At 46.3% G+C, this 72,089-nt stretch overlaps 2 protein-coding genes across 2 annotated transcripts; both read right to left on the reverse strand.

Annotated features, from left to right (window-relative positions):
• Positions 1–20,056: 20,056 nt before the first annotated feature.
• Positions 20,057–21,797, reverse strand: LOC135382422 (zinc finger BED domain-containing protein 4-like). Its single transcript, XM_064612590.1, has 2 exons — positions 21,717–21,797; positions 20,057–21,598 (listed from the first exon to the last, which is right to left on the reverse strand). The coding sequence occupies exons 1-2, from the start codon at positions 21,795–21,797 to the stop codon at positions 20,057–20,059; spliced, it is 1,623 nt and encodes a 540-aa protein (XP_064468660.1).
• A 24,738-nt stretch (positions 21,798–46,535) lies between these two features.
• LOC135382439 (uncharacterized) lies at positions 46,536–53,968 on the reverse strand. Its single transcript, XM_064612591.1, has 7 exons — positions 53,853–53,968; positions 52,819–52,906; positions 50,827–51,000; positions 50,590–50,700; positions 50,019–50,129; positions 48,183–48,401; positions 46,536–46,730 (listed from the first exon to the last, which is right to left on the reverse strand). Exons 1-7 carry the CDS (start codon positions 53,966–53,968, stop codon positions 46,536–46,538), a joined length of 1,014 nt encoding a protein of 337 aa, XP_064468661.1.
• Positions 53,969–72,089: the final 18,121 nt, after the last annotated feature.

Below are 72,089 nucleotides of genomic sequence, written 5' to 3' on the forward strand. Positions count from 1 at the left end.
GAGAGCTGGAGTGCCCGATGCTGGGACAGTTCAACGCTCCGCAGGCTCTTATGAAAACGACGGCATTCTCCACAGTTCATGCGGCGGTTTAGCTAGGATTCTTCTTTTTTTTTTTTAGGAGAGCATTCACGTACAGTTTCAGCAAATTCAGTACCTATACAAATGCACACGACGGATATACGGAGCAGTCCCCCTCTGTCCTGGTGGTGAATCAGGCTGTCATTTGGAGCAGAAGAAGCTGGTCTGGTCTCAAGTAAAAGGTAGCTGCTGCAGGAAATGCTTTCCTAAACAACACGTGCCAGGTGTCCTTCAGTAGTAGGTATTCAGCCCAAGATTTGCACAGAAAATCCACGCAAGTATTGCACTTTTTACTTTAAAATTACTTTAAATTATTTTCAATTTTTTTTATATTTTAAAATAGTGCAGAGTCTGATTCAATGCAATAGTTATCGTGGATTTTCTATACAAAACTCGGGTTGTAGAAAAAAAATAACTAAACAGTAAAGGAGCAGACAGAGAGAAATAATTTATTTGAAAATCAACGACGCCATCTTGAAAAATCACTCTTGTGCCTGCGAATGGGCATCGTTGGGCACGATGGTTGCAGAGGCAGGTGGCAAGCTAGCTGCAAAGCATCACACCCGGTGGTGCCACTGCCCTTCTTTGGTCCTCCAGTTCTGGACATCCTGTGACATCATCATGACATGTCTGGGCAGGTTAGGGCAGCTCTGGACATGCAAGGAGAAAAACACTCATAATACAGAGGCTGTGAAAACAAGAGTAAATATGCTAACCATCAAGAGCTAACAACAAAAAGAATCAGGCACAGAAGCAAAGCAGCCCATCACAACAGCAGTCATGGGGAGCGCAGAACGATGCGACTGCTCCATCCGACAGCCAGGCACAGAAGTGACTCATAATGCTTTTTTTCTTCTATAAAGTCACGCATCTGCATTCCCCTAGCGGTTACTTTCTCAACTAATTTCATCTCGGCGTCGGGAACTTGGCGCCCCCATCGCCCGGCAGCAGCCGCAGTAGCCCCCTCCTGCACTCACGGTTGGGTCGCCGCAGGAGGGAGACCCCCACATATAGCTGTGCGTGGCTCTCCCGTGTCTGGGGAAAGGGGGATCCTGGCAGTTGAGTGGACTCGGAGGTTGGTTTGGACCCTTCGGGGCCCCTCCGGGAAAACAACACACTGCTTTGGCCCCTGCTTCCCACAGACGGGTGATCCTGGTGGGCCCGGCCAGGACTATTCAGCTGGTCGCCATCTCACTTTTCATTGCTTTCTCTTTATCTTCTCTCCTCCCTTCTCTCTTTCTCTTTTCACCTTCTTTGGCGGCAAGGGTCAACCTTGGGCAGTTCTTTCACCCTTCTGAAACTGCACTGGGGTATATTGCAGAGGAAAGTGTTAGCGTGCCGGGCACGCTCCCTTGGTTGGGCTCCATGGTGGGCGACAGACCTGTGCACCGAATCACTCTTTTCCTTGTATGGATTCAGTACACTCCAAAAAACATGATCAGCGTCAAAAGAGGCGCTGCACCGAAGCACCAACGAACTCGCTCAGCTTAGACCTGTCTCCAGAGCCATGGTTCCCGAAATTCCTTGTGGCCCATGCAGAGGACGAGACAAAGCCGTTATCGAAAGTGTCACCATTCCTCATTGCAAAAGAAATTGAAAAAAACATAGGGAAATCGTATAAAGCAAAGAAGCTCTCATCTGGAGACATTCAAATTGAAGTAGAAAACAGATCCCAAAGTTCAGCCCTTTTGTCTATAAAGAAACTCGGTGACATTCCAGTATCAATCACAAAACACCGTATCCTGAACATTGTCAAGGGGGTGATTTCCGAGAGTGAACTCCTTGACCCTTGACTGTTCCGACATCGAGATCGAAGAAGGTTTGCGCGAGCATGGCGTTGTGGCGGCGAGGCGGATAGTCATGCGTCGGGATGGCAAAGAAATGCGAACCAAGCACATCGTACTGTCATTCCAGCTGCACAGACTCCCTCAAACCATCAAAGCAGGTTACCTGAACTGCCACGTGCGACCCTACGTTCCGAACCCGCGGCGTTGCTTCAAGTGTCAACGTTTCGGGCATGGATCACAGGTCTGCCGTGGACAGGAAACATGTCCAAAATGTTCAGGCAATGGTCACACACCAGAATCATGTGAGAACACGGTGCGTTGCGCAAACTGCAAAGGTGACCACCCAGTATACTCAAGATCTTGTCCCCGGTGGAAAGCAGAAAAAGAAATACTTCGCATCAAAGCAGAACAGAACATACCATATAAAGCAGCAAAAGCACAAGCAGAGTTTGCTAGTAAAGGCACTTTCTCCGAGGTGGCGCGCAGGGGAGTCGCACCACTGAGGAAATCGGTAGAGACCCAGACTTCTGGGTGTCTACCTCAAACTCCCCAGCAGAAAGGTGGAGACACGAGTGTGTCTCTTCCTGCTCCTACATCTCCTGGGAGCACCCTGGCTTGCCAGGCACGCAGCAAGGAGATAGCCACAATTTCCAATGATGTTGATGGCACAATCTCAGTCTGGGACGGAACCATGCTGGAACCATCCCATACCATGTCACAAAACATGGAATTGGATGACGATGACTGCTTATCCCTGAAATCGTCATCTAGTTTGCCAGGTGTTCTCTCTCAGGGCAAAGAAAAGAGAGAGAAAACATCTGGTCGAGGTAGGGGCAGCAGAACAAAAGACATTCAGAAATTACCTCCACCAAGAATAACCCCTCCTTGAATAAGACATTCATGTACACACAGTCCATAGGGGTATGTACCTGCATCCAAGGCACGATGAAGATATTGCTCCTTCTCCTTCTCTCTTTCTTCCTTCTCATGGGTCTAGGTAATATAATACAATGGAATTGTCGAGGTCTCTTTTCCAACCTCGATGACATTAATGACCTCTTAGAAGAACAAAAGGCAGTTTGCTGTTGCTTACAGGAGACATATCTACGTGAGAACAGTGTAAATCCTTTTCGTCGACATAATGTATTTAGAAAAGACCGCACAGACAGCACCCGCGCATCTGGAGGTGTCGCTGTCATTGTCCCACAGTCCATACCTGCAACCCCTTTGCTCTTGTCACAGACTTGGAAGCCGTGGCTGTACAAATATGCCTCGACAGGGTGATTACATTATGCTCACTGTACCTTCCACCTTCAATTTCAATTGAACAAAATGACTTTGAGCATCTTTGTGACCAGCTTCCTCAGCCATTCATGATACTTGGGGATCTAAACGCTCACAATCATTTGTGGGGCAGTACAAGGCTGGATGGTCGAGGTAAAATGTTAGAGAGAGTTTTGATGTCAAGGCCTGTTTGTCTGCTTAACAGAGGACAGCCTACATACATCAACTCTGCAACACAAAGCTTCTCTTGTCTAGACATTTCACTGTGCAGTCCCTCCCTCTTCGATTGTTTTGACTGGACAGTCCAGCAGAACCCAAGGGAAGTGACCACTTTCCTGTCATCCTAAAATTTCGTGGTGTTGCGAACTCGCTTTCAACATGACCACCACGATGGAAATTATCTCAGGCTAATTGGGGTGAGTTTCGAATGAAAGCCAACCTCCATTTGTCATATTTTGAAGATATGTCCATTGAAGAAGCAAACAGTGTCCTTACCAGTATGATCATAGATGCTGCTCACAAATCCATTCCACAGACATCAGGTCAGCTCCCCAAGCGTCCAAAACCTTGGTGGACTGAAGAATGCGCGAAGACGAGAAAGGAACAAAATCGTGCATGGGGTATCTTTCGTAGATACCCAACACCACATAACCTCCTTGCATTCAAAAGAGCACGTGCCAAAGCGAGATGGACGCGAAAACAAGCAAAAAAGTCTTCTTGGTGCAATTTCGTTTCTTCTCTAACACATAGAACACCGTCAAAGAAAGTATGGGACAGACTCCGGAAAATTAAAGGAGACTACCAGCGTTTCTCTGTTCCTTTTCTTTGTTTATGACCTTCGTTGTCGCTGCGCCAAAAAAATCCCAATCATCATCATCATCATCATCACCTTTTCTTTGTGTTAATGGAGTCCCCTGCCAGAGTTTAGAAGAACAGGCCGATCTCCTAGGTCAACATTTCCAAAGTGTGTCCAGTTCTGCTCATTACAACAGAAATTTCCTCTCTGTAAAGAATCGTGCTGAAAAACAAGCGATTTCAACCGTGGGTGGCGAAAATGACACATACAACCAGCCATTCACTATGGTAGAGCTCCGGCGAGCATTGGCCTCAGTGAAGGTCAGCGCTCCTGGCCCAGACGACGTGACATACCCCATGATCACCCACCTATCAGAGGAATCCAAAGAATGTTTACTAAAACTTTTCAACAAAGTCTGGGATAAGGGGCAGATGCCAATGGCATGGAAGACAGCAACAGTCATTCCACTGCTGAAGCCTGGCAAGGATTCTTCAAATGCAACCAGCTACAGGCCCATCGCCCTCACTAGCTGCTTGGGAAAGACTTTCGAAAGGATGGTTAATAATCGGCTGGTATACTTCCTTGAGGTGAATAACTGTCTTTGTAAATACCAGTGTGGATTCCGTGCAGGATGCTCAACAACTGATCACCTTATCCGCCTCGAAACTACAATTCGAGAAGCCTTTGTCAGGGGAAATCACTGTATTTCAGTGTTCTTTGATCTGGAAAAGGCATACGATACTGCCTGGCGGTATGGTATTGTTCGAGATCTTCACAGTGTTGGCATACGTGGGAGACTCCTTCGGTGTGTCATTGATTTTCTTAAAGGGAGAACTTTCAGAGTTCGACTAGGAACAACTCTGTCGCAATTATTTGTTCAAGAGAATGGAGTTCCCCAGGGCTCCGTACTGAGTGTCACTCTCTTTATAATGAAAATGAATTCTATTGCTAGTGCTATCCCTCCATCTATATCGTACTGCTTGTATGTCGATGATGTCCAGATGTCGTACTCATCAGCAAACTTGAGCACATGTGAGAGGCAGCTGCAGCTCACAATAAACAAACTCGTTAAATGGGCTGACCAGAACGGATTTAATTTTTCCGCGGAAAAAACAGTCTGTGTCCCATTTTCCAGGAGAAGAGGACTTTTTCCAAACCCTGCACTTTCTATAAATGGTGACAGCCTGACTGTTAATGAGGAACACAGGTTTCTCGGTGTCATATTTGACAGAAAGCTCACTTTCTTGTCCCACATAAAGAATCTAAAAGCTAAGTGTCTTCAAGCTTCCAACATACTTAAAATCTTATCACATAAGTCATGGGGTGCAGACCGTCGCACGCTCCATCGTATATACACCTCCATGGTTCGTGCGAAGTTAGACTATGCATGTTTCGTTTACGGATCAGCACGCCCTTCAGTTTTGAAGGCATTAGACTCTGTACACCACCTAGAATTACGGTTGGTGCTTGGAGCCTTCAGGACCAGTCCGATAGAGAGCCTGTACGTTGAATCGAATGAATGGTCTTTACAAAGACGGCGTTCTCATCTAGGAACATCGTATGGTTTAAGGATTAGAGGTTACCCTCAACATCCTACATTGCCGTGTGTAAAGGGCACTCGTTTCAAGCAGTTTTTCATAAACAAGCCCAAAGCTATAACATCTTTTAGCATTCGGCTTGAACGCGATATTGAATACTTTGGTTTTACACATTACGGCCATTCTTCCGTAGAGTCTAGCAAGATGATTTCTCCTTGGCAGCCGGCACCACAATACAATATTTCACTAAGTAAGTTCAATAAACGGGAAAATGCTGTTGAAGAAATACGGCATGAATTTGAGCATCTTAGAGAAAGCCTTGGTGATCATGTTGAAATATACACTGATGCTTCGAAGACCAACATGGGAGTAACGTGTGCGATGATAAGTGGCACATGCACAAAATCACACCGCCTGAACAATGTATTGTCGATTTTCAGTGCAGAGATGTACGCTATTGTTGTCGCTCTTAATCACATTTTACAGGCACGTATATCATCATCAGTCATCTACACAGACTCCCTGAGCTCTGTACGTGCCATATGTAGTCCACAACCGTGCAAGAATCTATTAGTGAGACGTGCTAGGTACCTGGCAGCTGTTATACAAGAAAAAGGGTACAGTTTGACACTTTGCTGGGTTCCTAGTCACGTCGGTATAAGCGGCAACGAGAGGGCCGACCGCGAGGCGGCAGCCGCCCACGGCAATGACATCACACCCTTTGACACACCGTATGATGATTTGTTGCGAGAACTAAAAAAGATTATTAATGTAAAATGGCAAGATGTTTGGAAAGAACAAAGCAGTAACAAATTACACACTGTGAAGCCACACATAGGTAGAGTGGAACTGCAGTTTCAACACAGACTACAAGAAGTATTATCAAGCCGCTTAAGGCTGGGACACACTTACCTAACACATGGACATTTGCTACGGGGAGAAGATGCACCCCAGTGTGAACACTGTGGAAGAAACCTTACAGTTGTACATATACTCATTAGCTGCCCAGCTCTCGAACAACATCGCCAAAATTACTTCACTGAGTTTTATAAATACACTTTGCCTCTTCACCCAGCCCTATTGCTTGGGGATGAGGCCCTCATTCCTTTTGATAACATCGTTCAGTTTTTAAGAAATATAGGAATCATCAACGAATTGTAGTGTCTTATTTCCCCACTTTTATGTGTTTTACACCCTCTGAATTTTTTAACCCTGGTTTAAACTAATCAGTTTAATTTTAAGTTAAGTGTCGTTTAAACTTCAACAGAGTCTTGGCGCATTATGATCCTCGTTGTCGTTGCGCCATGAAACCCCTAATTATCATCATCAACTAATTTCATGACAAAATTATTAAGAATCATGCCAGCGCTACTCTCGTTCCCAAGGCAGAAGAAGATAGAAAATAGCGGGGATGTCTAGACAACGGCAACCAGCGCCCGACATGCACGGGCATGAAAATCGCAAACAAAGCGGGGTTAAAATTGGCGAAAAGAATTAGTTACACAACACATCAGTCACGAGGAGCGCAGAACGACACGTCCTTTCTATCCGAGAGCCAGGCACAGAACTGAATCGTAATGCTTTTTACTCCTCTATAAAGTCATGCATCTGTCCCTCTTGCGGCTACTTTCTCAACTAATTTAATAGCAAAATTATTAAGAATTGTTCTAGTACTATTCCCATTCAGGGCAGCACTAGCATCATCGTGAAGACAAGAATCTTTCTTGTCAAGAAAGAAAAGTATACAAAGCGTCAACAGAGGAAGGCATGTATGTCGGGGCATGTCAGGAACGCTATTACACGAGGACAAATCACGTGACTGCTGGGCAACAGAGGAAAGCAAACTCGTGAACAGAGTGAAAAGACACTCACCATCATCTGACACGTACACTACATTTCCTCATTGTAAATCCGCTCGTCACAAAATCCACCATTCACCAGTGACGAACCACATATCTGCACCCCATCAGAGGCAGACGGAACCCCACCGAAGCTACACTCTTCCGCTAACGGCCAACGCAATTGCTAGGAACAGAATTAACGCGTCCACACCCGTCAGTGTCCAAGAGAGAAGTGAATCCTTGCGCCCTCTGCAGGCTTTACTCATTGGTCGTGACGTCATCCTATTGTCTCGGGGCTACGCTGTTTTTTTTCACTAATGTCCAACTGGACAAGGTCCACCTGAAACAATAGAGTCGCAGTATGACGTCATCATGCAGCTGCGTGGCTCATGGACGCGTACGCTCTAGACAGGGGACCTGTTATATATTGAATCACTATCCCAAGATTATTTCCTTTATTCTACTATAATGATTGCATAGGGAACTATTGCAGAAAAACACCATACATGACAGGTGATTGTAGGAATTAAGCATTTCATTCACAAAGTTTTACTAAGTGAGACTTATGAGTACAGGAAAAAACAAAATAATGGTTCAGCAAGACATGTCCATCCCATCCGAGAGCCAGGCAGATAACTGAATAATGATGCTTTCTTCCTCCTGAATAAAGTCACACACCTGTCCCCCTTGCGGTTACTCTCTGAACTAAATGAATCGCAAAATTATTAAGAATAGCTCTACTCTCATTCAAGGCAGCACTATCGACATCGTCAAGAATGTTTCTTTTCAAAAAGAAAAAACACTGCATGTAGAAGGAAAGCAAGTCAGAACAGGTCTGGGCATGTAAGAGCATGTTTATCAGACAACAAGGAGGAAAAAAGCGAAGAGAAACACTTGAACAAAGCAGAAAACCAGCATCAGACTATTTCTAACCACGTGCGCTCCTCTTATTCGAAGAACAGTGCTCATCATAAATCCGTCCAGGACGATACACACCATTTTTCTATTACTGCACTTTTTTCCAGTAACGATCAATGCATTGCTACAGACACCTGAAACACTGCGTGACGTCATCACATCCTGTATGATGAAGACAGCGGCAAAGACAAACACTCCTATTACTTACTGAATCGCAAGGTTATTTCCTTTGTCCGACTCTTAATGACGTTCACTTTTACAATAAAATTCAACAAAAAAAGCACCGTGCATGAATCTTGATCTTAGGGATTTTCACCCCAAAGGCTCATCATGGTCATTAGAATCACAACACCAGTAAACTACCACTGCTCTTTTAAAATAATAATTGAGACCACTCAACGTCATCACCAGGCTTATGTAATACATGATCCTTTCTATGCTCGTATACGCGTTGTTTGAGGCTACACCTGCGAGCAAAAAGGCGCGAAAGCCTGGGGGCAAAGTTCCATTCGCATACGACAAAGCACAAGACAGTACGTCTTTACGGGAACAGATATATAATGTGATTGCATTCCCACTATATTAATGATTTTTGATCTTGCATTGCAGTTTAGAAAAACTATTACAAAACTATAATTTTAGGAGCCTATTAAAATTCTGCTTTCTATGGAAACTATAATTGCCCTGTTACTTGGAAATAATCAAGTGCTCCAATTTTTCTATCTTCCCATTTCAACCTTGTCATGCAGTGAAGCAGTCTCACAACCAAAATAATTAATTTACGCTGAGGGTGCCGTGCTTCAGGAATTCCTATCCTGCGCTCAGATGCAAGCGTTTCTGCACGAATACCTATAACAGCTTACTTCTTCAACATACCGAGCTCCTAACAACATCTAAGAAACAAGCAGAGAAACCCACTTCTCACGCATTCAGCTTTACCATGACTTTCTTCTGCGCAAAAGCAGTGAAAAAGGGAAAGGGCAACAAAAAATTGTGCGTACTTGTGCTGGAATTGCAATGACTTCAAAAACTGAAGCATATGCTAATAAACTAAGAAAAAGACACTCATGTCTGGTATCAGATAATTCTTGCATAATGCTACATACACAGCTGCAATGTCCCTTCGTAAAGAAAGCACAGGACAAGGGCACACAAATTCCTTTCAGCGAGAAGGGAAAAGGCTTAAGACAGAGCGCTCAGGAATAATAGCAGAGTCACCGGACATTGCTACGAAACTTGACGGCTAACACAAGATGATAACAACATGCGCGCGCGCACACAGCAGCTCAGGAATGCACAAGGAGAGGTGCTTTATTAGAATTTCTCCTCCACGCTCACATACCAGCATTTCTGCACAAATACTGCATACAGCTTACTTCTTAAGTATTGCACCTACTTTTTACTAGTCTAATTTTAATAACAGTGTTGGCACATTATGACCTGTGTTGTCAATGCGCATTAGAACTCCAATCATCATCATCATCAGCATACAGCTTACCCCATCAAAATATCAAGCAAAGTAAATACTGACACTCAACAACATATAACAAAAAACAAACAAATTCGATTCTCATGAACTCTCCTCTGCCGAGCGGCTTTCTTGTGCTCTACCTGGATGCTGACTTTTTCCCCTCACCTACATTCTGAGTAAAAGCAGTGAAAGAAGAAAAGAACCGCGAAAAATTACACGCATTTGTGCCCCAATAGCTGTAACTGCAAGAAACTGTAGCGCACGCTAATAAACTGAGAAAAAGACACCCATTTCTGCCACCAGATAATTCTTGCATAATGCCACATACACACTCGCATTGCCCTTGCGTAAAGAAAGCACATGACAGGAATACACAAACTTCCTTAAGTGAGCAGGGAAAAGGCTTAAGGGTGAATATTGCAGCAAGAAAGACCCATTCAAACATATAAAGTGCAAACCTGCTGTCCACTTGTAGCTCCACTTGAGTCTGACGTACTCCAACTGGTTATTTAATGAAAAACGTAAGAACATGCGAAGGTAACTTTTCAGGTGATGTGTCTGTAGCCCTGCTGATCCTGCCAAATTAAGCTACATATATTGGAGTAGTTGGTATGTAGGCATTGGAAAAGCCACTGCAGCACAAGAAATAACACTGCCGGGAACAATCCACCAAGGTGATACGTAGCGCACATCACAATTAGGGGGATTTCTTTTTCTTGTTTTTTTTTTTGTTCACCATAGAATACAGACGGAGTTCAAGTGGCCCGATGAAAACAACTTTCTTTCTAAACCTGGAGCCCACCCTCTTGTCATTGTAACTAAAGTGGTGTCTGTCTGAAGGGACTGCTCTAGATCAGAGTTTCAGTGGAGCATAAGATTCATATTTCCAGGCAGATATCACTTGACTGACAGGCAAGTGTTCCCTCCAATGCACTTTATCTTGTCACGATTTTATTTTCTACCAATAAGAGTGAGTTGTTTACCTGTTACTTTTGTATTTGTACTGTGTTTGATTTAGTAAGACACTACTGGATAGTCTGTTGGTGTTTGTGTCGTTCCATGTAATTTTTGTTCTGATTCTTGTGCTGCAGCGCATTTTCCTATGGCCACCCAAATTAACAGACAAAAGATGAAGTTTGAGAGGCTGTGGGAGGGGGGCACCGTTTAGCAGGTACCCAATAAATTCCGTACGTTGTGGCGCCCCTGGTGAAGTCAAGTTTGTCTTGAAAATGATGTGCTGATATCACTAAGGTGTGCACACAGTGAGACTGGCCTTGATCAACGCGATCTGCCAGCACCTGCCTTCGTACATGGCATTGATAGGGTAGGATAAATCGCACTTTATCGCGCATGTGACACTGATATGTCATCTTGTTTTCATTGGGCGCAACTTCGGTTTGGAGGCAATAAAAACCCCGGAATATTGCGCCATGTCAAATGTCAAGATATGGGTTCGTACTCCAACGAAGAACGGGTGGACATGATCCTGGCCTTCGGGGAATCTCAGAGGAACGCATCTTTGGCTGCAACAATTTACGCCCAGAGGTTTCCCCAGAGGCGCCACCCGGATCATAACACAATATTATCCGTCTACAGAAATCTTTCAACCTACGGCACCTTCGTCAAGCCCCATACGAGAGAGCCATCTGCGCGGAACGAGCAGGTCACGTCCAGTGTTCTCGAACATATCCGCGATCATCCACATGCAAGTGTCCGTTCCACGGCAGCTGCCCTTGAAGTGAGCCGAGCGACAACATGGCGCATATTGAAAAAGGCCGGTAGACATCCTTACCATCCCCACATACATCAAGGACTCATTCAGGCTGACTACGGCAGAAGAGCGGAATTCGCGAACTGGGCACTTGTCATGCTAGAGGACGACGAGGACTTTCTATCAAAAGTCATATGGACCGATGAAGCGCGATTTGGGCGCGACGGAAATGTCAAGACCCAGAATCGGCACTACTGGGCTTCTACTAACCCGTACTGGCTGCTGCATGGTAAGCACCAGTGGCAGTGGTCATTTAATGTCTGGTGTGGCATTCATGGTGACCGCGTCATTGGCCCATACTTTTTTGACGGGCACCTAACTTCACATAGGTACTGCTTGCGACATACTTGTTTGATATCTCCAGCCCCCGTAAAAGCGGGTTACCTAACCAAGTTGCTGTGCTACCGTCGCCTTCGCCTCACTTCCGTTCCCCTGGTGGCGGCGGTGCAGCGCAGCGCCACCAGACGGGAGAGATGGCGACCCGATAACCGCGCGTCGTCTGCTAGCTCCAAGTGCGTTGACGGGGCAGCGCTTTCCTGGGAATGCGGAGTGTGGATGCGTGGACCAATGAATGGTCAGAACAATCGAGAGTGTGTTGATAAGATTATCAACACTTTCTCGATTGTTCCTAAGGTGTTCTTCCGCCATCTACGCTTCCCTGCCCAGGCGAATGAACGCAGTGAATGAGAGTGGAGGGGCACCAACGCGTTACTGAGGTCCCGTGTTCCACAGCGTTTCTTTGCCTCATTTTGTATAAATTTATTATTTCTTTTTTAAATCCTGGCCAGCAAGCGAGGCTGTTGCTTCTCATAACACCAGTAAATAAAATGAGGTAATCCCTCGCTTGTGCCAGCTTCACGGAGCAGCCGTGGTCCCTTGCATTGCTGTGACACCTTTCACAAAAAGTCCTGACGACCGCAGGATCTGCTCAAATGTGGCCTAATCCTGGTGTACTTATATTTCAAAAACAGTAAACAGGAACAAAAGGAAACAGGTTACAATTCTCATTCTACTCCGTATTCCGAGGAAAGCGCTGCCCCGTCGACGCATTTGGAGCTAGCAGACGACGCGCGGTTATCGGATCGCCATCTCTCCCGTCTGGTAGCTCTGCGCTGCACCGCCGCCACCAGGGGAACGGAAGTGAGGCGAAGGCGACGGTAGCACAGCAACTTGGTTAGGTAACCCGCTTTTACGGGGGCTGGAGATATCAAACAAGTATGTCGCAAGCAGTACGTCGGTGAAGTGCTCGGGAACGTTGTCCAAGACTACCTCGACGAAATGCCTTTGTCCGACCGACGCGGCGTCTGGTATCAGAACGACGGCGCCCCAGCTCATGCATCGCGGACGTCCTGCCTATGGTTAGACTCCGTTTTCAGAGACAAGTGGATAGGCGCAAGAGGTCCTGTTCCCTGGCCAGCCCGATCCCCTGACCTGACTCCTTTGGACTTTTTTTTTGTGGGGACACATAAAGGACAGAGTGTACGACACCCCGGCGTCGGGAACTTGGCGCCCCCATCGCCCGGCAGCAGCCGCAGTAGCCCCCTCCTGCACCAACGGTTGGGTCGCCGCAGGAGGGAGACCCCCACGTATAGCCGTGCGTGGCTTTCCCGTGTCTGGGGAAAGGGGGATCCTGGCGGTTGAGTGGACCCGGAGGTTGTTTAGGACCCTTCTGGGCCCCTCCGGGAAAGCAACACACCGCTTTGGCCCCTGCTTCCCATAGTCGGGTGGTCCTGGAAGACCCGGCCAGGATTATTCAGCTAGTCGCCATCTCCCTTTTCATTACTTTCTCTTCGTTGGTCTCCTTCTTTCTCTCCTTTTCCTCTTTTCACCTTCTTTGGCGGCAAGGGTCAACTTTGGGCAGTCTTTCACTCTCCAGAAGCTGCACTTGGGTATAGTGCAGAGGCAAGTGTTAGCGTGTGGGACACGTTCCCTCGTTGGGCTCGATGGTGGGCGACACACCTCCTGCACTGAATCAGTCTTCTCTTTTATGGATTCTTCTCGTACAAAAAAACATGATCAGCGCCAAAAGAGGCGCTGCACCGATGCACCAGCTATGCAAATCCTCGACTTGACTCCTGAACCTTGGTTTGCGAAGTTCCTCATAGTCCACTCGGAAGATGAGACCAAACCTATGGCTAAGGTATCACCATTCACGATTGCAAGAGAGTTAGAAAAGACAATAGGGAAATCTTATAATGCTCGAAAGCTGACCACAGGAGATCTATAAATTGAAGTGACCACAAGGCAACAAAGTTCCGCTCTCCTTTCACTTAATAAAATTTCTGATATATCAGTCACTGTGACCAGACACCGAACACTTAACATCGTGAAGGGCGTCATCTCAGAGTCTCAACTCCTTGACTGCTCAGACACTGAGATCGAGGAAGGACTTAAAGACCAAGGCGTTGTGACAGCAAGGAGAATTGTGATGCGTCGGGATGGTAAAGACATCCCGACGAAGCACATTGTCCTTTCCTTTCAATTGCACAGGCTTCCTCAGACCATCAAAGCAGGGTATCTTAATTGCCATGTACGTCCGTATATCCCGAATCCGCGACGCTGTTTCAAGTGCCAGCGTTTTGGACATGGGTCGCAGGTCTGTCGAGGACAGGCGATCTGTCCAAAATGTGCTGGCATGGACCACTCTGCAGAATCCTGTGCAAACGAAGTCCGCTGTTCGAACTGCAAAGGGAGCCACCCTGTCTACTCCAGGTCCTGCCCCCGTTGGCAGGAAGAGAAGGAAGTACTCAAAGTAAAAGTGACGCAGAATATCTCGTATAAAGACGCAAAAACACAGGTAGAATTTGCCAAAAAAGGCACGTTCTCCGAAGTGGTGCGCCGGGGAGTGGCACCACTGCGGAAATCTGTGGAGACGCAGACTTCTGGGTCTCCACCCCACACTCCCCCCACACAAGAAAAGCCTGCGGAGAGCTTGCTTCCGCTGGCACCAGCTGCTCAGGTGGGCAGCCGGGAAGTAGCGGCCACAACCTCTACGGAGGTTGATGGCGAGCTGTCAGTTTGGGACGGGCTCACAGGGGGCTCATCCCAGGCTGCCACACACACGATGGATGTTGACGATGATGACTGCATGTCGCAGAAATCATCGTCAAGCCTTCCCCCCAATCCTTCCCCATGGAAGGAACAAAGAACGAAAAAAGGAGGCCGAGGCAGGGGCAGTACGTCCCTAGGGAAACACAAGCAGCCCCCCCCAAGGGTTACACCTCCTACATAATGTACAGTCTCTCTTTGTTCTTATTCATCCCTACTTTCATTATGGGACAGGTAATCCTTCAGTGGAACTGTCGAGGCCTCTACACTAACATAGATGATGTACACGATCTCTTTGAAAAATACACTGCAGCTTGCTTCTGTTTACAGGAAACCTACCTTCAGGAACAAAGTTTCAATCCCTTCCGCAGACATACTATTTTTAGGAAGGACCGTACAAATACCACACGTGCGTCTGGAGGTGTGGCTATAGTCCTTCCGCAATCTGTGTCTGTAAAACAAATCCCACTTGTTACAGGGTTGGAAGCAGTTGCTGTTCAAGTGTGCCTCGATAGGGTTTTCACTATATGTTCACTGTACCTTCCCCCATCAGAAATAATAGAACAAAGAGATTTTGAAAACTTGTGTAATCAACTCCCACAGCCATTCATGATTCTGGGCGACCTGAATGCCCACAATCCTTTATGGGGCAGCGCAAGACTGGATACGCGAGGAAAAATGTTGGAGAGAGTTCTTCTTTCAAGGTCACTTTGCATTTTGAACACTGGGCTGCCTACATACGTCAACTCCTCAACACAAAGTTTTTCTTGCTTGGACATTTCACTGTGCAGTCCTTCCCTCTTCCATTGTCTGGACTGGACCGTGGACCAGAATCCTCGTGGAAGTGACCACTTCCCGGTAGTTTTGAAATTTCGTGGTCCTACAAATTCCATCTCGACGCGACCGCGAAGGTGGAAACTTCAAGAGGCTGACTGGAGCTTTTTCCAGAACGAGGCAAAGCTTGTTTCTTCATATTTTGAACACATGTCTATTGAAGAGGCAAACGAGTTTGTCACAACGGCCATCATAAATGCTGCTGAACAGTCTGTCCCGCAGACATCTGGCCGGCTCCCCAAGCGTCCCAAACCTTGGTGGACGGATGAATGCACACAGACACGAAAGCAACAAAACAGAGCATGGGGTATCTTCCGCAGATACCCCACTCCTGAAAACCTCCTGACATTCAAGAGGGCACGAGCCAGGGCAAAATGGACCAGAAAACAAGCAAAACGGACGTCGTGGCGTAACTTTGTCTCTTCGTTAACGCGCACAACACCGTCAAAGGTTGTGTGGGATAGACTGCGGAAAATTAAGGGTGATTACACTAGTTTTTCCATTCCCCTGCTTCAGGTTAATGGCATACCGTGTCAGAGCCTAGAAGAGCAGGCTAACGTCCTTGGTCAACATTTCTCTGACGTATCGAGCTCCTCACATTATGATAGAAACTTCCTGCGTATTAAGGAGCAAGCCGAAAGGCAAACAATTCCAATTACGGGTGGTGACAACTACAAGTACAACCAGCCTTTTACCATGGTAGAACTCCAACGAGTGCTGGCTTCAGTAAAAGTCAGCGCTCCTGGACCAGACCGCATTGCATATCCAATGCTTAGTCATTTGTCCGATGATTCCAAAGAGCATCTATTGAAGTTCTTCAACACGGTCTGGGACAAGGGACAGATGCCATCAGCATGGAAAGTAGCCACAGTCATTCCTTTTTTAAAGCCTGGGAAAGATGCGTCCAGTCCAACAAGTTACCGACCTGTTGCATTAACTAGCTGCCTCGGTAAGACATTCGAAAGAATGGTCAATAACCGGCTGACGTACTATCTAGAGGACAATAACTACTTTAATAACTACCAGTGTGGTTTTAGACCTGCACGTTCAACGTTGGACCATCTAGTTAGACTAGAATCCACAATTCGTGAGGCGTTTGTGAGACGGCATCACTGTGTGTCAGTGTTTTTTGACCTCCAAAAAGCGTATGATACCACCTGGCGCTACGGTATTATCAGGGATCTCTATGCGCTTGGCATTCGAGGGCGACTCCTACGTTGCCTGATGAATTTCCTCCAGGGAAGGACGTTTAGGGTCCGACTGGGGACAACTCTTTCACGTCCTTTCATCCAGGAAAATGGAGTTCCCCAAGGCTGTGTGCTTAGTGTTACTCTCTTTATTATAAAAATGAATTCAATAGCTGCTGCAATTCCCCCGTCCATTTCCTATTGCTTATATGTTGATGACGTCCAGATTTCTTATTCGTCAACAAACCTGAGTACATGCGAAAGGCAGCTCCAACTTACAATTAACAAATTGGTTAAATGGGCAAGTCAAAACGGATTTAGTTTCTCACCCGAGAAAACTGTTTGTGTTCTATTTTCAAGGAGAAGGGGTCTGTACCCAGACCCGATACTATCCATCAATGGTCAAAACCTGCCCGTACGCACTGAACAGAAGTTCCTCGGTGTTGTGTTTGACAGAAAGCTTACTTTTGGGGCACACATCAGGAACTTGAAAAACAAATGCTTAAAGTCCACAAATATACTCAAGGTAATATCCCACAGGTCGTGGGGTGCTGATCGGGAAACACTCCTTCGCATTTACCGGTCTGTAGTCCGCTCTAAAATGGATTACGGATGCCCTGCTTATGGGTCAGCACGACCGTCCACGCTAAAGGCCCTCGACACAGTACACCACCTTGGTTTGCGACTGGCGCTGGGGGCTTTCCGAACCACCCCTGTTTATAGTCTGTACGCAGAGGCAAATGAGTGGTCGTTAGGGAGGCGAAGGTCTTATATTACCTTGTCCTATAGTTTGAGAATAAGAGGCCACCCTCAGCATCCTTCGTTTCCTTCAGTGACACGGAGCAACTTCAAACAGCTGTTTCTTAATAAACCCAGAGCTGTGCCACCTTTCAGCATTCGTGTACAACGAGACGTCGAATGTTATAGCTTTTTCAGTTACAACTCACCTTCCTTGGTTGCCAGTAAGTTGACTCCTCCCTGGCAACCACCAGTTGCATATGACGTTTCACTTGCAAAGTTTAATAAAAGGGAAACACCCACCACAGAAATCCAGCAGGAATTTCTGATTCTCAAGGAGAGCTTTGGAGACCACACCGAGATATATACTGACGCTTCAAAGTCTTCCACAGGAGCGTCATGTGCTATGGTATGTGGCTCGTGCACAAAGGCACATTGCCTAAACAATGTCTTTTCAATTTTTACTGCAGAACTCTATGGTATTATCATAGCACTGAACCATGTTTTACAAACACACATGACACACACAGTAATCTACACAGACTCTTTGAGTTCGTTACGTGCCATCTGCAGTATTCAATCACATAAAAACCTCCTGGCAAGACGCGCACAATTCCTGGCCAGCATTATACAAGAAAAAGGGTTCCAGCTGAGACTGTGCTGGGTACCCAGCCATGTCGGAATTTCCGGCAATGAGAAAGTAGACCGCGCTGCATCTGCTGCTTTAGGCAACGATATAACTCCTTTTGAGATTCCACTTAATGACTTGCTGCAGCAACTGAAGAAAGCCATCCACACGGATTGGCAAGCTTTTTGGGATAAGCAGATAACAAACAAACTGCACACAGTAAAACCTCGCCTATGCAAACCTACACAAGATTTTGAAAACCGCCACCATGAAGTTTTATCGAGCCGTTTGAGGATTGGGCACAGTTTTTTAACTCATGGGCATTTGCTACGAAGGGACGACACGCCTCAGTGCCCTCACTGTGGAACAGACCTATCTATCATACATCTACTCATAACATGCCCACTTTTAGAACATCATCGCCACCTACACTTTCCATTCTTTTACAAATACAAGGTCCCTCTTCACCCTGCTCTTCTACTCGGTGATGAACCTCTAGTCGATTTTAGCCATATATACAAGTTTTTAAGAGACACTGGGTATTTAAAGCACATCTAGGTTCATATATATTGTTTTATTTTATTTTATTATTATTTTTTAATTGAAATAATCCTTTTAAACTACTAACCATCCATACCATTGTCTTGGCGCACTATGGCCTTCGTCGCTAATGCGCCAAAAAAAACCTTAATCATCATCATCAGAGTGTACGACACCGATCCAGCGACGCCGGAAAACTTGAGGCGAAGGCTCGAGGAATGCTGCGCACAGATAACCGTTGAGCAGCTACGAGGAACCGTGGAATCAATTGAAAAGCGGTTACGTCGATACATCGCCCAACGGTCGCCTATGGAAATTCAGAGAATATGGCATTACGGAAGCGCAACCAAGTGGGGAAATGGCATGATACGCATAATTTCTCCTGCTTTGAGATTGACAGTAGAAGGTCAATTGGTCAGAAGGCTTGTTATTTCATGGTACGAAAGCTCAGGACAACAACAGAATCCCCGCTTCACTCCTTTGTTTTGCTTGTTTGTTTCGTGCGTACATTCTTTGTTTTGGCGATAAAAGCACGTTATCTCGACTGCACGACGGTCCCAGAGCGGTCTGTACGTCAATCAGATAAACAGGAAGGAAGGTTGGCGAAGCCGGTTCTGCGGCTGTTACCTTTTCTATCAGCACTCCCTGCTGCCAAACATGCGGAAGAACACGTAATTCCGAGGCGGAGAGCAATGTGAAAGAACTTGTGTTTGCGGTCCTACGCGAGGAAAATATGTAAACCGAAACTAATTAATTACTCGCGAAAATGACTAGGCCCGATGATTTTTTTTTTCTCTGAGGGGTATGTACTCAAGATCCCCAATGCTGTAGTAGATGTCGCGGTACCGTCGGACGCGTACTTTGAAAGCTGTCATTTCCGGGTAATTGATTTTTATTTTTATTATTAATTAATGAAAGTGCGCACATCATTTTCACACTGCATGGCTGGTGGACGATATCTCAGAGATGGTAACAAAAAAGAAAGTTTCCCGATAGATGGCGCCGTTCCCGAATTATTCAGCCCGGGGATTTATCTGAGACACCCTGTATATTAGAGGTGTGCGAATAGTCGAATGTGCGAATTTTCGAATACGAATAGCATTCGAATATTAAAAAAAACCTTCCTCCGAATATCGAATGGAATATCGAATATCACGGCGTAAAATATGGCCTAACTGTGCTACATGCCAAAAATTTTGTCTATGTATGTAACACAGTCGTAGCACTTAACCAACATGGTGGTTGTAATGGGACAAATGACAAAGCTGGCGCATAATAGGCCTAGTCGCTCATGCGCCAGTAAAACCTCAATCACTCACTCACTCACTCAAATGACAAAACACTTGAGCTGAAAATACTCTTGTATTGCCCATACAGTTATGACATGGTCATTCAAAGCACTTTAAGCTGAAAAGACTCTTGTACTGTTGCACAATTGTGACATTGTCATTCATAAGTTATCATGAGGAAAAAGCAACTGCTCAACATTTTGAGGGAGAATACGTTCTCTTCTGGCACTAACTATATTTCCTGCGTTTGAATGTTTTGGCGCATTATAGCCTCCGTCGCTGCTGCGCAATTAAAATACTAACCATCATCATCCTGCGTTTGAGAACACTCTCTCACTTGGCACAGACGTTGCTGGGATGGCCAAATACTTCAAAGCAGCCCGTGCCAGCATGGGGTACTTAAAACGTCCGACAGTCTGCCACCACCGGCAAGGGTCCTCGCTCCTTTTGAGGAGGGCACCCTTCGTGTAATCGCCGACTTCCCTTTCGGGCAATGACATTGCTTGCCCTTGGTCAGAACTTTCCATTAGTCTTTCAAATGCATTCCACAAGCTCAGTGATGAAGTTGGAGCTGTTGATGAGGAAGCATCCTTCTGGGGACTGAACTCTTCTTGAAATGGCTGCAGTTCTTTCATCACCTGGTCAGCAAGCCATAGTTGCATCTGGCTGTCACTACTGTACAGTGTGCACCGGAAACGAGGATCTAAGAACATTGTCATGTTGGCAACTTCGACAAGTTCGTATCCTACAAATCGTGCCCTCATGCATTTAAAGACACATTTGGCCAGTGTAGATTCATGCTGAAGCTGTGAGACGCATTCCATCAGGACAAACACAATTGGCGTCAAGATGGATAAGGTCGGGTATCTGTCTGCACTAACTTCCACTGTAGCGTCATAAAATGGTTGCAACACGTCAACAATGTCTGACACCAACCTCCACTCCGTGCTGGTAAAGCAGTCGATTGATGAATTAGAAGTTGCAAGCTCTACGGAGACTGCTTCCCTCAGCTGTAGAAGACGAGAAAACATCACAAATTGACTGTTCCAGCGTGTCTGCACGTCCTGGAGTACTTTCAAAGTCGGCTTGTTCATATTGAGGAGTAGATCATCTAGTCGCTTCTGTGCTGGGCTATGCTTGTAATGCCCTACAATTGCTCGCGCCTTTTTGCAAAGCTCAGTCAGACCAGGTACCTGTGGGAGTGCGTCATTAATTGCGAGCTGCAGGGTGTGCGCGAAACACGCACGCTCTTTCCACGGTAGCTGCATGACGGCTGCCCGCATGTTGCGCCCGTTATCTGTTACAATGAAGGCTGTCACACTAGATGGGATGTGCCATTCTGAACACAGCTCTTGCAGCATGGATGAAAGATTCAATGCAGTGTGGGACTTGGTCATGTGCCTCGTGGCCAGCGTGTACCTTCTTAGTTCATAGTCTACAGTCATGAGGTGGCATGTCAGGCTGATGTAACTGTCATTTGCATGTGATGTCCACATGTCACATCTGAATGCCGCAGCAGGGGTTCCACTCTCGAATGCCTTGGACAGTTCCAGTTCCACTTGACGTCGCATGTCGTGATACAGGCGTGGGATTACCTGCCGTGAGAACGTCGTTCTAGCCGGCATCACGTAGTTTGGGACAGCTTCTTTGATCAGGGCGACGAAACCAGGCTCCTCTACAAAGCTGTACGGTTGTATATCTTTGGCAATCATTTCTGCGACCTTCGCGTTCAGCGCAGGCTCTCTCTTCTTGTCCAACGGCAGACGCGTCGCTGCCGATTCAGGAAGGGTAGCGATGTTGCGTTGCGCGATGCGGCGATGTTGCGTTGCCACGTTTGGAACGCTGAAACTCTGCAAACAGTTGTGGATGCACTTTTAAATGGTTCTGTAGAGTTGTCGTCGTTCCAGTAGGCGTCTTCAAGGAACGATCGCATGTGGTGCAAGATGCTGCGTACGGGAAAAGCCTCACGTAGTACCGCCAAATTCCGCTCCTCCCGGACGCTATTCGGACATTGTCCGCATCACCAGCGTCACTTTCTGGATCGTCCATGATTTGGCGGTAACTGGCAGCTCAAAGTCCCGTTAATTAAGTCACACGGCAGAAGCACGCAAGCCGAAAGTAAGTCGTTCGATTATGATGATGATGATGTGCTTGACGAGTTGCCCATTGTTACCGACAGCACATTTTGAAGCCGAAACTACACACCTGCCCGACACGAATATTCGAAATTTTCGAATACTGATTTTCGAATACGAATATCGTTCGAATATCAACATTATTCGGAAACTATTCGAAATTTCGAATATTGGCACACCTCTAATATATATATAGTTTTCCGTTATGATAAGCGTACATAATTTCTTAACTAGCTCATTGTTTCAATACAAAAGTCTAAATACATGTTTTTCATCTTACAGTGCACAGCGCTGGAGCGTGCGTGCGTGACGCTGCATTAAGCATTTCTTTTCCTACACGCTACTAGTGTCCATTTTTACTTGTATTTCTTCTCTGCAGGTTGCAAATTGGTTAATAACTTTTTCTGTATATCTAATGCATACATGTATGTGCTTCTCCAGTTTATCCAGGGCGTACGCATCACTGAGCATTGTCACGTTGTTCCCAGTAGCCGTTTCGTTGCAGTAGTGCGCACCACTCCACAAGTTGCCGTGTTTCGTAAACTTTTGTCCCAGTGTGTAGTAATAATTCTTGTTACTGCAGTATCATTCATATAACACGGCTGCATTTCAACTGTGTGAGGTAGAGCATCACAATGGACAGAGTGTGTGACATCACCATGCTTTTAATAAACATGTGTCGTGTTGTACGACATGTTCTCTTGTTTGCAAACATGTTTTCGAACTGCTAGGCATTTCCAGCTGTTTAGTTGCAATGCTTGAAATTAGTGTACTTACCGCGGCTGTCGATGTCACCCTTGACTCCAGTGATGGCTGGGTTGTCATCTCCCAGTATATCGATCACCGCCTGGGTGATGAGAGACGGCGGCTGCACGTCGCCTCCTCGTCCTCTAAATAGGATCCGCCTTCACTGTGTTGAAAGTGCAAGTGACACAAATATTCCTCTGAAAGCTGTATGGGAGTGGCCTCACATTTGTGGACTAATAGCAAAGTAGTGCCTGATTAAACAGCTTTTCATTCAAAAAATGACATTTGTGCTCAGAGGAATTGTGCAAGTGAACATGTGCAAGTTTTAGTTTTTACATCCGTGTGCTCACTGTATGTGCAACTTTCCTTCATTTCTGCTTATTGTTCATTTACTCCCCGGTGTCGGGTACTTGGCGCCCCCATCGCCCGGCAGCAGCCGCAGTACCTGCACTCACGGTTGGGTCGCCGCAGGAGAGAGACCCCCACGTATAGCTGTGCGTGGCTTTGCCGTGTCTGGGTAAAGGGGGATCCTGGCAGTTGAGTGGACTCGGAGGATGGTTTGGACCCTTCTGGGCCCCTCCGCGAAAAAAAACACACTGCTTTGGCCCCTGCTTCCCATAGACGGGTGGTCCTGGAAGGCCCGGCCAGGACTATTCAGCTAGTCACCATCTCACTTTTCATTGCTTTCTTTTTATTTGCTCTCCTCCTCGCTCCCTTCCTCTTTTCACCTTCTTTGGCGGCAAGGGCCAACCTTGGCCAGTTCTTTTCACTCTCCAAAAAGCTGCACTTGGGTATCATGCAGAGGTACCTGCTACTGCGTGGTGTGCGGTCCCCTAGTTGGGCTCCGTGGTAGGCGGCAGGACGTCTGCACCGAGTGTCATTCATTATTTCCTATGGACACAATCACCTCAAAAAAACCCGATCGGCGCCCGAAGAGGAGCCGCACCGAAGAACGAACATTGAATTTCTCTGACCTAAGTTGTCCGGAACCTTGGTTTGCCAAGTTCCTGATTCTTCACTCGGATAACGAGACTAAACAACATTCTAAAGTATCTCCTTTTCTTGTTGCTAGGGCACTCGAACACGTAATAGGAAAGCCGTTTCAGGCCAAGAATCTGAGCTCAGGAGACATTCAGGTAGAGGTCAATAATAAACAACAAAGTACAGCACTGCAATCTCTAAAGAACATCGCGGAGATACCTGTTTCAGTTACAACCCACCGAACACTGAACACCGTTAAGGCAGTCATTTCCGAAGAAGAGTGAATCGAGTGCAGCGAAACTGAAATAGAAACGGGCTTGAAAGAGCAAGGCGTCGTCTCTGCCAAACGAATAATTATGCGGAGAGATGGCAAGGAGATCCCGACAAAGCACATCATCCTGTCGTTTAAGCTGCACACACTTCCTTCTACCATCAAAGTCGGTTATGTCAATTGCTATGTCAGACCATTTATTCATAATCCTCGTCGCTGTTTCAGATGCCAGCGGTTTGGGCACAGCTACCAAGTCTGTCGAGGACAGTTGGTGTGTCCCAGATGTGCTGGCAAAGAACACACTCCTGAAGACTTCCACTGTGCTAACTGTGAGGGAGGGCACCCTGTCTATTCTCGGTCCTGCCCACGGTGGAAAGAAGAAAAATACATATTGAAAATAAAAACAGAACAGAACTTAAACTACAAAGCTGCACGAACACAGCTCGAGTTCAGGAAGAAAGGAAGTTTTTCCGACGTGGTGCGTAGGGGAGTGGCGCCACCGAGGAAGTCCGTGGAGACACAGACCTGTTTTTCGGGTTCTGAGTCCCCACTCTACACTCCCCAACCTGAGAAGGCTGGAGACTCTCCGTCTTCCGAGACGTCCGCTGTCTTCTGCCGTGACGGAGGCCAGCCGTTCAACTGGCCACAAAGAAACAGCCACGGCCTCCTCTAAGGTCGATGGCACACAGTCAGTTTGGGACGGGGTCGTAAAAGCCCCTTCCCAAAAAGGCACCCAAAGTATGGAGGTCGACGATGACGACTGCATGTCGCACAAGTAATCGTCGAGCCTTCCCAGCATTCCTTCACAAGGGAAGGAAAAACGAGAAAAAGGACGAGGAAGGGGTTTCAAAGAGAATGAACAACAGAAACAACCCCCGCAAAGGGTCCAACCCAGTCTTTTCTAGTCGGTGTCACCAAGTGCTGCGCTTTCTTTTCCTCCTTTTTAGTGTGACCGTTATGAACCACTTCCTACAGTGGAACTGCCGTGGTTTACTTTCTAACTTAGACGACGTTAACGATCTCTTCGACAAGTACAATGCAGCATGTTTCTGCCCCCAAGAAACATATTTAAGCACACACACACCAAATCCAATTCGTAGACACAATGTATTTCGAAGAGATCGAACAGACGCCACTCGCGCATCTGGCGGTGTGGCTATCGTCACACGAGGAACTGTTCCGTCCAAAGAAGTCCACTTGGTTAGAGACTTGGAAGCCATAGCCGTGCAGATGTGTCTGGACAGAATTGTTACCATCTGCTCGGTCTATTTGCCACCATCAGGAAGTTTTGCACAGAGAAATATAGAACACTTAATCAGCCAACTTCCAACTCCATTTATACTCCTAGGCGACTTTAATACCTACAATCTGCTTTGGGGCAGTGCAAGAACCGACAGCCGAGGGAAAATGTTGGAAAGGGTCTTGTTATCAACTTCCATCTGTCTTTTAAATACAGGAGCACAGACGTACGTCCACTGTTCAAGACAGTCTTTCTCGGTCTTAGATTCATCGTTTTGCAGTCCATCTCTATATAAGATATAGAATGGAGCGTGGAAGAAAACCCACTTGGGAGTGGTCACTTTCCAGTGGTCCTGAAATATATGTGTGCAGTCAATAGTCTGACGGCATGCCCCCCCCCCCCCTAGATGGAAGCTCCAACATGCTGACTGGAATGCGAAGCTGACCTTCAAGGCTCATGTCCAAAACCTAAAGATAAAGTGCGTCAAGTCACTAAACCTTCTAAAAATCATCTCTCACAGATCTTTGGGTGCAGACCAGGAAACACTGCACCAAGTGTATACTGCATGTATTCGCTCAAAAATTGATTATGGGTCCTTTGTCTACGGCTCTGCTCGCGAGTCGGTGTTGAAAGCCTTGGACCCTGTCCATCACCAGGGGCTCAGGCTCGTGCTTGGCGCCTTTCTAACGTCTCCAGCACAGAGCCTATATGTTGAATCGAAGGAATGCTCCTTGAAAAGACTGCGTTCTTACCTCGATACGTCGTACGCACTTAGAATAAGTAGTCTACCCCAAAATCCAGCCTCGACTTGCGTCAAGCACACATGCGTTAAACAGCTGTTTATTAACAAGCCCTCTGTCGTCCCTCCATTCTCTTTGCGAATTGCATCAGAGTTTGATTGCCACGGTTTCTCGTCCTTTGACCTACAAGTTGTAGAGTGTAGCAGAAAGGTCCCACCCTGGGAACCACCTCCAAGGTATGACACCTATTAGGCAAAATGCAAGAAACAAGACAATGCCTCATCAGTACTTCAAGAAGAGTTTGCACACTTGAAAGACAGCTTTGATAACCATACTGTGATTTACACAGATGGGTCCAAGTCTAGTGCAGGAGTGATTTGTGCTATGATTTGTGGCACACACACAATGTCTCATCGTACAAAAACATTTGCATCAATTTTTAGTGCCGAAGTTTACGCCATTATCTTGGCTCTCATCCACTTCCAACTACATCCTTCAAGATTCCATAAAGTCTTCTGTTATATATACAGACTCCTTGAGTTCCATTGACGCAATTTGTAGTCAGCACACAACAAATAACTTTCTTGTGCAGCGAGCAAGATCTTTAGCCAATTTAATAAGAATAAAGGGGTACTCCCTCATCCTATGCTGGGTCCCCAGCCATGTAGGCATCAAAGGCAATGAGTTAGCAGATCAAGCAGCTCCAGCTGCTCTCAAAAATGACATCGCACCTTTTGAGATGCCCGTGCAAGACATGAGATCGCCACTCAAGAAATCACTGCACAGATTGTGGCAAGCCTTTTGGAACACACAGACAAATAAAAAGCTCCACTTGGTTAAACCTCACATTCAGGATACAGGAGACCGGCTGGAAAACTGCCTGTTGTGCACTTTATGAGCAAGGTTACGTATAGGCGATACGTACCTTACACACGGGTTCCTACGTCGGGGAGAGGCCAGACATACCGTTGGGAAATCAAGCGCAGAGAAGCGCGGGCGCCGGGGTGAGAGAGCGCATGGTACGTCTCGAAGATGCGACGTCGCAGGGAAGAGGGGACGAAAGGTCGGGGCCGTCCCTGAGAAGTGTCGCAGGCAACCAGAGTGGAGGAACCGGGTAAGGCGACATCTTCGATGGTCAAAGAAGCCGTGCCAGAACGGTACTGAGCCAGCTCGGCGTCGGAAGACTGTGCTTGGGCCAGGGCGTCGAGAGAGAGTGCAGGCAGCGAACCGAGAGCGTTCACGCGACTGAGAGCATCCGCCGCTGCATTGTCAGCGCCGCTGACGTGTTGAATGTCGGTGGTGAATTCCGCGACGAACGCAAGGTGACGGGTTTCGCGAGGACTGTATTTGGTACCTGATGCAGAGAAGGCATATACAAGGGGCTTGTGGTCAGTAAGCACTGTAAATGCACGGCCTTCCAAGAAAGGTCGGAAGTGCTTTATCGTGAGGTAGATGGCTAAAAGTTCTCGTCCAAAGGTGCTGTACCTCGTCTCTGGCGGTTTGAGCTTGCGAGAGAAGAACGCCAAGGGGCGCCACGCTCCTCTGATACGCTGTTGAAGCACGGCGCCGACGGCTGTGCTGGAGGCGTCAACCATAATGGACGTTTCGGCGTCATGGCAGGGGTGGAAAAGGAGCGATGCGCTCGCAAGTTCTTCCTTAATGGCCTTGAACGCGGCAGTGGCTTCTTCGGTCCATGATAGAGGCGGTGGGGACAAAGTACGTTTAGAAGTAAGTATGGCTTCGAGTGGAATAAGCTTGGCCGCGCACGACGGAATGAAGCGCCGGAAAAAGTTGATTAACCCAAGGAACTGGCGCAGCTTGGTCAAGGAAGTGGGAAGCGGGAAGTCCTGGATTGCCGCAACTCTGGAAGGCAAAGGCAGGATTCCCTGGCTGTTGACACGGTGCCCGAGGAAATCGAGTTCCGGAACGCCGAACTCGCTCTTCGCTGCGTTAATGATGATTCCATAGTCGTGAAGACGGGAGAACAGCGCACGAAGGTGTTGCTCGTGTTCGGCCGGCGAACGACTTGCGACGAGGATATCATCAATATACGCATAGACGAAGGGGAAGCCGCGGATGATGTTGTCCACAAACCGCTGGAACGTCTGAGCGGCGTTCCGCAACCCGAAGGGCATCCGCAGAAACTCGAATAATCCGAAAGGTGTTGTGATCGCGGTTTTGGCTATGTCCTCTTCGGCCATCGGGATCTGGTGGTACGCACGGACAAGATCTATTTTGGAGAATACTGTGGCGCCCTCCAGCTGTGCAGCAAAATCCAAGATGTGCGGTATGGGGTATCTGTCCGGGATAGTGGCTTGATTCAAAGCGCGATAGTCGCCGCACGGTCTCCAATCTCCGGTCCGTCAGCGGGACCGTCCTCGTGGACGACCCAGGACACGGAGCCGAGGTTATGGTCTTTTCGTCGGTTATTTGTTGAAATAAGTCGGGCGAAGACGACAACGAATGGTTTTCAGTCATTACTACGAGGAAGAATAGTGTGGACGGTTCTTCTGTGGATACAGTTGCATCTTACAAGAACGATGTGCGTACACGGATTTTCAAGATCTTGTAGTGGTTTTGTGTCAGCGGCCATGCTGACTGCTGTAAGGTGCCTGTACACGTGCGCCCAAATTTTGGTAATAGAGAATGTGTGCTGGCTTAAGCACAGCAAAATAATGCCGCAGAGTGAGCTATGACCAAAGATGATATGAAGGCACAACTGAGGAGCATCCAACTATCTCATTTCTCCATCATTCTTCGTTAGCCTCGTTCGTGTTCGCCCAAGCCAAAGACAGCCACAGCCTTACTTCTTAATTTTCTATTATCACCCGTGGCTCTGCAATACGTACCCTTTCGAACGTTGTGTTTTATGTGGTGCCGTTCCGTTGCCTGTGAAATAGTTTAGTGCACACCTGTAGATCATTCCGGTAATTCCGCTGTGTTGTGTTATTGCCGTGCAATAAATACTTCTTATTACTATGCGTACATGCATTCATTATTTATTAAGCTGCAGTTGGCATCGCTGCTTTCTTTTCTGTACCGCATATCCATCTGGCTGCCATTTCATATGTTGTCACTACACGACAAAATACAACAGACGCCGTCTGCTAAGCGAGGCGTGAAGTGATCATGTAACCTTAAAAAGTCAATAGCAATCGACCGTCAGACGAGCAAAGATTCCTAGAATTGCATGGAGCTTAGGCTTATGTGAACGTGAGATTTGGTACAATGCACAGTTGGCTTCCCTCCGCTGAACGTGTTGTGAGAGAGCTCAAGCGCTAACCGGTCTTGTGGGAGCGGCGTCTTAAGCCGATATTGGTGCAACCGGCAGTTAATATTACAAAATTTTATTATTAAACGCGCGTCGTAATTATACTTCACCGCTCCTATACTACAAAACTCGTGAGAAAGGCGCCAGCATTTCCTCTGGGGTCTCCTTCATCTGGGCAACCGTTGTACCGACTGATGCTTTATCCGGCAATACAATGGTTGCCTGACGAAAATTGATGGCGACCTTTTCTCTACCTGAACCATTTCTAGAAGGATCTGACGATCTTTCTTGCGTCAGGTTTTAACCCCTTCATACGTCGCAGTGTCGAACTTTGTGATTGATAGAACTCACTGCGAAGCCGAGGAAATGCCAAGATACCAGCGATTGTTCAGTTGTGAAGAGGCCGCCGTGACTTTCTGGTGTGACTTCGTACTGTTTGCTTTCACATACAATTACGAATGGATTACTGCAGAGCGGATGACGTAAAGCTACCTTATTTCTGCGCCTGCAACCAATTTGCTCTCCTATCCAAAGTCACTCGCGTGCCTTTCAATTGCCTTCCATACAATACGTAGTCTGTACCTTTCCTTCTTTCTTTTTTTTTTTTCGCTCTCGACCTTTGTCCATTTCGTAACGTAGACGAAGGCAGGGAAACGGAAAGCTGATAGAGGACAATGGTCAAAGAAGACAAAGAAACAGGGAGAAAAACGGATAGAAACATAGAACTGCAGCCCATTTTGCAAGCTATGCGCATTTGCTGGAAGCAGAGCAGAAAACAAGCAGAAAATAAGACAACGTCGGCACAGAGCTTCGTTCCTCGTCGGGGGTAATGCGTGCCGCCACCGCGTTTATTGTACCTCAGGGTGCAAGAAAACTGCAGACATTGCTGTTTCGAGATTGGTCACGCTTTACGTGTCTCTTTTTTTTTAACCGTACCCCTTCCGTCCTGCCCTTCAGTTGCTAAATCACTTCGTCTGCACGTTATGTCTTAAAACTGCGCTGTCATGTTGTTAGTGAACACGTTGGTCCAGGCGACTTACACACCGCTGGAACTGCAGTAATATAGGTATCTTGAGCGTGTGACGAGGCCGAAGTCTATAGTGTCCCCATATTCATCAACCGACTTAAACCAATGGTTTACTGACGTCGGGTCTAAATCGATCACGTGATATTTCCGCCTGTGATATGCCGGAATATGGCCACAGTTCGCGCATTAGTCATCTTGTCACGAGATGGATGTAGCATGCGACAGAAGGACTGCCAAGAGGAGGCTTTCGCTTGTTTTTTGGTTATGAGATTATGAGTTGTACGAGAAGTTAGTGTAACAAAAACAAGGCGGCGCTGCTAAAGGTGACTGCGAGACGGGTCAGCGGTTGGCGGCAAGGTTTCGCCGTTAGGCCTTCTTTTGTGTTTGTAATAAAAGGCTCGGAGATGTATCGTTTGGATAAAAGGGAGCGTCTGCCATGTTATTGGAGAGGCAGCAGAGCGTATTCTCGTGGAGGCAATCGTTGTGCCCTTGCCAGTTTTCAGTCTTCGATTGTGGTTGCATATACCAGTTACATTTGCATCGGTCATCGTTTCTTGTGCGGCCTGTGCGGTCAACTGCAATAATCAAGACAGCCCCGTCATCGCTGGGGCATTCGAGCAGCATGTCCTATACGTGTTCGAGCCTGCTACAGTATTCGCGCCATGTGTTACGAACTGTTCATCACATTAGGCTATATTAACAAATGACACAAGAGTCCCCATATCATGCGCCGGACTCCCACACGCGTAAATTGCTGTTGTGGTGTAACGGTTCGATGTACTTTGCAACGTGTCACAAATATGCAAGGCGTAACAGCACCACTTCGCTGTCTTATGTACACGGTTAGGAATCCAGTGAACCCGGTAGGGAAGTAAGAAGGAAGTTGCCTCACGTCGAGAGCCGCCGATATTTCGAACAGAGACCGTTCTTCTTCTGGGCACCGTCCTCATCATTGACATGGTATTTAAATGGTTAAGTATGACGTCTTAAAGGTTCGTACGAATTGTGGGTCAACAGCACGGAGGGAAGAAAGGGGCCGTACAGGCTTTTACGGCGGGAGTGAATGTACGCAAAGTGTTTCTTTTTTTCTTTTGTAAGGTATATATTCGTAGTACAAAGATGTGGCAAAGTTGTTACTTCACAAATAAGGAGAGAGAGAGAGAGAAAAAAGGGATGGAAACCGGTGTATCGAAGAGGGGAGCAACGAAAAAGGGTGACGTTTCGAGCGAAAGCTCTTCTTCAGATAGAGGAACGGTGCGAGGGGAATGCGGGAAACATGGTGTACATGTCGCCCAGCCCGACAGGGGGCTAACACTAGATCTGTGTGAAAGGGCGGTATGTTACAGCACGTGCCGACAAACTAGAATCCTAGAATGAGTCTTTCATTAAGTTGCGAATTGCAATAACGAACACCGCGACTCTATCCAATGCTTACAGGTAGCAGTCAAACAACAAACTAAATATAAGGTTCCCTCGCGCATATCTTCCTTCTTCTTCCTCGGACCGGAGCCTAGGTACTCTTCCCCTTCCTTCATACTCCCCCCCCCCCCACCGAAGAAACCAATTTCTTCACTCCGAACTGTAGACTTGAATCCTGAGACGGTCTTCAAACCTCAAGCCTATACAGTATTTTTCCGGGCACACGAGCGTGGATTTGTTGGGAAACTGAAACCTCGAATACCCGCGCTCTTCCGTCTTTTCCCGGAAAGCTTCGGACGATGCGTATTGTTGGCCAGCGCGGTCTCGGACTGTTTTCCCTTCGCGTGATTACTATATCATCCACGTGAAGTTGTCGTCCCCGTGATTTTGTGGAAAAGTTTCTCAACTCCGTAAGGTGCTCGTTGTACCATCGTTCCCAAAAGGCTTTTAAACTTGACGTCCGTTGCTGCCAGAACCTTTACTGATTAGTTGCTGTGTTTTCTGGCAAACTTTCTGTAGTGCAGTCCGGGATGATCACGAGTCTCTTTCCTGCAAGACACTCAGCGGGTGACAACGGCTGTCCGCTTTCGTTTTCATACACAAAGGTGATCGGCCGTGAATTGAGGACTGCTTCTATTTCCGTGATGATAGTGTTGAGTTCCACATCGTTTGCCGATCGTCTTCTTCAGTGCTACCTTCACTGACCTTATCAATCTCTCATAAAACCCGCCCCACCAGGGAGCGTATGGAGCATTGGATCGCCACTGAATTCACCAGTCCGCAAGTGTCTCCTTTGTCGTAGCGCTGCTAACAATCTGTACGCTGTACACGATCCTTGGAATTCCCCGTCGCGCAATGAATCTTCTTAAAGCAAATAAAAAGGTAGGCGTAGCCATATCTTGTACTAATTCGCGTCTTGTACTAAGCTATCTGGTAGTGGCTCATACGAATATGACGAAGTACATTTGATTCGTCGACCTTTGCGTCTTCACCACAAGTGGTCCTGGAAAATCAACACCAACCACTTCGAAAGGTTTCGATTTCGTTACTCTACGTGGACGCAAAGGAGCTGCTTCTTGCTGGGAACTTCTAGCGTTAAATCGCTGGCATACCACGCATCACCTTAGAATCTTCTTCACTGTCTGTCTGCCTTGTACTACTCAATATCTTTCACGTAAGTGTACGAGCGTGTCCCACACTCCAGCATGCAGCAAATCCCAGTGGTACTGCCTTATGAGCATTTCGGAATATTGGTTTTTCTTTGGCAGAACTACTCGATGCCTCTGTGTGTAGGATAAATCACTTTCCTATACACGGCCGTTTAACCTAAGTAGTCCTGAGTCATCGATAAAGAGCCCGATTCCTTGAAGCGTAGACTACGCAGGTAGCGGCTTCCCGCTTTGAATCGCAGAAATTTCTTCTGCAAAGGCCCTTCTTAGTACAACCTTTGTACAATAGTCTTCTGCTCGTTGGAGCTCCTTTGCTGTGAGAGATCCACGTTCCTGAGTTGCTTTCCGGAGTTATCCACGAAGCGCCGGATCCAGGCTACCACATGATGTAGCTTCTTTGCTGAACTGTATTTTTTCATGTCCACCACATCACAAACTGTTGCTGGGTGTACATGTAACGTGACGACTAATGCCTTTTCCTCCAACTCTTCTTCCTCAGAGTATTCGACCTCTGTAGTCCATACAGTCCAGCTTTGTTCACTGCTTCCCTATCGAAAATTATCATATAACTCTATATAAGATTATGAAACAGGGTCTCTTATGATATAGTCTCCCACATACAAAAAAGATCTCTTATGATATAGTCTCCCATACAAAAAGGATCTCTTATGATATGGTCTCCCATACAAAAAGGATCTCTTATGATATGGTAATCATATGAATGGGATCTTATATGGAATGAGAATCACATGCAAATTGGGTTATATTTATTATCACAAGAACAACAAGTACAGGTACAAGTGTGTGTTGGTTGGTAACCTATAAACCTGCTTCCGGGGAGCTATGTTGAGTCTGATATCGAAGTCAGAACCCCATACATTCGATTAACATGAAGCAGACCTTGATTGATGTACATCAGTTCACGGCACATCATTTTGCTCCGACTAGAGTTTCACAAAAGGTGTGATATGACTAGAGTTTCCATTTTGCTCCGACTAGAGTTTTACAAAAGGTTTCATTTAAAAAAAAACTTTGCATGTCTCCTGTGATCATGGCTTTCATACATCATGGCAAGTACCTTTGCCACAATCTGTGTACATGAACGGGGTCGAGTGATACACAAGATCGGCCTATATAATCAATCTTTGGAATGTACAGATCCGACAAAAGTGTACAGACCATGCAAGCGATATGTATTTTCTCCTCTGTATGACACCCAAGCCAGACACGGGCAGGTTCATTCGTTCAGAGGGGTGAGCGAGTGCGCTGGAAGAGAAACACCATCGATGGCAGTTTCGGTTTCACTTGAATGTGCTCAAAAGGTGGTTTGAATTGGTGTTGCTTCACCTCTCGGAACGGATGAACAAGCCCACTTCCGGTAGGGTGTCATACTGATGAGAAAATACACTGCCTGTGTGTTCCTTGTGCTTGTGTCGGGACCTGTACATGCTGAATGGACCGACAAGGGACATGTTCACTAGCAACACCTTACTGGCGGATTACCAGGAAGACTGGACCGACAGGTGTTTTGCAACAAAGGGGGCTTCAGCGGGTGAGGGACTGACAGTTTTTTACTTACATGACTCACTTGGCTCGGCAATATCAGTGAGCGTCACCTCGCTAATCTCTCTACAGAGTCAGGAATTATATATTCCCCTTAACCACTGCTTCCCTGAAAATGGGGGAGCACTCAGGCCAGTCATCCGCGGTGCATCATCTGAAAGGGACACAATGCAGCTTCTACGCTGTCCGATGTGGTCACTGTTAAGTTTGTCCCGTATTTGGGGAAGTTTCAGGGAAACAACAGCTTCCCCGAAGACAGGACAAACTTCGCAGTGACCGCCCCGACAGCATAAAAGATGCATTGTGTCGCTTTCAGATGATGCACCGGGGATGACTGACCAGAGTGCTCCCCCCAATCTTCAGGGAAGCAGTGGATAAGGGGAATATGTACTTCCTCACTCTGTAGGAAGATCATTGAGGTGACGTCCACTGAGCTCACAGAGAATAATGGAAGTGAAAGCTCTGTCAATGTGTGTTTGTTGCAAAACAGCTGTCACTAGGCTGGTGGCCTGTCAATGAATGTTGTAGTAAACATGTCCCTTGTCAGTGTTATTAAGCACATTCTTCGCCTGAAGTTATAGTTTCTTTTTGTTAACATCATTTAGCATGTTTCCAACATGCTTCCGGAACTGTGTTGCACGTGCCATTATTTCTGCTGTCTTTGTCGGCCCCCAAGACTGTCGGTGATGTACTTGCGGAACGCTCCTGAAATGACACAAGATACAGTACGAGGACCACTGAGTGAGAATTGCAGATTATTATTGCAGTATTATTTTGCAGTTTGTCAAAAATGTCTCCTAGTTTAGAAGATGAAATATTTTTGCACTTTCCAACTAATTTCAGTTTCATTGTGTCTTTGGCAACTTTCAACTCAACTCAAATGTGCGAGATCAGGAGGCCACAAGCCTAAACTGCTTCCAAGGAGCCGGTGCATACTGGATGTGAACTGTGTATCCACATACGCAATGTGCTTCATTGTCCTTGTCTAAGGGCCTTGCGACCCTCAAATGTAGCAAGTTACAGTGACCTTCAATAGTAGATTTAAATGATACCCTTGGAAACGCACCGATCGACATTTACAAACAGTTTAAATTTAGCAAAAACCGCTGTTTCGCCACGTTCACTTCAAATTTCATTTTCTCGTGACATGCGTGATCTCCATGGCCTGCGAAGTGGTCATCTCCTCCAGTCTTTGGTACAACTTTGGTGCAAATGCAGCACAACAGGCTATACAGCACAGTATAGCGCAGCACCCTGTGATTGAAGCAAATAGTGCAGCACTTCTATCACTGGGTTACCCTGTTGCGCACACTAGACTAGCATGCTGTTTTTATGTGCATATCAGAGTGGCTTACTATGACACAAGAATGGTTCTGGTGCCTTCTAGTATGCCTGGCGTGTGCACCAGAATGACGTGGTATTATACTGCGAAAGGTAGAACAGTCTGATCTGGTTCATATACACCAGACATTCAGGCACCAGAGTATGTGCGCTCTGCAGTGATTGCAGTCAAACCTTGTTATGTCAGGGGGAGTGACAAAGGGTAGAAACGCCAAGCAAATATAGACTTCCCTAGTTTATTGGGATCAGCCTCACTGCCTTGTCACTCCGAAAGCTAAACTCTTTCAAGATCATGCGGGGAAGGGGTGTTGTCTGCCACATGTCAGGAACATCGGAATGGAAGTTGGAAAAACTTCGGTATTTACTTACTTTCAGCCGCCTCCAGCTTTCGTGGAGTCAAGGATGGTTTTGCCGCCATACCAGTCTTCATAAACCGCCTCGATGGCTGGCCTGTGGCATCCTGCCAACCAGCTCGCTTGGCTCCCAGATAGCGCGAAGCAATTCTCTACAGCAGAGAGAATCAGACTTTGCATTGAAGATGTACTACAATTTCTCCTCATCACTTAGCACGCCACCTCCACAGTGTACATGGAGAAAAAGTATGTACATGGAGAGAAAGTAGCATGAAAAGAAACAAATTCAAGAAAGATGTTTACTGTGACATCAAAGGCATGAACGCATTGTTTTTGTTCTAAAAATGTTATGCTTTCCAGAAACTGTCATAGCAAACATACCCTTCGATAAGCACATATTTCTTATGAAAACAGGAGGGACGGGTATTCATTACAGTTTCCATTTTCGTTACTGCGAATCTGCCCAAGTGCTGCTTCGGTGTCACGTGAACACATTACACAACTAATTTTATGTCATTGGGATGCGCACATCTTAAAAGATTCTTTTTTAAAATGTAGGAACATTCTCACAGTCTGCATTCACTCTCGGTCCAGCAACTCAACATAGGCATAACCTTGATCCAATGTCGTATTCATAATCGGACACTCTTAGTAGTAAATAATAGCCATGGTGAAGTGAAAAACTGTAAAAATTGTAGGCTGTCCTTCTCGTGCTATGGTGGACTATATAGTCATGTGTTGATGTAATGGACTTATGAGAACTGGGATGCTCTCGCGTAGTACTTAGAGCATTAGAGGGAATGGAGTCATCAAAATACAAAAATAAAATTAAAATTAACTGAAATGTCGTCGCACAACAGGAATAGCCACTATCCAAATTCAATACCGAACACTCATTTTCGTTTCCGGTAATGAAGGGCCATTCTGATACCTCTTCACTGTCAAGGCATACCTTGTAGGCACCTTACATCGCGCAGGTCTGCGTGGGCAGAATGAAGTGGCAGGAGACATCTCTATCTGACAGAACTCTGTATAGTGTGGAATGAACTGCAGCATAATTTGTGTGCACATAAGCACATTAATAACAATAATAATAATAATTGGGGTTTTGCGTAGCGAGACAACTGAGATCATGAGTGACGCCACAGTGGTCGGTCTGTGGATTGCTTTTGCCCACCTGGGGGTTCTTTAACGTGTGATGAAAAGCTCATCACACGGCACCCCGCATTTAACGTGCCTCATGGAAGATAGCGTGTCTAAGCAACTTGTACCCTTCCACCAAGTTGCTGGCATCCTCAACAGTCCGTAATCTCGGGATCAGAAGGCGAACACGCTACCGACTCAGCCACCGAGGCCGGACACATAAGAACAGTAAGCTGGGATAAGCGCAGGATTTTCATCTCAGGCTGTGATGGATTTCCATAGGGGTGTGTGACACACACAGTATCGTTTTGGGCTCTCGTTTTACAGGTATCCCGTTGTGTGGAGGATTAGATTTCTCGGGGTATAGTGAGAGAAGTGCTGGGCAAATCCTCAGTACAAGCACTGCTCCGACAAATTGGTACAGTCGCCGACCGTTAATTCGGACTTCTAATGGTCACGGGATTTGTCCGAATTATCGAGCAGTCCGAATTAGTAGTTAATAATAAAAATCCACTCTCACACTGGCGTTTATTACAAAAAAATTACACGGGACGGAAGAAAGTGTCGATACGCGTCTGCCTAGCAGCGCGCGCACGAGACAGAACGTCACGCTGCATTTCTGATAATGTCACACTGTCGGAATAAACTCGTCCGAGCGTATCGATGGCCGCGAGGATCTGCGCAGTAGACAGAGGTTCGCCGACGTTCTCGTCGTCGTCCGATCCATCCGCAGGCAGGTTCAGAACTTGGGCGACGATCTCATCATCGGTGAATTCAGCGCAAAATTCTGTGCACCGGTCCACCTCAGCTTAATCGTCAAACGATATGGAAGCGGGAGTCGCCATTCCCGACCCGCGCAGATCCTCCACTGATCGCATTGTCATCACTGTCAGTTGACGGAGACGACGACATTTCCACAGTTCCGATTGTCGCATCCGAAGTGCGCGTCTAAACAGCAACGTCGATTACATGAACGCGAACTTCGCGCGGGCGCGCGCTTCTCCTCCCCGCCTGCGGCGCTCCGCGGGAGCTACTGTAGCGGCGGCGAGCCGATGACGGCCCGGCGCCAAGCGGGAGTCGGAAGCTCGAGGTTCCGATTTTGAATTTAGGAGCGTGGATTTTCACAGAAAGTAGGGAAAGTCGGCCAAAATCCGTCTGAATTATCGAGCCGTGGCCCCGAAAACGGTCCGAATTATTGGAAGCTGAAATGCATTGGTTCTATGGGGGCTGTTGATTGAGTCCAAGGTTTTGTATGAACTATTGGAAAGTCTGAATTATTAGGGTCCGAATTAACGGTGGGCGACTGTATTTCGCAAACGTTTTAGAAAGGCCCCCTTTGTCAGATTAATCAGAGCACATCTATTCTCCTCTAACTCACTTTTCCATCCTTTACACCAAAAAGAGGTACATCTTCCAATGCTCCTTCTCCTGAAGCTGTACATGTGACAGGTTGACCACCCACAAAATGAAAAAGCAGGAACTTCGGACGGGCATCATGCCTAAATACGAGAAAGGAAGCATGTACTAAAACAGGCAGGTGTTTGTTGGAACACATGGGAAATAATGACACCTTGGAACGCACAGGAACAGGAGAAAAAAATACACGAAACGAGCTCACTACCAATACTCCATTGAAGAAGGGGACACATACATACCAGGTGTCCCACCGAAATCCCCCGGCTGGATAATTCGTGAACAGGTGGCGCCATCGAAGAAATTTCTTTTTGGTAAAGGTCCTTGGTACATTGGCTATGAACTGAGAGTGAGCGGCTCATTTGCATAAGGCCATACGCTCACTAATTAAATAAACATCCTAACTTTTACAATTTACTTTGCACACTTAAGGAACCTCTGTTTTACGCATCCGGACCTTCAGCGAAAAATATTGCAAGAAAAAAAACATTTCAGCGGCATCGACGCTTAGTGATTTTTCCTAGTAATTAATCGGTTTACATATTTCTTGCACAGAGAAGTGCACCAATGCGCTCTTTGGATCAGCTATCCGGCTGTCAATGTCGTGTTCATCCGCCTGGTTGACACACGAGGGCGATGGAAGACTAGGAAGAGCCGCAAGAGATGCTTTAATATTCCTTATCAAAGCGACTGGTAAGCAGCGCTGGCGGTTCTGTCGTTCCGTAGGTGAGATATAGAGTGCTCTTATGATGCATGATAACGAATGCGCCACGAGCGCTGTGAACTTGTGGGGTACACTCTTAATCAAATCAAAGAATCAAACGTGGTCCTCTCCACCACAGATCAGCGTTCATAACTTTCCTCGTCTCGATGCCTCTTGTTAACATATCGGCAGGATTTTCCTTAGTGCGGCAGTGCCTCCAGTCACCTTCCGCAGTTAATGTCTGAATCTCCAGCACCCGCTTATGAACAAATTGTTTCCAACGCTGAGCGTCTCTGCGTATCCAGCAAAGAGCAATCTTGGAGTCTGTCCAAAAGTGAAGTCGACATGGACTGACTTAAAGTTTCTTCCTCAAGTGAGACGCAAGTCTTGCTCCTACTAGGCATGCCATCAATTCCAGACGAGGAATCGATAGTTCTTTCAAAGGCGCAAGCCTAGCTTTGGCTATCAAGAATGCTGCACTTTTCTCAAGTAACGAGTTTTCCGTAACTGTATACGCAACTGCTCCATACGCCGTGGGACTAGCGTCGCAAAATATGTGCATTTCACTATGAACGACGTTTGTCTCTTGGTTGACTCCATAGTAGCTAGGTATCTTTATATCTTCCAGGTACTGTAGCTCGTAACACCACTGGTTCCACCTCCGTTGGGTATTACGGGGCAGCGGAGTGTCCCATCCAACGTTCATCTTCCCATAGTTGTTGGAAGATAGCCCTTCCTTGAACGGTAAACGGGGTCAGTATCTCTAGCGGATGGTAGACACGTGCTGTCATTTATAGCACTGATCGCTTTGTGTCACTCCGGACTTGCCGCAGACTCCGCAGAACGTTCTTAGAAAACGTTAAGATGTCCTCTTCTGGTGCCCATGTCAGTCCTAGGACGTTGTGCGTCTCTTTCGAATCTCCTGCATTTCTTTCTTTCAAGTCAGCTTGCAAGAACTTTCGTACGTCAATGTCGTTCGGTGCCCACTTATGTAGTTTCATGTGCGCCCGGCTTAGAATCTCCGTCGCTTCTTTTGGGATCCTCTTTGCTCCATCTACGTCCCCGGCTCCCATTACCAGATCGTCGACATACATGTGCCTGCTAAGGCGCTGCGCCTGTGTCTGAATATTCATCCTTCATCTTCTCAAAATGGTAGCGTAGTGTTGCCACAAGTAAAAACGGACTCGCCGTCGTGCCGAAGGGCACCATCGTCATGCGCCAACATTCCATCTGAGATAACGGGGTTCCACTTTTCGGCTTTGTTGCACACGAGAGATAACGGAGGGCATCCCTGTCATCTTCCTTCACCTGTATTTGTAAGAAGGCTTTTTCTACGTCTGCTACCAATGCAATCTTAGTGAGTCTGAAATTCGGCAGCAACTCGACTACGTCAGGGTTCAAATTTGGTCCAGACTCTAGACATTCATTCAGTGACTTCGCATTGCCATAGCTTGATGAGCAATCGAACACCACTCTCAGTTCAGTTGTACTGCTAGACTCCCTGAAGACGGTTGGATGTGGCATGTAGTAAACCTTTTGACCTTCCGTCAACGACACCTTTTCAGCCATGCCGCTCTCACTGTACATTCTTATTGCTTGATCGTATCTCTATATCATCTGTTCGTTTCTGATAAGCCTATTTGTCAATTGACCAAGCCGCTTCAGAGCAACTTCCTGGTTGTTTCCCAGATTGCTCGTCGTCTTATATGGAAGTGACACTTCATATCGTCCATCTTTCTGTTCTACCGTCTCCCTAAAACGTTGTAGAACCGAGTCCTCCGCATCACTGTCCTTTTCAGCGGCTATTCCAATGGCTTCGAGTTCCCAGAACTGTCCGAGCGATGAACTTCTTTCCACCTCGTCAACTGACAGTCTGAATACCAGCGCCTGGTTTACAATGCTGGCTGTTATCACTTTCAGCTGTGGTTCCGTACAACCTCCATCCAAGACGGGTTTCTACGGCTCGTAAACTACTCCTCAGCTTCACGACTTTCCCTGTGTTGTTATCAATACGCCATTAAATTCCCAATCAGCATCATCAACTTTCCCTGTGACCAGATCCCAGTAGTGATCTGCCCCTACGAGAATTTGTACTTGCTGTCTACTCTCCCTGCAAAGTAGATGTTCAACGGAAAGGTTCTTCTCTCTCATGCTGTCTATGATTGCTGGTCCTGGCGAGGGTGTCCTTTGTGTACTGATCACGTCTGTCACGAGTACCTCTATATTTTACTCTTTGTCAGAGCTCATACTCTGTAGCTTCAGAGAAACACGTCGAAAAGTCCTTTCCGCTCCTTCTCCTACGAACACACCGATCCTCAGTTTCTCTTTGCCCACAGTTCTGGATCTCAGTTTCTCTGCGACTTCTCCGGTCACAAAGGGTCGTTGACTCCCTGTGTCGAACATAACCTTGCCCAATTCTCCTTTGCACCAGGCAACGGATGTCTGCAGCACCGTCACGGAATCCAGTGTCTCTTTTACTAACCCTAGGCTCATTTGCAGAGAACCGTCTGAGTTTTTATCCTGAGTAGACACCTTGTCAACTTTCGGGTTGCATACCGACGAAGCGTGTCTCTCTTGGCACTTCGTGCACTGTAGTTTCCGCCAACATCTCTTCGAGATATGGTTTGCTCCGGTACATCTGAAGCATCTACCAGTTTCTTGCAGTTTCCGTAATTTTTCGTCCATCGGAATGTCTGCAGTGCAGTCTTTAGTCAAATGTTCCCATGCCTTCCAGAAACAACATTCCGATGACAGTACTGTCGTGCGAAGCAGCGCAGACGCTGAGGACGGTCTTTTTGGTTTCCTTGTATACTTTCTCTTGTCCTCGTCCCGACGTCGGGAAAGTGGCGCCCCCATCACCCGGCAGCGTTGCCGCAGTAGCCCCCTCCTGCACTCAAGGTTGGGTCGCTGCATGAGGGAGACCCTCACGTATAGCTGTGCGTGGCTTTCCCGTGTCTGGGGAAAGGGGGACCCTGGTGGTTGAGTGGACCCAGAGGTTGTTTTGGACCCTTCGGGGCCCCTCTGGGAAAGCAACACAACACTTTTGCCCCTGCTTCCCATAGACGGGTGGTCCTGGAAGGCCCGGCCAGGACTATTCAGCTAGTTGCCATCTCCTTTCATTTCTTTCTCTCTCTCTCCTCCTGCCCACTTTCTCCTTTTTTCACCTTCTTTGGCGGCAAGGGTTAACCTTGGGCAATACTTCTTCCTTTAGAAAACTGCACTTGAGTATAGTGCGGAGGCAGTGTTAACGTGTGAGACACGTTCCCTCCTTGGCCTCCATGGTGGGTGATACACCTGCTGCACTGAACCACCCATTCCACTTTATGAATAAAACAAGCTCTCAAAAACACCATCGGCGTCACAAAAGGCACCGCACCGAAGTGCAAACATTGCAGTTTTTCAGTTCTACTCCAGAACCATGGTTCTCGAAGATCATCATCCTTCAGGCTGAAGATCAGACAAAACCACTAGCTAGTGTCTCTCCCTTCCTCGTTGCTAAAACTCTCGAACAACAAATAGGTAAAGTGTACAATGAAAAAAAAAGTTTAGGACAGGCTTCGAAAGATCAAATTAGACTACAATGGCTTTTCAGTTCCTTTGCTTGAGGTCAATGGTATTCCGTGTAGCAACTTGGGTGAGCAGGCCGACGTTCTTGGTCAACATTTTCATGATGTATCAAGCAGTTCTCACTGCAGCAATAACTTTCTGCTCGTGAAGCAACAATCCGAAAGACACGTTATTCCAGTCAAAGGTGGGGAGGGGCACTCTTATAACCAGCCTCTTACAATGGTGGAACTCCTGCGAGCACTGTCTTCAGTAGAGCGCATCTGCGCTATTAAAATACTAATTATCATGTCTTCAGTAAAAATCAGTGCTCCTGGATCAGACCGTATCACATATTTCATGCTTATGCACCTGTCAGAGGGGTCAAAACAAGGTCTGCTCAAACTCTTCAATAAGGTCTGGGACAAGGGGCAGATGCCATTATCATGGAAGATGGCTACAGTCATCCAATTGCTGAAACAAGGGAAAGACCCCTCAAATTCATCCAACTACAGACCTGTAGCCCTCACAAGTTGCCTAGGGAAAACGTTCGAGCGAATGGTCAACCATCGTCTGGTACACTACCTCGAACAAAATTAGTTATTAGACAAATACCAGTGTGGGTTCAGAGCGGGGTGTTCCACTGTTGACCATCTTGTTCGCTTGGAAACGTCCATCAGAGAAGCCTTTGTGAGAAGGTAGCACTGCGTTTCAGTCTTCTTCAATCTGCGGAAGGCTTATGATACCACGTGGCGGTATGGTATCCTTCGGGATTTGTGCTCTGGTGGAATACGTGGTAAACTGTTGCAATGTATCACTGACTTCTTTCGGGGACACACCTTTAGGTCAAACTTGGCACAACGCTGTCACGCCCATTTGTACAAGAAAATGGCACCCCGCAAGGATCTGTGCTCCGTGTCACCCTGTTTATTCTTAAAATGAATTCCATTGCAAACGTCACTCCCCCTTCGGTTTTATACTCCATATATATACCGTTCTCACCATCAATAATCTTGTAAAGTGGGCAAATGAGAACGGTTTCAAGTTCTCAGCTGAAAAAAAACTGTGTGCGTCCCATTTTCGAGAGTCAGAAGGATGTTCCCCGATCCCTGGCTTACAATGAACCGTCAAGAACTTGTTGTGAAGAGTGAACACAAAATCCTTGGTGTCATCTTTGACAAAAAACTTATATTTGTTCCCCACATCAAGGACTTGAAAACTAGATGTGTGAGGGCCTTGAAACTTATTAATATTATTGCCCACAGATCCTGGGGCGCAGACCGTGAAACACTGCATCGCCTCTCACCTGTGTTGTCAGGGCAAAATTTGACTATGGGTGCATAGTGTACGGGTCAGCCCGGCAGTCTGCTCTGAAATGCATAGATCCTCTCCACCACCAGGCTTTGCGATTAATCCTGGAAGCATTCCGAACACCGCCTGTGCAAAGTCTTTATGTGCAATGCAATGAGTGGTCTCTCGAAAGACGACGTGCCTACCATGGTATCCTCTATGCACTAAAAATTTCCAGTTACACAGAACACGCGGCACTCTCCTGCGTTACGGAGACTCGTTTTGAGTAAATGTTCTTGAACACGCCAAGAGTCTTTCTTCCATTTGGCTTGCGAACACGGCAGATTGCTGAATTTTTTGGAGATTGCTGAACAGTTTTACGCTCGATTATTCTTCACTTTCAAAATGTAACGAAAGAATACCTTCTTGGCAGTTAACGATACCGTCAAACTTTTCCTTTACAAGGTACAACAAAAGAAATACAACCATTGTAGTTTTAAAATAGGAGTTTGAGACTTCGAGGGAAAGTTTCGGCGGCCATGCTGCCTTCTATACAGATGGATCAAAGAGTGAAGTCGGTGTATCGTGCGCCATGGTAACGGAGAACGTCAAAAGGGCGAGACGCTTAGATTTTTGCAGCGCCGCCATCATTGGGCTGATGCTAGCACTGCGCTTCATGGAAAATGGAATTAAATCATCCGTAGTCTACGCGGATTCGCTCAGCGCTGTGCATGCTATTCGTGGACTGCACCGAACAAAAAACACGATTGTCGAGCAAGCGCGATACTTTGCCAGCACAGTGCTCAACAGATGTTATCGCCTGACCCCTTGTTGGGTACCCAGCCATGTAGGTATACAAGGGAATGAAAAAGCTGACCAGGCCGCTGCTGAGGCCGCGGTCTTGGGAGAGATCACCCCTACTGGCTTTCCTCATCAGGATTTGAGACCCCTGCTGAGGAGTGCGATCATTCATAAGTGGCTGGAATTTTGGACCACACAAAATGATAAGTTGCACATGATAAAGCACTATGTGAGAAGACCAGTGCCAAGTCTATCAAACCGTTCACAAGACACATTAGCCTCCCGACTGAGAATTGGATACACATACTTGACACATGGCTTCTTACTCCGACGTGAGGGCCCTCCTGAATGTGTGCATTGTGGGGTCCAGCTCACCATTTTACACATTCTCTGTACATGTCCCTATTTTGAGAAGCAGTGCAAGGAACACTTTTCACAATTTTAGAAGTATTGCCTGCCATTTCACGCGACCCTATGACTGGAAGATGAACCACTTGTGCCATTCCAAAGGGTGTTGCATTTTTTAGAACACAGTAATATTCTCAATAGGCTTTGAGGTTTTAACTTGTCCATTTTAGACTACGACAGTTTGTTTTATTTACAAACATAGTTTTTGTTTAATTACCTCAGTATATTTAGCTCAGTTTAATGTACTCACCAGCGTTCGGCGCATTAGGGCCATAGTTGTCGATACGCCAAAAAACCCTCAAAAAACATCATCATCATCATCATCTTATCCTCGTTCTTCTGTGATGTTGCTGCGACTGTACCATGGGCAACGAATAATCTTTCGCGGGACTCAGCTTCTACTCTGAGAAACTTCATTAAGTCCTTCAACTTTGTTACGTGTTGCGTTTCCGAAAGCCCTGAATCCATTATGCCGTCTCCTCGGTCATTTCTGTTCCTTATTGCAGCTTCATCCTCCGCTTCCAGCTCCTTTCTGTTGAAATCGATAACTAGCGCCTGAGGTATGAGTCGAAGCATGAGGGAGTACAGCATTGATGAAAAAGACTCCTCAAGTACCCCGAGCGTTGTCAACGCTCTGACATGCGGTGCCAGCTCGTCGTGAAGCTTACTGAGGCCTCTGGTATCTTGCTGTGATCTTACGAGCTGCAAGTCCACCAGTCTGGTGATGTGGTCCTCTATTTGCAGAGACTCATTCCCAAACCGACCTTTGAGAATTTCAAGGGCGTCTCCGTAGCATCTTTCCGTTGGGGGCAATCCGGAAATGGCCGACGCTGCTTCGCTAGTGAGCGCTGCTCTTAAATAATTGAACTCGTCGCACGCAGACAATTTCGCGTGCTCGTGTACAACCTGTCGGAATTGCTCCCAGAACGCCATCCAGTTCTTTCTTTGCCCGTTGAACTTTATGAGGTCCAATTTTGGCAGTTTAACCTCAACGCTTGGTATCCTTGTGCCTTCCATGGGTCTCGTTTGTGAACGAAGTCCATCTGCGCCAATTCCCCATGAGCTTAACCTTAGTAGTCTGAACTGCAATCTTGCCAATACCGCCGTGGCTCGATCAATATACTCAAAGCTCGCCTGTTGTTCCTCTTCGACTTCTTCCGCAGACCACAGGAGCTCCAATTCGGCGTTCACTCTCTCTAAGTAGTTGTCGATGCGCAAAAAAAAAACCCCTAATCATCATCGTCTCTCTCTAAGTTCTCCATATGCTTCATGACTCGTGCAGACACTACTCCTATGTCTTCCTCACGCAAATTAACTACTTCTAGCTTCTCCGTAGCCTCGCTGATAGCCCGAGAAAGAGCGCTGCGCAACCCTCGGCGTTGACGCTTTAGGCCTTCTTTGCTTTCCATTTTCCTCTCGTAGGCCTAAGCAGTTGCACGATGTTCCACTGTAGGTAGTCGAAATCTCCCAGCTGTAGTCTCTTCCCAGGTTTCGGCACCAATTCTTCTTGTAGTTCTTTTCGAGCCCAGGCCTTCTAAATAGGATGGCTCCCACATTGCAATAACGAACACCGCGAATTTATTCAATGCTTACTGGGTCGAACAACAAACTAAAAAAAAAAAAAGGTTCCCTTGCGCCTTAGCGCATATCTTCCTTCTTCTTCATCCTCGGGGAAATGGCCGTTATCCACTGAGGGCGATTGGCCAGTACCAGATGAGGATCATAGGCGTGGATTTTCCTGAACACTAGCTATATATGTGAGGAGGAGGAGGAGGAGGTTGAGGCTTGTCGGACTAACGATAGGTATGGGATTCGCGGAGGATAGCCGTGAAGTTAAGCGCAAGAGAAAAGACGAGGCGAAGATACGTTCGCAGCTCAAAAGCGCTGGCTAAGAGTCATGAAGGCAGCCACACTAGATGCTACCGTCCAGTTCCACCTCCCTGCATGCGAAGACCCGAACGATAGAAGAGAGCCTAGGCAGAGGGGGGCGCCTTGCATTTTCAGAGGGCGAACCACACAGTAAATTTTTTTACACCTTTTTAGTGTAAATGGTTTGTCCCATAGCGCACCTCATATCAGTGTAAATTTTACACCATACACCAGGGTGTAATTTTTTACACCTTTCCAAAATGGTGTAATCTACACAAAACACCCTTTCCATAAGGTGTAAAGTGCCAAAAACACTTATTGAAAGGGGTGTTTTATAAAAGAAACACCCTTGCAATGGAGTGTATCGGATGCAGCATCGGAGCACTGCTGTTGAGCTGGCTGTTGCATAGCTTATATAAACTGCGCATGCTGGTTATGGAAACCTTGCAAGGCCTCAGATTATGGCCTTGAATAATCTGAGATGTATGGTACACCAGACGACCATAGAAACCATTTTGGCAGGCCACGGATGACTGATGCTGCTCCACAGACGAGGGTTTAGGGAAGGGTTCCCGACCAGCTCAACAGCGTGCCTCAATGTGAGGAATATGCCTGGAACAAGGTATGAAGGCAAAGTTTCGTTTATTGGCACACGTACACGTACACATATCAGTGAAGAAAATGCAATTAAATGGAATATGAAGCCTTTGTAAAATATTAAATGAAAATGAAAAGCAATGCAATGTGGAGTGCAAGGTATGTTGACTAGATGGCTACATTGCTACCAAAATCGTAATCGTCCTACGCTTGTAAGGGTTCAGCACCAAAGAAGAAAAATAAGTCCTTGACAAAATGGACATCTGTTTTGTGGGTCATGCAGGACTCAGTCGACGCACTGCAAGTCGCCTACATAGCAAAAAGGTTTAGGTCTTGGAAGTCTTAGCAAACTCGTTTCCGTAGTTGTTAAAAAACTTTATCACAGGGCTTCGTGGACGAGAGTCACTCACTTTGATACAAAGCTGTTCCAGGGTGCAAAGAGTATTGTACGTCTTGGAACTGTATACAATTTGAAACAACCAATAGGCTGCAAGAATGGCAGCCAAGCCCTCTTCAAGATCGATTGTTCGAAAGAGGCGCTGCTTGTCGACATAGAGGTGCATATGTTCTGCTTGTTCGATGCTGCTGCCAGTGAACATGATGCAAGGAGTTGCTGGGATTGGTGTATCCTATTAAAGGGAGAACATATGTTTAGGAATGCATACAATGTGAATTGTGGGGCCTTGAACATTGAGTACAATTGTAGTACACAAATATATGACCCAGTCCCTCTTTCGCTGTTCACTGAATATGCATTCCAATTTGAGAACTGTTATCAACCCAGGACGAATGTTCTCTGAGGTGTTCGTACAGGTCCCATTTGCAAAGGGGTGGCATGTTCCAAACGGAAACTCTGCTCAAGTGCAAACTTTTACGACTCTTGTGCAATTACTAAATGTGCAAAATTATCAGAATTTTCCACATAGATTCGATAAAAATATCGATAAAGTTAATATTATATCGATATGGGAAATTGATAGTATATCAATATGTCGCTGGACATTCCCAGGAAAAAAAACGATGCCTGGTCTACAGCTTTTGAGATACTTTGTGCAATCAGGGTGTCTACAAAACTGTAGCCTTCAAATTCCCTGACTTTTCCAGGTGGTTTTCACTGACCAAAACAAAAGGGAACTTGGTGGCCGCTGATACATTTTGATACAGATTTTTCACAAAACAGATCATTGACTGAGAAATTAGTAAGACTGCCCTACTTTTATGCCTCTGAGCTTGTCGCATTGGCGAACCGCTACTTGCGTAAAAATTGCTGCGCCATGACCTCCCGACCACTCATCAGAGCTGGTGATTCACTGTGCATCGTGACGGCACTTGTCTGCTGTTTTCCTTTACTTCAGCTGCCTTTTTCGCAAATTCCCTGACAATCCCATGACTTTTCCAGTCGCATCAAAATTCTCTGATAATTCAGTTTTCCAGGTTGGTAGATAACCTGGTAATGTCACGAGCCTGCGAATGAATTTCGCTTGAATGTCGCGCTCAGTTGACTATAACCATGCCTTTTCAACAGTGATGGCCAGTAGCTAACTACATGTAGTTAAACTACTAGTTAAACTACCTGATTGTAGTTAAAAAGTAGTTATCAACTACCTGCAGATATGTAGTGGCAACTACTAGTTAAACTACTATTTCGAGTAGTTAACTACAGTAGTTAGGTTACTGCATGCGCCAACTACTTCCAATTTTGCCACAAGCTTTACGGCACGATTGTGCTTCCGATTTTTACCTTGAGCTACTTGTTTGATGAGAACGGAGGTGCAGAGCAATTGTGCCGTGCATGTGTACTAAATCTTCACTTTTATCGCTGCTTGTGATTCTATTTAGGTGTCCAAGAACACTATAGAATGGGATTGGTGTTGATGGACAACGTTAAGTAGTTATAGATGTAGTTAAAATACAGTGCAGTAGTTAAAGAAGTAGTTTTAACTACCTCCCCTGAAAAGTAGTTGAACTACTAGTTAAACTACTCAATCACAAAGTAGTTAGTAGTTATAGTTAAACTACTGTAGAAGTAGTTAGTGGCCATCACTGCTTTTCAACCTTCCACCTCTAAGGCGTCTGTCTTTATATCGACAAATACACATCTATGTATTATCTCCTGGAGGAAATACTGATATTGTTCCATTTACAATAATTACAAGTACGACGAGATTGACCGGTACCACTGTGTACTCCAAGAATCGGCGCAAATTGCAGAACTGTGATCATGATTATGAGTGGAATATACTTACATATTGCATGAACATGTTCTTTATTACTTCGAAGTCCTTTACACATGAACCCAGGATTTGAAGGGCGTGGATAGCAAGGAGATCTGGAAAAGTCCAAAGAGGAAACTCAACCTACGATTTTCAGTGAGATAACACGAACTGCAACAAGAGAGCAGATATGTACCCAATGCACTAATTTTGCAACACAAAACTATAGTTTTTTTTTGGCTTTTATTGCTTGCTTAGCTACACTTACGTGCTCGTCGTCTTTCTCCTATATCCTCCCGTCCACCATCAGCAAGGAGCAGGTCGCGCAGGTGTGGTTTGCATTTAATTCGTCCGTTAATTGCAAGCTCTCGAACACGCTGCAGTGTACTCTGGGTCTCTTCAAATGGGTGGTGCCCATACCGCCTCTTGCATTCGTTGAAAAACTGAAAGAAAGTTCAAGCTTATCAGGACACCAAAGAAGTACTAATTACAATGCACATACCCTTGCAGGGTCCATCAGGTAAGGGTACTTTTCTTTGGTTGTGGCTACTGGCAGGCTGACAACAGCTTCTGTTCGCTGTCTGACGGTAGCTGCCATCCTCACATCTATTTGGTCCTCATCAGGGGCTGCTTTCTTGTCTTCCTTTACAAGCCACTCCTCGTGGTCTGCAATACTCTTGGCATCCTCACCCTCCACCATGAGAACACTCGTTTCCTGCAACGGACCACACATGGTTCACTTAACTATTCACGCCTCTCACGCCTTTGACAATGTTCCCATGAGACAATAAAAAGGAGAAAAGAATAGCGAAATGATCAGGTCTAGTAAGCACAAGCTAACTTTGTGCAACTTCCTCCTTTTCAGCTCTTCCTCAGCACTGTTGGTGCCATCTTCCGGTCTCTTCCTTTTTCCCGGTCGACCATACTTTGCCTTGTTTGCTAGGACTCTTTCGTTGTCAAGCATTTTACGGCGTTCGTTCTTGAACTTGTTCGTCAGGGATGTTAACCAAGAGTCCTATTAAGAGAAGCAACACAAAAGGGCACGAGATGACTGTCAAGCAAGGTGTGCAACAAAGTGAGCATGTAGGTTGCTGTAAGGCATGAGAGCAAAGGCGTCAGGGACTGCACTGCACTGGTAGGAGACCTGCAGCATGTCAACCAACTTAACTAAAAGTATTTATACAGTGTTTTACCTAAAGTGCTAAAATATTCTGACCAAGGAGATACTAGATTAAGCATTGCGAGACTTTCAGCAATAGACAACTTCAGAAAACCCCATCGTGCAAAGCAGCACCGGTGCAGCATGGGAACCTAGTTTTTGAAATAAACTTCAAAAGTTGCCTACTCAACCTTACCTTTTCTTTCCAAAGATAGGAAGCTCACCTGAGATAACTGCAGGCCCACCGAAAACTTTCTCCAGAATTGTAACAGAAATAGTAAAAAAAAAAATTTTGAAAATGCTGCTTTCAGCTCGCCTGCCTGGTTGTCGGAAAAAATTTGGGCGCCAAGGTGCGACACAAGGAGGGAATGTCCCCGCATTTAATTGTTATTGTTGTTGTCCTTGCTGCACAAAATTACCAAAACTCAAATTAAGATACAAAAAGACGAACAAAAATGAAAAAAAAAAATGAAAGGGGAACACACTGCTTGTCGATAGTCAAATCATGGATATACGCTACGACAGTACCCCTCTGTCCAAAAGAGAAAGAAAAGGTTGGAGAAAGCATGTGACAAAGCATCTGTCCACTCGGAAAGCAGCAATACGGGGGTATTTGCAGACTTGCCACAACACTACGGTGCAAAAGATGAAGCAACGTTGACCTCACATGCAGTTGTTGTAGTACCTTATGTGAGAGCAATCGAATGAGACCGTTCTAGGTGCACGAGGAGAAAGGGAAAAGCTGAGGGTCAGTGTGAAAGGCTGACCTGCTTTCGTAGCGTATCTCATACCATAGGCGTCAATGAAACACACTTATCAGGGAACGTATTTACGATGAGACTGTAGTCACCGAAGCTAACGTGAGAGCATTCAAATCATGCAAGAGGAAAAGGCAGAGACATTCCGTCCTCGCGTCACACAGACAACCAGGCAGACAGGACGAACGCAGCATTTTCACATTTTTCCCCTACTATTTCAGTCGCACTTCTCAGCAAAGCTTTTGGTAGGCCTACTGGTATCCGAAGTGGATTTTCTGTTCCTTAAAGAAAAGGTTGACTAGGCAGTTTTCAAAGTCCATTTTTAAAAAAATTGGTTCCCACAAATGAAAAAATTTCTTAATGGAAAATCTAAGCCACATTGAGACACACCCAGCCCTTTGATGTATGTTAAAGGAAGACCCCAGAGCAGTTCTGGCAAAAAACGAGGTGAAAGTCTTTCTCCCCACTACCTCCAATATACCCCATACGAGCTCAGTCCTCAATCTATCAATGTATTGTAACAGCAACAACAACTTTGCTATGAGATGATGAATGGGGAGATTCATCACCACGGGCGATACTCTGCCGCAATCTATTGCAGCGGCTAATTATTGACGGAAAATCCTGATGCAGCAACCTGTGTAGTGCAAAGAATTGATCAATTTTGCTAGTTCCACTGAATGTTGGTTGGGCATATCTCACACTGTGGGCTCTATAGACATACATGATTTCTGGAAGCTGCATTAAGGTGTTATCCACAACACAAAATGAAGGTGGATTGCACATGTGGTACATGCTATTAACGGCCTGGCACCAGCATGCAAAAGATTCAGGCTGGCAACATGCATGCACTATGGGCAGGCAATGCATGCAATAATCATTATTAGGCAGCCTCATCTCAGGTCATGATACTTACACCCCCTTGTCCTATTACGTCAGCTAGGGACGGGTAGCGTTCCAGGAGCAATGTTACAGCTTTGGCATAGAATGATGGACTTGGGTTTCTATGAGGAGGTCCATTACAAGAAAGTCAAACGGCAGCAAAAATACCAAGAAACAGGTAATGTAAAACAAGCTATGCCTATTAGCTGGAGCCCCAAGCTGATTTTTTAATCAAGTGCTTTCCTTTTTGTGGAGATTAGTGATGAATCATAGAAAGTATCCTGATATGATAGTGGCGAGTGTCAAGAGCAGTTTGATCAGGCACCATGAACTTGTTCTCTTACTATTTCTATGACAATATTACTCTTACAGTTTATGTGACCATTATAACTAACAGAAGGAAAAGCACATGTAAACATGCACGCACTGTGCAGACGTATCTCACAAAACAGGCGATGCAAGCAATGTTCTGCGCTCACCAAGCCACAAGTACATGCACTGCAAACTAGCAGGTGGAGGAGGCAGTGAACAAGCTACTGCAAAAATAACAAGCAGGGTGTCAAACCATAAACCTCAATGCTTAAGAAAACAAAATCTTGAGAAAAAAAGAACATATCCTACATACACACCCCTAAACGAATGCACATAATTTTTTTCCGCCGAAATCTAAGCCGGTCGAGCTACACCTCTGGCTGGTTTTGGCTGGAATGGCCCTGGAGTCACTTCCAATTTGCACATGCCATCCTTGGATATCAAAGCGGTGCTAGGCAATCGTAACGAAGACAACACACATAATCATGTGCAACTCACACTGATAGCTTGACCATCGACTGGAACAGGGTGTTTACAATTTTCCTGAACACACATTTTGTTATGGGCGTTTCACGCCGTATCAAGAAATGGAGTGCGCCAAAGTCAGGAAGGGAATACCGGATTCCATGATCGTCATCTACATTATTCCTGTTCAGTGGGAAGGAAGTACAGAAAAGCTAAGAATATAAATTGAATGCACATGCAAAGTTCACGGCATGAAAACATGAAAAAAGCGCAACCTTCATGCCTACTCACATCACTTGGGGACGTATCCCATCTGCACTGCTTGTGGATGGCTCCGACAAGATAGAGGGCTCTATGTCACTTGCCTCGGTACTCTGAACACAAAAATCAAAACTGAAGGCATCCATCTTTGCTGTGCTAGGACACTGGGTACGTCATCCAGACAATGTGCCTCACATGAAACTACAATGGGAGCCTAGCATAAGCACTATTGTAATTGGATATAATAAGTAGATAGTTGTAAAGTTGCCATCAACCACTGTTGAGCCCAGCTCACGTTTTACTTTTTCGATATGAATCCTGGTTTTTGCTATGTCTTCAGAGCTGATATCGATTGAGAATGAAACGAAAAATGCAGAGAAAAGAGAAATAGGAAAATTAGCAAATACTGTTGTAGTGAAGCTGCTCCTTGTGTCCCCTTAAAGTACTTCCTATAGCGTTGCTTCCAGGTGCATGAATCACCAGAAGGGAGCCTGACATTCCTTTTCTACACAATGCCGTAGCGATAGACAGGGAATATAACATAGGCGCTGACAACGAGGCGCAATTTCAAGTTTCGAAACAAGTTATTGCAGCACATGGTAGCGTGCTCGGAGGAACGGATGAGGGGGGGAACGAACCGAGCAACATTACAATCGTATGATCTGAACATAGCTTAAATTGTACAGGTAACAGTAGACTCATACGTACTGCATTCTCCGAGCGTTCCTGGTAAGCTGGTAAGACGCGTACTGTCGCCATGTGCATTAATTCATCGCCGTCCGCCAATTCGACATACTCGTTGAAGTCGCTGTCCAGAACCTATAGAGAGGACAGCAATGTTGTTACTACCTCATCACAACGCCCTACAGGTGTAGTTTTATGTGCTACTTAAAGCGTCTGGCACAAGACGCAACATACCTGCAACCTGTCAGTAGCGTTCACATGTGGCGCCAAAGTGGTCGAAGCCGATATAGCACTTCTCAATGCCCTTAGAGTGCCCTCTTCAAGGAGGCACTTTCGTCTGATGTCTGCGTGAGGCACCACAACCAGGCACGTTACGCCTGTCATTTTTGCTCGAAACCAGCTCACCGTACCGGACGCGGCCACACCGAACCAGACGCACAAACAACGCAAACGCGCCGACGGCCTTATTTCGACTTGGCTTGGATTGCCGCCCGCGACCGACTCCAACGTGCGTCGGTCCCCTGGCGGTATGTTCTGCTTCCCTGTTTACATCATGAAAAAGAAAAATAACGAAACGAAGCTAATTGCACATCTTGGCCTGCCGTAAGCACAAAATCTCGTTAGTGTGTGCTTCCTTCGTGCTTTCTATGACAAAATAGCGGTGCTAGTAGTAGCCTTTCTATCAGCAGATCCTTCATCGTCATGGGGCTCGCCTGGACGCATCGCATGGTCTGAACTGATGATATTTTTTCGAACCAGCTGTTTGTGATTGTCGTGCTGATGAGAGAGAGTATTTTTATGCGCGTTCCTTTCGCTCCCATGTTGTTTCCGTGTGAAGTTATTTGAGTCGAACGGGTCCTGTTTTCTGCCGACACGATGCCCCTTCATTCGGTCGTCGAACTTCCCATTTGCACCTTGGCGGGAATACGAAGCTGACGCCCTTGAGCTGTGCACCACCAGTAACATCGTGTTTGTGGTGAGTTCAGTTTAACTTTTGCTGCTGTGCCTTATTTTATTGAGCCTGATCTTAAGGTTGTGATTGCCTGATCACGTGAAACGTAAACACAGGAGGGTTGTAGAGAACGTGCTTACCAGACTTTACAGCACCCGATAACTAAACTGCTCATACCTCCCCCACTGCAACGCGCCGGAAAAACAAAGACACAGCATCATGTACCAACAAGCCCATATTTCTACGTTGTCCATGCTCATACCTCCACATTCGTCTATAAAAACTACCTAAAATTCCTTCTACAAAAGGCAGTGGTTTCCCATAGAATGTTATTGACTGATATTTTCGTTCGTTTATTTGAATTTCAACCACAACCAGCACAGTCTACTCACAATCTACATTTGATGTTGCCTTATCAAATAAAATAGCTAACCGTTTCGACATGCTATTGCTCCTATCCCCCAGTCTATGAATGTTGATTACAAAAAAGCTTAATATTACTAACCCATACATACTCATCTTATAACAAAAGCATAAGACAAGATGCGGCTTGATCAGTCAAACGCAGTAGAGCTAAGTCTGCGTGTTTGACTGCCTTCTGCCTCTCGAATTACGTACTATGTTTGTTTAGGTTAGAGGCATGTGTCCATTCATGCAAGCACCAGATGCTTTCAGCTTCATAATATAATGTTAAAGATTGAAGATGCAGGCACGAGGTCCCTTGCTGTAGTGGAACAGTCATATATGGGATGCTAATGTTGAGTGTAACTGCGACAATGCATCATACATATTGTACCTGTAAAATGTTCTTTACTTCTGTGCGTTTTGAAGCGAAACTCTCTCCCTCTACCATGAGTGTGCATGGTGTAAGCACTGTTACATTAACACACCGTTACATTAGCTGACCTTACTTTCTGGTCCTTTGCTTTGCAGATGCCAGCTTTACGCTACTTCCGGTGCCCACGCTGCGAGTGGAAGGAATTTTCGCTCAAGTCTCTATTTCGTCACCTCCATGTAACCCATGGCCATGAGAGGCAGTGGACCTGTGGGTTAAGTGGATGCATGCGCTCCTTCTCCACTTTTCCGTCGTACAGGAAGCACGTGTATCGGAAACATGAAGAGGCGTTTCAAGACGAAACCAACACTACCTTTGTGGGTGAAGGTAATCAAGATCACTGTGGCACTCAGTCACATCATGATGCATCAGAAGATGTGGTCCCACCGCCAGACATGGACACAACAGACACTGACATGGGTACCGAAGACCGTGATGAGCAGCATCTGAGTGACACCATGCAAAGTGACCATGTTAGACAGCTAGCATTACTTCTACTAAAGTGGAAGGAGAGCAAGCGGCTGGCAGAGTCCACACTAAATGAGATAGCTAATGATATTATTTGCTATGTTCAGGGTGTTGCAGACGACTGGATGATGAGGCCAGAGCCAGAACGAACAGGATTAATGTCAGCCATAGGTGAACAAATGCAGACATTGTCAACACAAGCAGGCCGGACTGATTACTGGAAATTATACCTGCCATTTGTCGAGCCTCGCACTGTCGTGTTAGGAACAAATGAGCATGGCAGGTGTGATCAATTTCATTACGTGCCCATATGCGAGGCTTTGAGGAACATTTTAGAAGTTCCGGTCATCTACAGTGACTTCTGCCGTTCACAGAGGGAAGCGAATTACCTGTCCACAGTCTTTGATGGAGAAGCCTTTCAGAACCATTCATATTTCAAAGGGGATGAGAAAAAGATCTGTGTGCAATTATACGCTGACGAATTTGAGGTATGTGATCCTCTAGGAAGCAAACGTGGCAAACATAAACTGTTGGGAGTTTATTTTTCTATTCTAAATCTACCACGACGGTCAACATTGTCTCACATGCATCTGGTACTTCTGGTAAAGGACAAACATGCATCGGCATATGGCATGGACAAGGTATTTTCCCCACTCCTGCAGGACATTGCCAATTTAGAAACTGAGGGAATTACAGTGAATGGAGACACCCTGAAGGGTACAGTCTTCATCATGACAGGTGATAACCTGTCCAGTCACCGGATTGCTGGTTTCAAATGCAGTTTCAGTGGGGGCAGGATCTGTCGCTTCTGCTTAGCCTTGCGACATGAAATTAATTATAAGCATCAAGAGACTGATTTTGTCCTTCGCACTCCAGAGGGTCACAGGCATCACCTTGAAATGCTGAAGAATGGCATTCCTACTGTTTCGCTGTATGGTGTGCGGGAGCCTTGTGCTTTAAACTTTAGTGGATTTGAGCCAACCGACCACTTCCCCCCGGATGTGATGCACGATGTTTTAGAGGGTGTAGTGCCATTTGCTATGAAACACATAATCGCGCACTTGATCACCAGTGGCAATTTTTCCCTCATTCAACTTAATCAACGCATCGAGGAGTACAGCTACGAACAGTGTGACATGAGGAACAAACCTGAGAATATCTCTCGTGACTTCCTTCAAGGCAAGGCCTGTATGAAGGGAACCGCCTCACAGGTGTTTTGCTTCTTCAGACATTTCTCACTGTATGTGGGTGACTGTGTGCCATCTGGAAATGCGGCATGGGAGCTCTACCTTCTACTCAGAGAGATAGTTGATATAGTGATGTGCAGAAAGCTCCCCACTTCCTATGTTCCCTACCTGCAGCGACTCATCACTTTCTTCTACCATGATTTTCAAGCTCTCTTTTCTGGAATCTCTGTGCCATGTAAAATGCATTACCTGGTGCATTATCCTTCATTCATTTTCAAGTACGGACCTCTGGTAAACATTTGGGCCATGAGGTTCGAATCAAAGCATCAGTACTTTAAGGACATGACACGCAAGTTACGAAACTTCAAAAATGTTACACGCATGCTAGCTGTCAGGCATCAGTACCTTCAGGCATACGAACTGTCGCAGTCGTTAAACCAGACCTCTCCTTTTGTGACATCGTGTCGCCCTGTGCTACTTGAACACATGCCCGATGTGTTGAAGTCTTTCATTCAGGAGAAGGGCATTGTGGCACCAAGCATTTCAGTGGTGAAATCTGTAAGGATTGACAATGTCCTGTACGTACCAGGGATGTCACTACTGTACAGTGTCAGTCATGACAAGCTACCCGAGTTCGCTCAGATCTGTGGCATATTTACCATCAACAGACGAATCATTTTTCATATGCGTGAGCTCGTAACGGTAGAGTTCGACAGTCACTACCATTTTTATGTTGTCACTCACACTGACAAGTGCTTCGTTCAGAGTGACATTTGGACACTAGGAGAGCCATTATTTCCCACATGGAAGGGTGATCAGTGTGTAATTAATCCTCGTCATGCGCTCTTGTAGGAGGTTCTATTTGGCCCAGTTCTGCATCTCGTAACGGCCTGTGCTGTCTGTGTGTGTGTGTGACTCCATCCACGGCAAAATCAAAATCCTGTACATAACATTCCCACAATTTTCTGAAATCCATGTGACAAGTTTCTTTTCTCTGTGACCACCACCAGCAATAATGAATCGCGAAACAAGAAGCAATGGTTCATGCACGTACTGTTGGAGACACGGTTAGCCAAAATCGCCTGTCAATACTTCGCAGTCCCACATTATCTCTGTTGTTCACGGAGGTGTTGTGTCAATATTGTATTTGAAGGTGGACCATGTGCTACACGTCTTTATTGTGCGAAAGAAATAGTCTTGCAACACCTGGAGGTTTGGGATGAGATAAACCACGGAGTGCTGATTTTAGAGAGCAGTGTCCCCTACAATACATGTCAGTCTCCAAATAAAGTGTGTTAGTGCATACCTGTAACTTCAGTTGCATTGATTTCATTTATTCCCCTATTTCAAAATATATATCTCCAAAACACCATTTTTAACACCCTTAACTCACGCGAAAAGAGTAAAAATCGTGTAACAGGGGTGTTTTTGTGTTTACACCCTTTTTCACACTCCAGTAACACCACCAGATTGGCCTGGAGGTGTAAAAATAAGTGTAGTTCCCAGAACACCTTTTCTTACACTGTTTTTTACACCTTTTAGTACACCTCAGGGAGTAAAAAAGGGTGCTTGCTTCGAAAAACACTGATTTGGTGCAAAACAGGGTGTTAAAAAATTTACTGTGCAGATAGTTCTGACGAAGTCGGTCGTAGAGGCGACAGTGGAGAAGGAAGTGTTCCACTGTTTCGTCCTGTCCACAGTGTGGGCACAATGGCGAATCGTGCACGCCAGCCCGATGCAGGTATAGAAGTTTAGGGGGAGGGCAAGGCACCGGACGCGCGTTAAGGATACCTCAATGAGGAGCAGCCTTCTTCCTCGGACCGGAGCCTACGTACTCTTCCTTTTCCTTCGGCTTTATCCGCACTATGGGTCGAACTGGAAAAATGCTTGGAAATCAGAGTCATTTGGTGGTTGCTGATATCAGATTGTTGTAAAAGTATTAAGCGGCGGTGTTCACGGAACCTTTCGTGTAGCTTCCTCTCGATTTCCCTTATGTATAGAAGATTTGAGCAGATAGAACAAAATATTGCATATATTATGTTGCATGTGTAGTGGCTGGACGTGTAAATATATCGACCATTGGAGCCCCGAAGGCGATAGTTGGGTCCGATATGGGCACAGGTTAAGCACCGTGGTCCCTGGCAAGCAAAAGTCCCGTTTTCTTCTTTGTAATTGTTTGGATGCGGCTGCGGACAAGAAGGGCTCTCAGGTTTGGAGGGCGTCTGTAAGAAATTGTAGTGCCAGTGGGGAGCTGTCCGGAATTGAAAAGGTCCTCCGAGCCGGACTTGATTTGTCGCATCAAGTTAGAGACGGCTGGGTGATACTCAACTGTTAAAGGCAATGATGATTTTTTGTTGGAGGTTGCTGGGATAAGAGTAGCCCACCTGGGGATAGCCGCAACGCGGGTGGCAGCCGTCTCAAGCACTCAAGGAGTGGCAAGGGGTAACCACGGGAGGTGAAAAAATCTTTCATTTTGGCAAGTTGATTTAGAAAATCTGAATCTTCACCGCAAATGCGGCGTAGCCGTAAGAACTGCGAAAGGGAATAGAATCCTTGACATGTCTAGGGTGGCAGGAAGAATAGGACAAGTAGCTGTGAGAGTTCGTTTCTTTGTGAAAGATGCTTGTCCGCAGTTTTGAAGGTAGAACTGATATGGTGAGGTCTAAGAAGTTTAACCGCCGAATTCAGATAGGACTGCTTCCTTCACGATTCCTTCGAAGGATTCCTTCACGAAGAAATCCTTGTGTACCAAGGCGCCCTCGATTTTTTTAATTATCCGCATCCACACACATTTTAACCAACTTCGTCTTCTTTCTTACGTCAAGCTCACATAGGTCTCTTGAGGCACAAGGCATTTTTAGAGACGGCTGGAGCGGTCGCCGCTCGAGGAAGGCCGTACGGTTCCTCGGGATGCTCGAGGTATCGCGCTCGTGCCATTCCCAAATGGGCCTTCGGCCTTCCCTTCGGCCGTACCCAAATGGACGAGGCTGTGAGACTGTTGCAAGTGACTACAGCTCTGCGGTTCTCTGCTGCTGGTACTTTTCAGGTGGCCAACGCGGACATTTGTGTCGCAACCGACGGTGTGCCGCCTAGTGAAAAGGGTCAGCAGAGCCATCGCCACCAAGTTGTTTCCGTGCCATGTTACCTTTCCTGCACCCGAGGGCATGACTCTGGCTATGCAAAATTTCTATAGAATTGCCAGCGTGCCAGGTGTAACTGGGTGCATTGATTGTACTCATGTTAGGATAAAGAGCCCCGGAGAGCCTGCAGCGGAAACGTTCAGAGACAGGAACGGCAACTTTTCTATTAACGTTCAGCTGAAGCGTTCCTTATGTTTCAATTATTCCGTTGTGCAATGCATAGTTATTGAGCTGACCTTTACCTTGCTTATAGCCTGCGTCGCTGCTGCGCCATTAAAATACTAATCGTCATCGTCACCTTTATCTTGCCATAGAGGCGTACGGCCACGAATTTGTATTTGTTCTGCGTTTCCCTTTTCGGTTGTGAGGTTTCCAAACATGAACGACTGGACGAAATGAAAATTATTTGTATCAGTATGTAAAAGGCATGCAAAGTTCTCCTGTCGAACTGTAATATGTCAGAAGTGTATACTTCCAGTCGTGTCGTAATCACACTTTCTCATTGTCTGTGTTCCCATTATAGGCTATAACTGGTCCAGAACTGCAATTCTTTGATGTTGTCGCTAGATCGCCTGGCTCTGTCCACGACAGCAGGATCTTCGACAACAGTCGTGCCAAGTTCTTGTTCGAAGAACGTTTGTTACCTCGCATTGTGTTTGACGACAATGGTTATCCATGTCTTCCATATCTTCTGACACCATTACTACAACCGCGCTCGCAAGCTGAGGAGCGATACAACACCGCTCACATAAAGACCCGCAACACGGTTGAGCGTGCCTTTGGTGTATGGAAATGACGCTTTCCATGCCAAGACATGAACCTTCAAACCAAAGTCGAGACATCAGTGACCCCGGCGTCGGGAACTTGGCGCCCCCATCGCCCGGCAGCAGCTGCAGTAGCCCCCTCCTGCACTCACGGTTGGGTCGCCGCAGGAGGGAGACCCCCACGTATAGCTGTGCGTGGCTTTCCCGTGTCTGGGGAAAGGGGGATCCTGGCAGTTGAGTGGACTCGGAGGTTGGTTTGGACCCTTCGGGGCCCCTCCGGGAAAACAACACACTGCTTTGGCCCCTGCTTCCCATAGACGGGTGGTCCTGGAAGGCCCGGCCAGAACTATTCAGCTAGTCGCCATCTCACTTTTCATTGCTTTCTCTTTATCTTCTCTCCTCCCTTCTCTCTTTCTCTTTTCACCTTCTTTGGCGGCAAGGGTCAACCTTGGGCAGTTCTTTTCACTCTCCAGAAAGCTGCACTTGGGTATCATGCGGAGGTACCTGCTACTGCGTTGTTTGCGGTCCCCTGGTTGGGCTCCGTGGTGGGCGGCAGGACGTCTGCACCGAATGTCATTAATTATTTCCTATGGACACAATCACCTCAAAAAAACCCGATCGGCGCCCGAAGAGGAGCCGCACCGAAGAACGAACATTGAATTTCTCTGACCTAAGTTGTCCGGAACCTTGGTTTGCCAAGTTCCTGATTCTTCACTCAGATGACGAGACTAAACAACTATCTAAAGTATCTCCTTTTCTTGTTGCTAGGGCACTCGAACACGTAATAGGAAAGTCGTTTCAGGCCAAGAAATTGAGCTCAGGAGACATTCAGGTAGAAGTCAATAATAAACAACAAAGTACAGCACTGCAATCTCTAAAGAACATCGGGGAGATACCTGTTTCAGTTACAACCCACCGAACATTGAACACCGTTAAGGGAGTCATTTCTGAAGAAGCGTTAATCGAGTGCAGCGAAACTGAAATCGAAGAGGGATTGAAAGAGCAAGGCGTTGTCTCTGCCAAACGGATAATTATGCGGAGAGATGGCAAGGAGATCCCGACAAAGCACATCATCCTGTCGTTTAAGCTGCACACACTTCCTTCTACTATCAAAGCCGGTTATGTCAATTGTCATGTCAGACCATTTATTCCAAACCCTCGTCGCTGTTTCAAATGCCAGCGGTTTGGGCACAGCTCCCAAGTCTGTCGAGGACAGTTGGTGTGTCCCAGATGTGCTGGCAAAGAACATACTGCTGAGTCGTGCACAAAAGACTTCCACTGTGCTAACTGTGAGGGGGGGCACCCGGTCTATTCTCGGTCCTGCCCACGGTGGAAAGAAGAAAAAGAAATATTGAAAATAAAAACAGAGCAGAACTTAAACTACAAAGCTGCACGAGCACAGCTCGAGTTCAGGAAGAAAGGAAGTTTTTCCGACGTGGTGCGTAGGGGAGTGGCGCCACCGAGGAAGTCCGTGGAGACACAGACCTGTTTTTCGGGGTCTGGGTCCCCACTCTACACTCCCCAACCTGAGAAGGCTGGAGACACTCCGGTGTCTTCTGCCGTGACGGAGGCCAGCCGTTCAACTGGCCACAAAGAAACAGCCACGGCCTTCTCTAAGGTCGATGGCACACAGTCAGTTTGGGACGGGGTCGTAAAAGCCCCTTCCCAAAAAGGCACCCAAAGTATGGAGGTCGACGATGACGACTGCATGTCGCAGAAGTCATCGTCGAGCCTTCCAAGCATTCCTTCACAAGGGAAGGAAAAACGAGAAAAAGGACGAGGAAGGGGTTTCAAAGGGAATGAACAACAGAAACAACCCCCGCGAAGGGTCCAACCCCCCTAAATGGTACAAGTCTTTTCTAGTCGGTGTCACCAAGCGCTGCGCTTTCTTTTCCTCCTTTTTAGTGTGACCGCTATGAACCACTTCCTCCAGTGGAACTGCCGTGGTCTACTTGCTAACTTAGACGACATTAACGATCTCTTCGACAAGTACAATGCAGCATGTTTCTGCCTCCAAGAAACATATTTAAGCATACACACACCAAATCCAATTCGTAGACACAATGTATTTCGAAGAGATCGAACAGACGCCACTCGCGCATCTGGCGGTGTGGCTATCGTCACACAAGGAACTGTTCCGTCCAAAGAAGTCCACTTGGTTACAGACTTGGAAGCCGTAGCCGTGCAGATGTGTCTGGACAGAATTGTCACCATCTGCTCAGTCTATTTGCCACCATCAGGAAGTTTTGCACAGAGAGATATAGAACACTTGATCAGCCAACTTCCAACTCCATTTATACTCCTAGGCGACTTTAATGCCCACAATCCGCTTTGGGGAAGTGCAAGAACCGACAGCCGAGGGAAAATGTTGGAAAGGGTCTTGTTATCAACTTCCATCTGTCTTTTAAATACAGGAGCACCGAGGTACGTCCACTGTTCGAATCAGTCTTTCTCGGTCTTAGATTTATCGCTTTGCAGTCCATGTCTATATCAAGATATAGAATGGAGCGTGGAAGAAAACCCACTTGGGAGCGATCACTTTCCAGTGGTCCTGAAATATATGTGTCCAGTCAATAGTCTGACAGCATGCCCCCCTAGATGGAAGCTCCAACATGCTGACTGGAACGCTTTCTCTAAAAAATGTGACCTGTCGTTAATCCCTGTGGAGAGGATGACGATTGAAGAGGCCAACAATGTAATTACCAACGTCATCCTCGATGCAGCAACACAATCCATCCCCCAGACTTCCGGTCGTCTACCGAAACGACCGAAGCCATGGTGGAACAGCGAGTGCAAGGAAACTCGTAAACTTCAAAATCGTGCGTGGGGTACATTTCGAAGGTATCCCACATCACAAAATCTTCTTTTGTTTAAAAAGGCGAGAGCCAAGGCCAGATGGACGCGGAAACAAGCAAAGCGGTCATCTTGGCACAACTTCGTGTCTTCCCTATCTCACAGTACCCCATCCAAAGTGGTGTGGGACAGACTTGGCAAAATCAGAGGAGAACACCGCAGTTATACAATCCCTCTTTTAGAAGTCAATGGGCAGGTGTGCGGAAGCCTACAAGAACAGGCGGATGCGCTCGGACAACATTTTGAACGCATATCTGATTCATCCCATTACAGTCCCGAATTTCTTAGAGTAAAAACAAACGCTGAGAAACGAAAAATTCCAATGAGTGGTGGCGATGAGTACGTATACAATCAGCCGTTCACGATGGTGGAGCTTCAGCGATCTCTATTCGCTGCTAAAGCCACTGCTCCGGGCCCAGACAGAGTAACCTACTCTATGCTGTGCCACTTGTCTGATGACTCAAAAAAAATGTTGCTCCTTTTCATTAACCGCATTTGGGCAGAGGGAACATTACCATTATTATGGAAAACTGCGATTGTCATTCCCCTTCTCAAGCCAAGAAAGGAAGCATCGAATCCAGCCAGTTACAGACCTATCGCCCTTACGAGTTGTGTTGGGAAGACGTTTGAGCGAATGGTCAGTAACCGGCTGCTTCATCATCTGGAAGAAAATAATTGCCTCTCTGAATTTCAATGTGGTTTTCGAACGGGGTGCTCCACTATGGATCACCTTGTTCGGCTAGAAACCACTATCCGTGAAGCCTTCGTCAGAAGACAACATTGCTTATCCGTTTTCTTTGATTTAGAGAAAGCGTATGACACCGCGTGGCGACACGGTATTCTGCGGGATCTTTACTCTTTTGGCGTGGAGGGCAGACTCCTTAGATGCATTTCAAACTTCCTCCAGCACAGATCCTTTAGAGTGCGACTGGGAGCCACTCTATCCCGCCCCTTCGTACAAGAGAATGGTGTCCCGCAGGGATCCGTTCTCAGTGTTGTCTTATTTATTGTGAAAATCAACTCTGTGACCAATGTCATCCCACCCTCCATATCTTTCTCCTTGTACGTGGATGACATTCAAATATCTTGTTGCTCCACGAACCTGTCAATATGCAAACGACAGATGCAGGTGGCCATCAATAATATGGCCAAGTGGTCTTCATCAAATGGATTTAAATTTTCAGCTGAGAAAACTGTGTGTGTCCATTTCTCTAGGATTAGAGGACTGTTTTCACCACCTACGCTGCAGCTTAACCGACAAGACATCCTTGTTCAACCAGAAGCTAAATTTCTTGGCATCACTTTCGACTCGAAGCTGACCTTCAAGGCTCATGTTCAAAACCTAAAGTTAAAGTGTGTCAAGTCACTAAACATTCTAAAAATTATATCTCACAGATCTTGGGGTGCAGACCAGGAAACACTGCACCAAGTGTATACTGCATGTATTCGTTCCAAAATTGATTATGGGTCCTTTGTCTACGGCTCTGCTCGAGAGTCTGTGTTGAAAGCCTTAGACCCTGTCCATCACCTGGGGCTCAGGCTCGTGCTTGGTGCCTTCCGAACGTCTCCGGTACAGAGTCTGTATGTTGAATCGAAGGAATGCTCCTTGAAAAGACGGCGTTCTTACCTCGGTACGTCATACGCACTTGGAATATGTAGTCTACCCCAAAATCCAGCCTCAACTTGCGTGAAGCATACACGCTTTAAACAGCTGTTTATTAACAAGCCCTCTGTTGTCCCTCCATTCGCTTTACGAATTGCATCAGAGTTTGATTGTCAGGGTTTCTCATCCTGTGACCTACAAGTTGTAGAGTGTAGCAGAAAGATCCCACCCTGGGAAGCACCTCCAAGGTATGACACCTCCTTGGCAAAATACAAGAAACAAGACACTGCTTCATCAGTACTTCAAGAAGAGTTTGCACACTTGAAAGACAGCTTTGATAACCATACTGAGATTTACACAGATGGGTCCAAGTCTAGTGCAGGAGTGAGTTGTGCTATGATTTGTGGCACGCACACAAGGTCTCATCGTATAAAAACCTTTGCATCAATTTTCACTGCCGACGTTTACGCCATTATCTTGGCGCTCAACTACATCCTTCAAGATTCCATAAATTCTTCTGTTATATATACAGACTCCTTGAGCTCCATTAATGCAATCTGTAATCAGCACGTAACAAAAAACTTTCTTGTGCAGCGAGCGAGATCTTTAGCCAGTCTGATAAGAACAAAGGGGTACGCTCTCATGCTATGCTGGGTGCCCAGCCATGTAGGCATCAAAGGAAATGAGTTGGCAGATCAAGCAGCTGCAGCTGCTCTCCAAAATGACATCACACCCTTTGATATGTCCGTGCAAGACATGAGATTGACACTCAAGAAATCACTGCACAGAATGTGGCAAGCATTTTGGAATACACAAACAAATAACAAGCTCCACTTAATTAAACCTCAAATTCAGGATACAGGAGACCGTCTGGAAAACCGCCTGTTGTGCACTTTACGAGCGAGGTTGCGTATAGGTCATACTTACCTTACACACGGGTTCTTACTTCGGGGAGAGGAGCCACCTGAGTGTGCGCACTGTGGTCAGCTCCTCTCTGTTGTACACATACTCATCACATGCACACATCATGAAATCCATCGCAAACATCACTTCAAGGAATTTTATAAATACTTCTTACCTCTTCACCCAGCCCTATTGCTTGGTGAGGAGGCTCTCGTCCCTTTTACAAGCGTCTTTGATTTCCTGAGAGACGTTGGCGTTATTAGCCTTTTGTAGTCGCAGAGTAATGTTTTACACGTATACGCTCATCTTTTATTAGTCATCATGTTTACTCTTAAATAACCATAACATTACCACTGTCTCAATCATACCTCAGTTTGTGGCGCATTATGATCTTTGTTGTCAATGCGCCATTAAACTCCAATCATCATCAAGACATCAGTGACAATCATAACTGAGTGTGCAGCATTGCACAATATTGGACGAAAAATGAACGACTCGTGGGAGCTAGCAGATGCCCCACAAAGTACAAACGAAACAGCTTCTTGGGAGTGCCGAGGCGTCACGGCATCAGGAGCAGCCGCACGAGTGGCGAAATTTGGCGAATTGAACGGGCTACGGCAGAAAAGTCTACAGCGTAACAGTTCTGGTTTACCATGAGAAATTGATGTTGTGAGGCTGGAACACATAGAAAGGACAAATACATACAAAGCATCAAAGTGCCTAAGAAATTAATGATGAAAGATGGACGTCACTGAAAAGGTTAGCCAGCTGTAGGACTCGAACACACATCTCGGTAATCCAGAAGGTGTGGGTTCGAGTCCTACATCTGGCTAACCTTTTCAGTGAATTCCATCTTTCATCATTAGTTCTGGTTTACTTCTGTGCATCTACGCGACTGTGACTAATGTGCAGCGCATTCATGTACTTTTGTTGTTTCATGTTACGGTTCATTTATTGTCCGGATGGATGGATTCTTGTTCGATTACGTTAAATGGAGCAGTGTATTTGTGAGCAGAACCAAGAAGAATAAACGGTACAAATGTGAACAGTTTCCCTTGCACCCAGGAATGTTGTGCTACCCGCACCTTAGAATAGTTCTAAGCATACACCAGGAATTTTTCCGGGACTTTAATTTCAGGAGAGGGGGGGGGGGGGGGGCTGTGCCTCGTTGTCGTCGTTCAATCATCACTATACTGCATATAGACGGTCGACGGCAGCAATAGACACCCTTCTGTAGGCAGGTGATCAAATGGCCACCCTATTCCTCTGTGTAAGCTCTCGGGAACCATCATTTTCCAGAGTTTGATGTTCCACGGTATGCTTTCTGTGACACACGAGTCTCTTTGTGCTCGTACTTTCTCTCCCTCATTTTCTTTTTGTGTTACCACAGTGTGCCATTATGATTTGATTCTGCAAGTTTGATTCTACAGTCCCCGTAAACGTCAAGTCAATCTCTTATTAACGGACTTGATTGCGGGGAATTTTGTATTTGGAATATGTTGCTACCGACGCATCCAGTAGTTGTGAATCTGGAAGTGCGATAAATGTCCTGGATGAAGTTAAGTCACAGGTGAGGGAACAAGACCTATAGCTTGAAAACCCAAAACAAGGTGACGTGTGTACATAATCGTTAGACCAACCAGAAGAAAAGACAGCAAGAACCACATTTCGGAGAGTTAAAGGGGCATCATACCCCCTCCCCCCATGGAGGCGAAATTTCGGGGAGGGAGGTGACGAGCAAAATTTGGGAGGTTGTTAGGGTGTGTGGGGTGGTGTTGGTAAAATCCCTGGCAGCCATCACGCTCACCATAACGGCTCCTAAACACAAGTTTCAGACAAAAAAAAAAAAAAAAAAAAGAGGAGGCGGATGCGAAACGGATGTGGTGCTTTGCATTCTGAACATAATTTTTATTTCTTCTGAAACTCCATTTCCAGCTTTTTCTTCTGCAGTTCAGCCACAGCGATTTGTAAACGAAGGTACTCCATTTCTAATAGATGCTTCTCTTGTCGCTGTTCCGGCATCTGGTGGTGGTGTTCGGCTTTCTGCTGCAACTCTAGTTCTAAAAGCTGAACTGCTAACTTGTGCTCAATAGACTTGCGACGCTCGTCGCTTCTTATGGAACCTGTCCTCTCAACCAGCTCTGCTGACAGTGTGGCTTCCAGCAAGGCGGCCCGCGACAATTCTCGCACCCCACTTCTGTGTAAATTTGTTTTAGGTTGCGATGTGCTGGGCCTAATTGTAGATGTGCCACTGTAATCACCATTAGTGCGCGATGCATCCGAATTACCAACTGGAAAGGCAGGAGGAGATTGGCGTGTCGTGGCAGAAGTCTGGGGCAGCGATACAGGTGAAGTAGCAGGAGAAGGTATAGGAGACGCCATAGGAGAAGACCGAGAAGAGGGCATCAGAGGTGAAGATGGTGGACAAAGCGGAGAAGAATGTGCAGGAGATGCATATGAATACACTGCAAGACTGGTAGCCTGTGAATTATTGGGACCTGCATTATGGAAGTCAAAGCGTTGATAACAGGGAAAAGGGTAATGGCGAAGCAGGCAGTGAAACAAATCAAGCAACTGAAGCAAGCAACTTCGCTACTGCGCGATCAGGAAACAGTACTCATATGTCACGAAGCATTGTAGTCGTCGTTCCTGACACCTAACAATACATAATTAATAACTAGCTAAATAAACTATGGGATGTAGTTCCGTATCGGGACCACTGGCTTTTTGTAAAGAAAAACTAATAAAAACAAAAGTCAAACGCTTTTACGTGAAAGTGGAAGTAATTAGTAACGAAATTAAACAGGAATGACCCTCGTATATTGCGTAAACCGTATAAAAATTGAATTTTATCGCCGGTTTCTTGATGGCGATCCGGAAAATCACCGTCGTCGCCATTTTAAAGAATTTTACCAATATCATGTGCCTTTTCACCCTGCTCTATTGCTTGGGGATGAACCGCTTTTACCCTACATGAGAATTTTCAACTTTTTTAGAGATATCGGCTATTTAAATGTCCTATAGTGTGAATGACTTTCTCTTTTACCGTAGTTTACATCTCAAATTCTGAGATAATTCGGTTTTAATTGAACAGTTAGTTTTACCTTTCCACACACATCACAGTTTTGGCGCATTATAGTCAAGTTGCTCTATGATCTCAGTTGTCGCTGCGCCATTAAACTTACAATCAAATCAAAGTCAAGTTGCTCATGCGCCATAAAAACTGCAATCATCATCATCATCATCTTGATGGCGATCCGCCATCTTGGCTGAGGACCTTACTGACCTAACCCGAGGCACAGTCTCGACGCCCGCACCGCCTAGTGTGTGCTTGGGGGGGGGGGGGGGTGCCTCCCCAGACCCTCCCCCCCCCAATCTCTATAACCTAACTTAACCTAACCTCACTAAAGTGACGTGATTTAGCCCATTTCAACGGCCGTACCTTTCGCAAGACGGCAAGTTTCGAATCCGTTAGGCTTAGCATTCCCATGTTTCTCCTGCGCTAAAAGTGAATCAGATGGGGTTGTTTAAATGCATATAAAAAAAACTTCTGGTCCACAGAATTTTATAATTCTTACATTTTTAGATTCAGTATATGATCTTCTTCCACTTCTATACAATATTTACTTTCCTAACCGTTTCTCTAATTTTTAAAAACGAGTGGTCCCGATACGGAACTACACCCAAACTATGAATTGATGCAACTACCAAAACTTACTGGAACTATCCTGTAGCGGCTGAGGCTGTACTTTTGCATCGATCCCCAAGCGCACGGATGGATGTAGGTTTAGCAGGATTACTACGGTCATTGTTGCCGGACGATACGTGTGAATACGGACATATCTTCTTTTGAAATTGAGAGGCAGAGCAGGGTTATTAGAATAGTTAAAGCTCCTAGGGCCAACTGTGATGTAAAACAGAAAACGGCATGCGTGCTTTGTTTGTAGATGTCTGGAATACAGCATTTAATATTGAAAGGTATTGAATATATTATTGAAATTTATTATTGAACGTTATTAGCAGCATTTAATATTGAAATGTATTGAAATTTAATACTGAAAGTTATTAGCAGAGGCACAAATGAATCAGAGGAAATGGGTGTGGCTGAGGTTAGGTCAGGTCAGCTGAGTGCGTATTCCATGTGCGGAGAGAGCCCATGTAGACTGTGCATCCGTTGTGACTGAGATTAGGTATGGTCTGGTAACACGTATTCCATGTGTCGAGAGGGCCCATGTAGACTGTGATCCGGCGTGACTGAGGTTAGGTTGGGTCTGGTGAACACGTATTCCATGTGTCGAGAGGGCCCACGTAGACTGTGATCCGGCGTGACTGAGGTTAGGTTAGGTCTGGTGAACACGTATTCCATGTGTCTAGAGGGCCCACGTAGACTGTGATCCGGCGTGACTGAGGTTAGGTTAGGTCTGATGGTCGAGAGGGCCCACGTAGACTGTGATCTGGCGTGACTGAGGTTAGGTTAGGTCTGGTGAACACTTATTCCGTGTGTCGAGAGGGCCCACGTAGACTGTGATCTGGCGTGACTGAGGTTTGGTTAGGTCTGGTGAACACGTATTCCATGTGTCGAGAGGGCCCACGTAGACTGTGATCCGGCGTGACTGAGGTTAGGTTAGGTCTGGTGAATACTTATTCCATGTGTCGAGAGGGCCCACGTAGGCTTTGATCCGGTGTGACTGAGGTTAGGTTAGGTCTGGTGAACACGTATTCCATGTGTCGAGAGGGCCCATGTAGACTGATCCGGCGTGACTGAGCTTAGGTTAGGTCTGGTGAACACGTATTACATGTGTCGAGAGGGCCCACGTAGACTGTGATCTGGCGTGACTGAGGTTAGGTTAGGTCTGGTGAACACTTATTCCGTGTGTC

Source organism: Ornithodoros turicata, chromosome 1 (assembly GCF_037126465.1).
Source record: "Ornithodoros turicata isolate Travis chromosome 1, ASM3712646v1, whole genome shotgun sequence".
Lineage (NCBI taxonomy): Eukaryota > Metazoa > Arthropoda > Arachnida > Ixodida > Argasidae > Ornithodoros > Ornithodoros turicata.

Excerpts from the sequence above, each read along its gene's own strand:
- LOC135382422 (XM_064612590.1), bottom strand. The coding sequence starts at position 21,797 with ATGGACGATCCAGAAAGTGACGCTGGTGATGCGGACAATGTCCGAATA. Across the intron at positions 21,599-21,716 it reads GCGGAATTTGGCGGTACTAC|AGTTTCAGCGTTCCAAACGT; the intron begins GTGAGGCTTTTC and ends AACTGTTTGCAG.
- LOC135382439 (XM_064612591.1), bottom strand. The coding sequence starts at position 53,968 with ATGGATGCCTTCAGTTTTGATTTTTGTGTTCAGAGTACCGAGGCAAGT. Across the intron at positions 50,701-50,826 it reads AAAGGAGGAAGTTGCACAAA|GAAACGAGTGTTCTCATGGT; the intron begins GTTAGCTTGTGC and ends GGTCCGTTGCAG. Across the intron at positions 50,130-50,589 it reads CTGATGAGGACCAAATAGAT|GTTGAGTTTCCTCTTTGGAC; the intron begins GTGAGGATGGCA and ends TGAAAATCGTAG.